A 60,948-nucleotide genomic window follows, 5' to 3' on the forward strand; every position below is an offset into this window, starting at 1 on the left:
CTGTGTGGGCCTCCCTTACAGTAGAGGCCTGTGTAGGGTTGTCCTCCTGAGCCAGGCGTGGGCTGCCCAGCAGATGGCTAAAAGTCAGTGAGCTCACTTTACACTTCAATTCGCTTAAGAGAAAGTGTCAGGTAGATGGGGATGTGACTTGAACACAAACATCTGAAGAGAAGCATGGCTTTTACGTAATAATTATTTGCAATTGATCTCATGTCTCATTTATTCTTTAACTAGTAGAGATTTTTACCTGGATTTGGCTTGAGAAATCAGTGTGAGTGTGAGCGACAGTGGGGATCCGTAAGAGCCACCTCTGTGATCCTCCTCCTTTGTTGGTGTCCTTTCTTTGATCCTGGAAGAACAGGATCTGAGCCCTGCTGCGAGAGGATGTCTCTCTCCCAGACGATTACTCTTTCAGGTCCTGCTCTGGAATCAGTGCTGCTGGCTAAGGACAGGAGCGAGAGGGCTTCCCATCCCCCACAACCCTGCCCCCCACTTAAGGGAGAGACTTCCTGTGGACTAAAAAGATCAGTTTAACCCCAGCCTCAGGGAAAGTACTGTCATTTATACCATTTCTCTGATAGGAGGCATTTGCTTTGTTCCCAGTGTGTGTGGGGGGGAGATGACACAGGCACCATGGTGCACCTCTGCAATCAATGCTGCAATAAACGCCCTTGTACATGGGCCCTTAGGTGATGCTTTCATTTCTCAGGAATGGATTCCCTGGAGCAACATTGCTAGGTCAAAGGGCATATGTATTTTTAATTTTAATGGATTTTTCTAGATTGATTTCGAAAAACACTGTAATAATTTACATCTCCACTAGCAATGATTAAAAGCATGCCTTTCCCCCACATGCAATAGGTATAGACACTCTTCAATTTTGCAAATCTAAAGGGTGCAAACCATTATCTTATTACTAAGATACGATTTAACTGACATTCCCCTGAATTCGAAGGAACTTAAACATCTTTCCACACTGTTGGATAATTTTCTTCTCTGACTTGCCTATTTATACCATTTTATTTATCTCTCCACTAGGATTGTCTTATCAATTGATAACAACTCTTTACATATTATAGCTTTGACTATCAGCTGCATTACAAATCTTTTTATCCACATCTAATGCTTGTTCTTGACATTGTTTGTAGTATCTTTTGTCATAAAAATGCTTTTAAAAATATACATACAATCTAGGTTGGGAAGGCCTTTGTACCCTAGTTTGTATGAGGCCTCCCTTGCCAAACTGTTTATTGAAGGATAACATACGTATGAAATAGTGCACATATTTTTGTGGCTCCATGAACACATTTGTTTCACAAGTGAACACACTCATGCAACCAGGACCCAGCTCAAGCAACAGAGCATTCCCAACACCCTAGAACCTTCTTCACGTCTCCTTCCAGTCACTACCCCCCCCCAAAGATTTATCTCTACCTCTAACATCATAGGCTAGTGTTGAAAGTTTATTTAAATGAATCATCCTCTTTTGTGTCTAGCTTCTTTAACTCAGCACTGTGTTTGCGAGATTCATACACATATTCTCATTGCTGTGCAATATTTCTTTGTATAATATACCACACTTCATTGGTCTGTCTTCCTGTTGATGGGCATTTGTTGCTTCTAGGGCTATCACAAATAGTGCTGCTGTGAACATTCTTGTACATAACTTTGATGAATTATGTTTGCATTTCTGTCGGATATTTACCCAAGAGTGTAATTTGGATCACGGGACATGTATATTCAGTTTTGTTAGTATTACCAGTTTTCCAAAGTGATCGCACCAATCATACTCACCAGTCATTAAGCAATGTCTTAGGTGCTCTACATTTACCCCAAAACTTGGTATCATCTGATCTTCTCATTAAGTGGGTATATCCTAATGTTGCACGGTGGTTTGTCTTGCCAGATCTTTAATATTTTCTTTTTTACATTTTAAGCCCTTAATCCACTTTGAATTTTATTTTTTAATTTTTTAATTGGAGTATAGTTGATTTACAACGTTGTGTTTGTTTCAAGTGTACAGCTCAGTGGTTCAGTTATATACACATACATACATACATATTCCTTTTCAAATTTTTCCTCTTATAGGTTATTACAAAATATTGAATACAGTTCCCTGTCTATATGGTAGGTCCTTGTTGGTCATCTATTTTGTATATATTAGTGTGTATATATTAATCCCAAGCCCCTAATTAATCCCTCCCCCTACCCTTTCCCCTTTGGTATCCATAAGTTTGTTTTGTATGTCTATGGGTCTATTTCTATTGTGTAAATAAGTTCATTTGTATTATTTTTTGGTTCTACATATAAGTGATATTATATGATATTTGTCTTCCTCTGTCTGGCTTACTTCACTTAGTATGATAATCTCTAGGTCCAACCATGTTGCTGCAAATGACATAATTTCATTCTTTTTCATGGCTAGGTAATATTCCATTGTATACTTGTAACACATCTTCTTTATCCATTCATCTGTTGATGCACACTTAGGTTGCTTTCATGTTGTGGCTGTTGTGAATAGTGCTGCTATAAACATGGGGGTGCATTTATCTTTTCCAATTATAGTTTTCTCCAGATAGTTGCCCAGGGATCCCTGAATCATATGGTAACCCTGTTTTTATGAAATTTTATTTTTGTATTTGGTAAGATAGGAGTCTACTCTAACTCTATTCCAGACAGGTAGCCAGATGTGCCAGATTAAATAATATAATTTTTGCCCTGCTATGTCTTGAGGTGTAAGTAGACATTTGCCAGGGGGAGTGAGGTCAGAGAGAGCACGCCAGGCTGGCAGATCTGCATGTGCAAAGGCACAGAGACATGAAGTGGCATAATGCAGAGAAAATTAAGAGGGTGCAGCAGCAAGAGGCACAGGAGGGGAGGCAAAGTCAGATCTTCCCATTCTCACAAGAGTCACAAGCGTCTAGGGGCACAAGGCTACAGGCGAATGGGTGCACCACAGGAGGAAGAACCTTCTCCATTTCTGACATCTGGGGACCTTCTGTGAGATCCTCATTTTGAAAAGTCTGATTATCAAAATGTCGCTTTTAGGGGAATGCCAACTGAGATATTATTAAGATCCACAACATTTATTATTTCATTTTATCTTCACAATGACTTCATGAGGGGGGCACTCTTAACCTCAATTTGCAAATGAGGGCTCGAGGCTCAGAGAAATCACATGACCTGCCCTTGGTCACACAGCTGGTAAGCACTGGGATTGGAGCCTAGGTCTATCTACCTCCTGAGTTCCTGCTCTTTCTTCTAGACACACTGTTGACACAGCCAGTGGAGAGTGAAATGAGATTCCAGCTGCTTTCCGAACAATGTAGCCTATGATGAAGCAGAGATTTACAATCATTCCTTCAGCCCCTGCAAACAGACCCCCTTGGTGGCTGTTTGCTCTTTACCAGTCACACTGAGTGGTTGACTTCTTGGGAAACCAAGTCACTGTTCCAGGCAGCAGTGGCCTCTTCAGCCGAAAGGCATGCAGAGTCAGACAGAGGTGGCTGCTCTGGGCCCCTGAGCAAGTTGATGAGCTTACAGAGAGAAGGGAGCAGCACCCCAGGAGAAGCAGAATGTGGTGAGAGTGACAGAGAGCACGAGGTTGTCTCTGTCCTCCGCCCCTTTCCCATCTGCAGTTCTAGGCCACAGAAGGTCCAGCTACTCTTCTTTTCCCAATTGCAAGAGATCTCTAAGCCCTACAACAAGTGCCCCCCACCCCTGTAACCAGCACTGGCTCTGTTCCCCACTGCCCAGGGAGACATGGACACTCAGTGACAAGAATACACTGGCACTTGGACACACAATCTGGCACTTGGACACACAGTCAGACACATGGACACACAAGCTTATGACACACACGTCCATGCTGACACAGCAGAGCCTAACCCCCAGAGAAACTGCCTCTGATCCCAGAGAATCAATCTAGCTCAAAGGTTTTCAAATGACGCCATGTAAATTATTCTGCAGAAAGAAGTCACACAAGTAACAAAGCAATTTCCCACCAAAGGGAAGATTTTAACTGCTAGAGGTAATTGTGGAAAAGTACACTGAAATTATGAGGTGGCGTTTCCCTCTATCAGATTGGCAAAGATTTAAAAGTTTGATAATATCCAGTGTTGGTGGGGGTGTAAAGATAGGCCATTTGGCAGAAAAAGATAAAGGATTACAACTTCTGGGGTAGGTAACTTGGCAATATAGGTCAAAACATTAAATGCAGCTACTCTTAAACCCAATGATGCCACTTATAAAATTTTTATATACCTATAGATATAGATAAATCACCACATACAAATACTGAAAGAAGTTCATTGCAGTATTTGTTTATGATACCAGAAAATTGGAAATATCTAAAAAAAAAAATCCGTTAATAGAAAACTGGCCAAATAAATTAAGGGTATACATGGACTACTACTTTGTGGTTTAAAATGCTGAGGTGGATCTCTACAGCTCTGATATGAAATAAGTACATGATATATTTTTATTGAAGTATAGTTGTCTTACAGTATTATATAATTTTCAAGTGTACAACATAGAGATTCACAATTTTTAAAGGTTATCCTTCATTTATAGTTATCATAAAATATTGGCTGTATTCCCTGTGCTGTACAATATATCCTGTAGTTTATTTATTTTAATACATAGCAGTTTTTAACCTCTTAATCCTCTGCCCCTCCCTCTTCCTTCTCCCCACTGATAACTACTAGTGTGTTCTCTTTTATCTGTGAGTCTTCTTTTTTGTTATATTCACTAGTTTGTTGTACTTTTTATATTCCACAGTCAAGTGATAACATTCAATATTTGTATTTCTCTGTCTGACTCATTTCACTTAGCACAATACCCTCCAGGTTCATTCACATGTTGCAAATGGCAAATTTTCATTTTTTATGGCTGAGTAGTATTCCACTGTGCATGCAGCACATCTTCTTTACCCATTCATCTATTGATGGACACTTAGCTTGTTTTCATAGCTTGGCAATTGTAAACATTGGAATGCTATAAACATTGGGGTGCACGTATCCTTTCAAATTAGTGTTTTTGTTTTCTTTGGCTATATACCCGGGAGTGGAAATGCTGGATTGTTACAGTTCTATTTTCAGATTTTTGAGCAAGTTCCACACTACTTTCCCACAATATATTTTTATTTGAAGAAAAAGTAAAGTACAGAAGAACACATTCTTTTTATCCCATTTGTCTTTTAAAAACCATATGCATACGCATAGAAGATGTCTATGAGGTATACAAGAAACTGTTATAGGAGATAACTCTGGCTTAAAGGGGAGAGGGAGTGAGTAGAAGAGAAGAGAGACTAATTTTTTACCTAATGACATTCTGTATTATTTAACATTTTTACAATGAACATGTATTAACTATATAAGAAACTATTTTAACTGAGATTTTTTAAAAATATATTCGGGTTTCCTGTAAGACTTCACTTATAAAAAGAGAGCTCCGCCACTAAAAATTTTGAAAAACTGGAGTTCCTGTTGTGGCACAGTAGAAACAAATCTGACGAGTATCCATGAGGTTGTGGGTTTGATCCCCGGCCTCACTTGGTGGGTCTGGGATCTGGTGTTGCTGTGAGCTGGGTGTAGGCCGGCAGCTGTAACTCAGATTTAATCCCTAGCCTGGGAAATTCCATATACCATGGGTTCAGCCCTAAAAAAAGCAAAAAAAAAAAAAAGAAAAGAAAAGAAAGAAAGAAAAAGAAAGACCCTTAACATGACACCAGGTAAAATGGCAAATTTGCAATAAAATATAGCTGTTCAAAAAAAATTTTTTTGAAAACCCTTTATGCAACTCAACTGTAGTGTACAAATTGCCAGGAAAAACTGTGAAAGACTTTTGAAATAGGGAGAAAAAAATACCTTATGGATAGTGGGCTAGTGTAAACTTCCAGGTAATCTGACTCTATCATAGTCTCTACCTGTCATTGTCTTTGAGCCTGTAAGTTGTAGAAAACTGAAAATAAAACAACTGACTCTTGGCCATAGCAGCAAATGAATTTTGTTGAGTGGAGGTACAATTGACTTCCCCCTACTGTGGAAGAAGCCAATTTTGGATCAATTAACAAATTCACTTCATTATTCTTGATTGCCAATATGTGTATCTGGGCTTTGCATTGTCCTTTGAATGAATTTTTAACACATTACTGATCCCCCGATAAAGTCTGACACATGTTCATTTTATATTTTTATGCATTACGATTCATCCATTTAAACAATGATCTGTTAAAGTGGAGACAATGAACGCCAGTTGAGAAAGAGATTTGCCCAAGGTTAGGTTCCTGTGGTTGCAAATATAATACCAAGCCCAGCCCTCAAATTTGTCTGTTTTACCTACATCATCAAGTAACAAGGATTGAAATATTTCCAATTTGACTTGAGTATTTACTCCATATAGACCTATCATTAATTTAGGAGATGCGGTCTCACAAATGTATATCCACACAGTCACACATGCACCAACACCCTGCTGACATGTACAAACTCCCACACAAGTGCGGGACACCCCCCCCAACCCCCAACACACACACACACACACACACACCCGGTACACAGCCTCTCTATTGCAAAGCTGCTTAAGGGGTGGGTGGTGGAGCGTAGTCCCTTCCTCTAGACCATCAGCTGTGCAGCGCAGGGAGAAGCGGTGGCCCCCTTACTTGTAACCCTGGGCCCGAGGCGGAGTGGCTCTCCAGTGCCACGTTAGGGGCTAAAGTTTAGGGAAGCAGGTAAAGCCCCAACCTCAGAGACAACTCAGCGTGGGAAGTGGGCTGCATCCCAGTGGAACCTGGCGCTGCCCGGGGCGCCACGCCCCCGAGTCTCGGAAGAGACCAGTAAGGCTGCCCCGAGGCGGTGGCCCCTGCGCCGAGATTCAGAAACCCTGGAGCCAAAACCTCAAGCCCAGGAGAAGCTGCACAGCGGCCCTGGGACCGAGCAGTGGAGGAAAAAAGCCGAGGCCTTCAAGCGCGGACCAGCTGAGCTTATAGAGCTTTTGTTTCCCGCAAGAAGAAATCCCACCACGAGATGAAGACCCCGCACCAGGCCTGGCCCACCAGCCTGGAGCTGCGCGGCTTGCGATGCCCTCCCCTCTGCCCGCAGGGTCCCAGAGCCTCGCGTCGGCCACTCTTGCCGTGGGCTCTCGGCGCCCCCTGCGGGTTCTGGGCCGCTCTCCCTCCTGGCGCGGGCCAGCCCCGGGAGGCGTCTGCAGGAGCAGGAGGGGCGCCCCCAGGATACCGGCCAGTGTAGCCCTCAGCCCTCTCTGGATGCTGGGGACGCTCCTGCAGGCGGGGCTTGGTTCTCTGCATGCCCAAAGGTGCCGCATCCACACATCTCCATCACCGAGGGATCCTATCCCCGTTCCGTAGATAAGGAAGCAAATGTTCGAAGACCGAGCCTGAGGCATCCACACGCACTAGGGGGCGTCTCCGGAATCCTGAAGCCCAGACTCACCGGTACAGGTCTTTTCCGCCTAGACCCCTTCCTTTTCCCTAGAGAGCCTAGGTGAGGCACACACTCCGTGGTATACGGTGCACTCTCCGTGCCCACTCTCCAGGTTTTCTCAGAACCAGAAAGGTCGCCTTGAGCATCATCCTTCCTGAAATGGGCTGGCAAGGCTGTGTGGACAGGAGTGCGTGTGGAGTAGGGTTACTGTCTACTACAGAAGGGAGGTACATCAACTTTGCTGGAAGCAAATCTGAGAGCATCATCCGGAGTGCCCTTGGACATAGCCATTTCACTTGTGTGACTCTATCCTAAGGAGACCTTTAATAAACTCAGCAGATTTTGCTTGGAGAATGTGCATCCCGCGTTGTTTGTAATAGCCAAAACTTGCCCACAATCTAACTCTCTACCAGTAGGTTAAATAACTACTAATCTATGCAGCCATGAAAAATTATATTGGATTAAAAAATGTTGGTGATATATAAAAATGTTCATTATGTTGTTTTTTAATGATTTTTATTTTTTCCATTATAGTTGGGTTACAGTGTTCTGTCAATTTCTACTGTACAGCAAAGTGACCCAGTCATACATATATAGATATTCTCTTTCTCACCTTATTCTCCATCATGGTCCATCACAAGTGACTATATATAGTTCCCTGAGCTATACAGCAGGATCTCATTGCTTATCTATTTCAAATGCAATCATTTGCATCTATTAACCCCAGACTCCCAGGCCATCCCACTCCCTTTCCCTCCCACTTGGCAACCACAAGTCTGTTCTCCAAGTCCATGAGTTTCTTTTCTGCATAAAGCTTCACTTGTGCCATATATTAGATTCCAGATATAAGTGATATCATATGGTATTTGGCTTTCTCTTTATGACTTACTTCACTTAGTATGAGAGTCTCTAGTTCCATCCATGTTGCTGCAAATGGCATTATTTTTTATGGCTGAGTAGTATTGCATTATGTACATGTACCACATCTTCTTAATCCATTCCTCTGTCAATGGACATTTAGATTGTTTCCATGTCTTGGTTATCATGAATAGTGCTGCAATGAACATACAAGGGCATGTATTTTTTTCAAGTAAAGTTTAATCTAGATATATGCCCAAGAGTATGATTGCTAGGTTATATGGTAGTTCTGTATTTAGTTTTCTGAGGTACCTCCATACTGTTTTCATAGTGGTTGTACCAATTTGCATTCCCACCAACAGTGCAGGAGGTTCCCTTTTCTCCACACCCTCTCCAGCATTTGTTGCTTGTTGACTTCTTAATGATGGCCATTCTGACAGGTGTGAGATGGTACCTCATAGTAGTTTTGATTTACATTTCTCTAATAATTAGTGATGTTGAGCATTTTTTCATGTGCTTTTTGGTCATCTGTATATCTTCTTTGGAGAAATGTCTATTCAGGTCTTTTCCCCTTTTTTCAATTGGGTTGTTGGGGTTTTTCGCTGTCAAGTTTTGTAAGTTGTTTCTATATTTTAGAGATTAATATCTTGTCATTTGCATCATTTGAAACTATTTTCTCCCATTCTGTAGGTTGCCTTTTTGGGATTTTTGTGTGTGTGTATGTGGTTTCCTTTGATGTGCAAAAGCTTGTAAGTTTGATTAGGTCCCATTGGTTTCTTTTTGCTTTTATTTCTGTTGCCTTGGGAGACTGACCTAAGAAAATATTTGAATGGTTGATGTCAGAGAATGTTTTGCCTATGTTCTCTTCTAGGAGTTTGATGGTGTCTTGTCTTATGTTTAAGTCTTTAAGCCATTTTGAGTTTATTTTGGTGCATGGTTTGAGGGTGTCGTTCATTATATTGTTAAGAAAATAATCAAGTTACAACACAACATAAACAATAATAAAATTCCATTTTTGTGAAGATGCATATCTTCATGTACGTGCATTAAATAAAATGTCTGCAAAGATATACACCAAAAAATTCACATTGATCAGTGGGAATAAGGGTGATTTTTAAAGTGCTTATATTTCTCTGTGTTTTCTAAATAATGTGTATTGAATATGTGTTATTTTTATTATTTATTTATTTATTTTATTTATTTATTTATTATTTTTTTTTTTTGGTCTTTATGCTATTTCTTAGGCCGCTCCCACAGCATATGGAGATTCCCAGGCTAGGGGTCAAATCGGAGCCGTAGCCACCGGCCTATGCCAGAGCCACAGCAACATGGGATCCGAGCCGCATCTGCGACCTACACCACAGCTCACGGCAACGCCGGATCGTTAACCCACTGAGCAAGGGCAGGGACCGAACCCGCAACCTCATGGTTCCCAGTCGGATTCGTTAACCACTGCGCCACGACGGGAACTCCTATTATTATTTATTTTTTAAACATAGAAAGCTAAATATTCACTTACCCACCCCAGATAAAGCAGCCTAAAGACCTGGATCAAGGAATAGGAAAGAAGATTATTGGGCATCTTCTTCCCCCACCCTAGGACAGCCACAGGAATCATAGTCACCAAGAACTGCTCCTTTTGAAGAAGATGATAGTGGGATACATTTTCCAAAGTGTTGACTATAACACAGTTTGCAACATGACTCAGCTGGCGGATCATGCATTTGGGCACAGATCTGGAGCTCTGAAAGAAAAACTGCTCTTGGATACCTACTCAAGTTGTAATGGATCAAGTAACTGACCAATATGCCAGATTCCAGAAAGTTGACAAATATGCACTAATGTGGTTCCTTTCTTGTACTAGCTCCAGGCAAATTGACTAGAACACATAGAACAACCTCCGAAATCCCCTGAAGAAATGGGATTTATCTGCACCAACCTGGGCTTGCAGCTCTAGACTTAGTGTGGTGAGCATGTGAAGCCATCGTGTTGATGGATGCAGTTGTGACTGGGAGTGGTGGTGACAAAGCAGGTTGTCGGAAAGAGCAGGTCCTCCAGATTCTCCCAGGCAAGGAAACAACACTGAAAACTATATTAGGCTTTTCCCTTTTGCAACTTAAAACAGAAATTTCTGAAAAGTAAGAGTGTGGTGTTTTTCATTTCTCAAGAAAACCCAGCTAACTTTTATCATGATTATTAAGCTTGTGTCTTTTTTGGAAATTAACTTTTATTTTTATTTTTTCTTTTTAGTGCCACAACCACAGCATATGGAGATTCCCAGGCTAGGGGTCTAATTGAAGCTGTAGCCACCGGCCTATGCCACAGCCACAGCAATGCCAGATCCGAGCCATGTCTGCGACCCACAACGCAGCTCATGGCAACGCCGGATCCTTAACCCACTGAGTGAAGGCCAGGGATCAAACCCGAAACCTCATGGTTCCTAGTTGGATTCCCTTCTGCTGTGCCACCGCAGGAATGCCAAAAATTAACTTTTTAATATAAGTTTAGGAGTTCCCACTGTGGCACAATGGGTTAAGGATCCAGCGTTGGCAGCTCTGGCTCAGATTTGATCCCTGGCCTGAAGACTTCCATATGCTGCGTTGTGGCCAGAAAAAGAAAAAGAATAATTTAAAATAAAAATAAAAACAAAAAATTTAAAACAATATTATGACCTTAATAATATACCTGAAGATATGTAGCATTTTGTGTGCAAAAAATGAAATCTAATTGTTAGATTATTTTCCCAGTGAAGTATACTATCTACTTTTTATTTTTAAAGTTATTCTCTGTTGTTCTAAACAATACCAAATACTAAATAGTGCCAAAAGCTAAGAAAAACATGTATTAAGAGTTTCAACAGGAGTTCCCGTCGTGGCGCAGTGGTTAACGAATCCGACTAGGAACCATGAGGTTGCGGGTTCGGTCCCTGCCCTTGCTCAGTGGGTTAACGATCCGGCGTTGCCGTGAGCTGTGGTGTAGGTTGCAGACGTGGCTCGGATCCCGCGTTGCTGTGGCTCTGGCGTAGGCCGGTGGCTACAGCTCCTATTCGACCCCTAGCCTGGGAACCTCCATATGCCGCGGGAGCGGCCCAAAGAAATAGCAACAACAACAACAACAACAACAAAAGACAAAAAGACAAAAGACAAAAAAAAAAAAAAAGAGTTTCAACAGAATTCTGTTTGCAATAAATTGTAGTGAACTATAAGGATCTTTTAAAGAAAGATTTAGAAATAAATTGCTAGAAGTATGAATTCATTGACAAAAATATAAACATGAATGAGGGTGAGGGGAAGTGAACTGCCTGCTCTCTCTGGGAGCTTGGGAAGTAACACTGACCCTGGACCTGCAGGCCCCTCCACTGCTGCTGAGGCCGGTGGTCCCAAGAACTGACCACTTGGGATCTGCACTGCCTTTGGCCTGGGCACTATGTTCTAAGTCTGTGGTCTAAGGAAGGGCTGCAGCCATAGAAGGAGATAGATGCAAGTGGCTTCATTCTGCCAGGCTTCCTAAGAATTTTTTTTAAAAGAGAGTGGAGTGGGTCATTACAAATCAGAGATTCGAATCTCAGCACCCAATGTCACCACCACCACTACCACAAACCGCGTGGCTTGGGGCAAGTCGCTTAATCTTTCCCAACCCAGTTTCTCATCTGTGTAGTGGAGAGAACAATATTCATATTGTGTAGCTGCTGGAAGATGTATTATTATTCAACCAGTAGTTATTGAATGCCAGGCACTCTTGTAGTCACTGGCAAGGATAGACAAAGTCCCTGTTTTCAGAGAATTCATGTTCTAATTGGATGAGATCACAAATGGGAAAAATCATGTATTAATAAGTTTCAAACAGAAAAGAAAAGAGGGCAAGATGAGAGAGCCCTACAGGCTCGTGCTATTATATTCAGTGGCCAGGGAAGCTCTTCATGAGCAGACTGTATGTGAGCAGAGATATGAAAAGCAGAACTCAATCAGGCATGCAGAGATCCAGGGGAGAAACCAGAGAAAGGGGCCAGAGGACTTCTCTGTACTGTTTTTGCAGCTTCCTGTGAATCTATAACTATTTAAAAATAAAAAGATTTATTGTATATTGATATACATGACAGCCCAGATGAGTCTCAAAATAATTATGCTGAGTGAAAAAAATCCAGATCAAAAAGAGTACATACTGTACAATTTTATTTATATAAAATTCTGGAAAGTGTAAACTGATCCAGAGCAACAGAAAGTATAGCAACAATCACCTGAGTATGGAACAGGAAGCAGGGAGTTTGAGCAGTAAGAGGTGGGAGGGAGGGACAACACAGGGACATGAGGCGTCTCGTAGGGTGATGGATATGCTTACCATCTGGATTGTAGTGATGGTTTCAGGATTATATATATATATAGTAAGCTTATTAAATTGTATACTCTTGTGAAGTTTATTGTAGATTAATTTCATCTCAATAAAAAGGTAATACAAAACATTAAATACATAGAAATAAATCATGCTAGGGAGTTCCCTTGTGGTGCAGCTGGTTAAAGATCTGGCATTGTCACTGCAGCGGCTTGCATTGCTGCCGTGGTTCAGGTTTAATACCTGGCCTGGGAACAGCTGAAAGAAAGAAAGAGAGGAAGAGAGGAAGAAAGAAAGGAAGAAGGGATGGAGGGAGGGAGAAAGAAAAAAGGAAAGGGAGGGAATAAAGAAAGAAAGAAAGGGAGTTCCCGTCGTGGCTCAGTGGTTAACGAATCCGACTAGGAACCATGAGGTTTCGGGTTTGATCCCTGGCCTTCCTCAGTGGGTTGAGGATCTGGCGTTGCCATGAGCTGTGGTGTAGGTTGCAGATGCAGCTCAGATTTCAAGTTGCTGTGGCTGTGGCATAGGCCGATGGCTACAGCTCCGATTTGACCCCTAGCCTGGGAACCTCCACATGCTGTGGGAGCGGCCCTAGAAAAGGCAAAAAGACAAAAAAAAAAAAAAAAAAGAAAGAAAGAAAGAAAGAGTGAGCTTGCTAAAGATATGCAAAGCTTCTACACGTGAAAATCTAATACGTTAATGTAAAGACATTTAGGTGTACCTAAATAAATACATGGACCTCTTGTAGTCTTAGATGGTACAACTCAATATTTAAAAGATGTCAATCCTTCTCAAACTGAAGCTGATCAAAATCCTAACTGTTCTTTTTTTTTTTTTTTTTTTTTTGTCAAGTCAATTTGCAAATATACATGGGAATGATGGAGTTCCCATCGTGGCTCAGCAATTAGCGAACCCCACTAGCATCCATGAGACTGTAGGTTAGATCTCTGGCCTCGCTCAGTGGGTTAAGGATCTGGCATTGCTGTGAACTGTGGTGTACGTCACAGACACAGCTTGGACCAGAGTTACTGTGGCTGTGGCGTAGGGCAGTGACTATAGCTCTGAATTGACCCCCAGCCTGGAAACCTCCACAGGGTTTTAGGGTGTAGCCCTAAAAAGACAGACAGACAGAAGGAAGGAAGGAAGGAAGGAAGGAAGGAAGGAAGGAAGGAAGGAAGGAAGAAGGAAGGAAGGAAAGAAAGAAAGAAAGAAAGAAAGAAAGAAAGAAAGAAAGAAAGAAAGAAAGAAAGAAAGAAGAAAATGTATATGGAAATTTTAAAAGGCCAAGGATAACCAAATGTTCTCGAAAAATAAGGTAAAAGAATTTTCATTATCATATCAAAATAGTAAGGTTCTGGTATGAGGATAAAAAAAATAGACCAATGGGACAGAACAAAGAGCCCAAAAACAGATCCGCATCTATAGACACTTGATATTGGACAGAGGTGGGAATGCAGGATCATTAAGAAGGGACCAATAAAAGGCACTGGGTCAACTGGATACCTATAAAAATTCCTCCCACAATACACAAAAACCAACTCCAAGGTGGATTAAACACATAAACATGAAACATAAAACCGTACAGCTCTGAATGGTGATAGAGGGGAATAGCTTCATGACCTCAAGTAGAGAAATATTTTTTAAAACATCTAACAAAAAGCACCAACAATAAAGAAAACGACAGTAATAAAAAGGAAGACACTATTAACTACATTAAAATTAAGACCTTTATTCACTAAAGATATTATACAGAGAAGACAAGTGATGGAGTGAAGAACAAGATATTCTAAACAAACAGATAAAAACCTGTCAAAACTACAGTGAGACACCAATACACATCCTATACATATTGGCAAAATTTTAAGAATCTGTTGGTGTGTGTGTGAAGCAACAGAAAACCTCATATGCTTCCAGTGGGAGGGGAAACTGATGCACCACTTGGAAAGATGTCTGATATTATCTAGAAACACTGAGGAAGACAAGGAGAATCATTTGATCCGGAAATTTCACTTAGTTGATACCCTGAAAGAACTTCTGTACAAGCACATGGGTAGTATGTGCAGATCAATGTTATACTTATTAACAGTAAAACACTGGGAAAATTCCAAATGTTCTATATACAGTAAGGATAAATAAATTTCAGTGTTTTAATTTGATGGAATATTATATAGATATTGAGCAGCTAAAAATTAGGAAAAGTCACTGCACAGTGACCTACGCAGTCATGCCTGTGCTTCTTAGAGTGAGAGAGTGACAAACCGGGAGGGCTGAGAAGAAAATTAATGAAAGTTCTCAGGAGCCAACCATAGCAGTGGCAGGGAGAGTTTTAGCATGCGTCCGCATGTAACAAACACTGTGCTAGACTCTTTTAAGATAGCTCTGGAGTTCCCTGGCGGCCTAGCAGTTAAGATTCGGCCGTCACTGCTGTGGTGCTGGTTACTGCCATGGCACAGGTTCAATTCCTGGCCCAGGAACTTCTGCATGCCATGGGCACAGCCAGAAAAAAAAAAAAAAAAAAAAAAAAAAAAGAAAGAAATCTCTACCTTCTACCCACAACCATTCAGCAAAGTAGAATTCTCTGTGTGCTCTTAAGGAAACTGGGGAACAGAATAGGTTAAATGACTTGCCTGAGGTCACACAGGTGGCAGAAGTGGAGTTTTAAATCCAAGCATCAAACCCCACATTCTCTCCATTGGAGCAGAAAGTGTCGCTTGCCTGGCAACAAAAATTCACCACCTCTCCTTTCTTTCAGAACCCCGATTTTTGCATGAAGTACCCTCCCCTGCCCTGTCTGTGCCATCCCCCTTGGGATGGTAGCGCAGAAGATAGAAGAAGCCTGAGGCCTGATGACTGGAGAGCAGCGGCGTCTTGCCTTACCAGGTAGATGTTTTTTTGCTCCCTTTCATTAATTTTTTTCTTTAGTTTAGAAAACAGCTCTTAGGCTAAGTGGTTCTAGAACTGTTAAGGTTCTTGAATCAAGAAGGAAATGCAGGAGTTCCCATTGTGCATCAGTAGGTTAAGGACCCCACGTCTCTGTGAGGATGTGGATTCGATCCCTGGCCTCACCCAGTGGGTTGGGGATCCAGCCTTGATGTGAGTTGCAGCATAGGTCGAAGATGCGGCTTGGATCCCGTGTTGCTGTCTCTGATTCAACCCCTAGCCTAGGAATTTCTGTAGGCCACAGGGGTGGCCCTTAAAAATATGCAGTTAGAAGGCACACTTTCCATTTCCTTCCAAGTGTGAAACTGACAGCACTAATGGCCTGATCCTAGCCAGAACACAAACTGAGACTTGAACCCACATGCTGGGACTCGAACCCGGCCTAAACCCAGACTGGGACTTGAGTCCTTGGTTTTAAATTAGAATCACTCACCTTGTGTCTGGACTTAACTGAGGTTCAGGTTCTTTATGCCTCCACGCAGAAGGAATTCAGCGAGAGACAAGGTGATAGGCAAGAAATGGATTTATTAGGATACGACGCTTGTGAGTGATGCAAGTGGGCAGGTAAGGAAGCTCTGCCCCGAGAATCCGGTGGGCTCTGGTTTTATCATCCAAGGGGAGCGGGGGTCGGAAAAGACCGCCTCTTCCTTTCTGGGAATACTGGAAATAGAGGTTCCTCCTAGGTATCCGGTAAGGTGTGTATTCAAAGCAGCAGAAGGGCGGTCCTCAAACTCCTGCCCTCAGTCGGGGTATCTGAATGTGGGCCTCGTCCCATTCCCCATCCAACCAACCTGAGGCAATTCTCACACTTCCACTAGTCAGGCAAGCCTTGTGCTGATGGCTTTCTTGAGCAGTTATTAACTTACAGTGATCTCCCAATGTCCACTAAGTTTCCCTCTTTAACTATGGCCCTTTATCAGGATTTCTATGACTACTGTGCCTACTTCATCCCTATCAAATGTACATTGCAGAGATTACAGAACCCAAATCAGAAGACTACAATGTACGACAGGACTAGTTGACAGAGACTGCAGAGGGATGCCAAGCAGGGCACCCTGGGATTGGACAAGGCTACACAGGCAGTGTGATAAGAGTGGTCCAGGGAGCCTGAGCTGTCCACAAGAGCACCATGGGACCAGCCCCTGCTTCACCCCGCCGCCTGACTCCTTTGCCCTGTAAGGCTCTTAGGTCCCTACTGCATAGAAGCTCAGACAGCTCTGCACCTCCCACTTTCTCCTGCTCAGCAGGGCCTCTGAGTCCAAGGCAGTTGATCCTGAAGTGGAAATCCAGGGCCGCCATGCTGTTACCCGCCTACAAACTAAGAGGGTCTCTGCTCCCAATCTGTGTAGGGAGTCCTGTCACTGTCAAGGAACTATCGTGCCCTCCTCACTGCTTTGCTGCTCCCGGTCTTGTCACCAGGCCCCCATGCCTTCATCACCTGTGGCTTTCCCCATCCAGCAGTCCATCCTCCTACCTCTGCACGTGCCCTACCGATGGCAGGTTAGGGGGAGGCTGTCTCATTGCCTAGATCTGTGGCTGTAGACACAACACCTTCTCTTTTTGGATCGTAGATCTGTGGCTGTAGACACAACACCTTCTCTTTTTGGATCCTGGGATCCTACATTCCTTCTTCTTAGTCTCCTTGGAGTCTTTTATAACCTTGAAAGCTGTACTCTGACTCTGGCCTTTGGGTGTTACCTATGGTGGGCAGTGTTGCTGGCAACAGCAAAGGCCTTGACACAGTGCAGACCTCAGAGAACAACTTGGATAAAACCCCAGAGGCTTGGAACTGTGGGAAAAGTGGGTTAGGCCAGCTTTCACAAGGAGTGTTTGGTCCTACTTTAGTTTCTGTTCCAATGTGAGAACAAACTTGCTCCTTAAAACCCTTCAGATCACATGGGTTGTGTTGATTGGCATTCCTGTCGAAGCTAAAGCCTTAAGCTAATTTGGGAATGGACAGGACTCTGCTAATTCCTTATACAAATATGGGATCTGTTCCTTGCCCTTCCAGGTCAGGGTTTGGGTGGGACACCCAGAGCCTTCGTTTGCCTCTGAATTCTCTGGTGTAGAATTGTTTTTTCTCTCAATTAAGGTCCTAGGAGAGAGAACCAATAACGAAGACCATGTCCAGAGCATGGAGTTGGGGGAGGGGTGTCTTGAGGCCCATCCAGCCCTTTTGTCTTTGTTCAGACTGCACAATGGAACCATAGCTGCCCACTCAAGACTCTTTTGTATAATTGCCCCTAGAAATCTAACTCCTAGCTTTGGGTTTTTGTTGCTGTTGTTTCTTTTTATGGCTGCACCTATGGCATATGGAAGTTCTCGGGCTAGGGGTTGAATCGGAGCTGCTGCTGAGCCCCTTCGTCACAGCCACAGCCACACTGGATCTGAGCCACATCTTCAACCTACACCTCAGCTTGTGGATCCTTAACCCACTGAGCGAGGCCAGGGATCGAACCTGCATCCTCACAGAGAATGCATCAGATTCTTAACCTACTGAGCCACAACAGGAATTCCTAACTTCTAGAAAAACAATTGGTTTGCAAAGCATTTCAGACTCATTAAACAGAAGATCAGAATCTGAAATGACTCTTGTTCACTAAGGAATCTTTCAAGACAGACCGTGGTACCAAGAGAGCTGAAGGCCTGCTCGTGAGCCCTTGGTGAAGAATAGGAGTCCAGGCCCCTGTGATTGTGTGTGTGAAGCCACGTCAGGCTCCACCATGATTGGCAACTGTCACTCACGTTCTTCAATTCCTGCAGCTCCTGCCTCTAATGCTCTGTTAGAGTTGAGGTTGGCCCCAGGCACCACACTGAGAGACCAACAAACAGGAGCCCCCAGAGCATCTCCATAATGACCAGGTGGGGCACACTTGCTGTTGCAGCCCACAGGTCCAGCCCCTTGTTTGGACTTTTACATGAGAAATAAACTTCCATTTCGTTCAAGCTGCTGTTGCTTTATCTCTGTGGGTAAACCCAAAGTTCTAGTATTATAAATTTTCAAGTTGCTGGGAGAATAGATATTAAAAGTACTTATCACAAGAAAAAAAAATTAGTAACCATATAGATGATAGATGTTCACTCTACTTATTGTGGTAACCATCACACAGAATACATATGTATAAAAACATATTGTACACCTTAAACTTACAATATTAAATGTCAATTATAGCTCAGTGAAACTGGAGGAGGGGGAAAGTTCTGGCAAGCCTAGAAAGAGGCTGAAGAACTTGGCGCAAAGTGCTAGCAGTTCAGCAGGTCTCCTAGGAGCCAGAAGGGAAGGCCCCAGGTGGCTTTCTCTTCACATCTCTTTGGGGTTTTTTTGGTTTTTTTGTGGGTTTTTTTGCTATTTATTGGGCCGCTCCCGAGGCATATGGAGGTTCCCAGGCTAGGGGTGGAATCGGAGCTGTAGCCACCGGCCTATGCCAGAGCCACAGCAACTCGGGATCCAAGCCGCGTCTGCAACCTACACCACAGCTCACAGCAACGCCGGATCGTTAACCCACTGAGCAAGGGCAGGGACCGAACCCACAACCTCAAGGTTCCTAGTCGGATTCGTTAACCACCGCTCCACGACGGGAACTCCTCTTCACATCTCTTTGGTGTAGAGCACATCCCTGCTCTGCTAATCCTGTCGACTCCCTGGTCTTCCCACAATACAGCTGTCTCTGCTCCCCTCACAACTTCACCTTGGAAATATATTTAATTGGTGCTATCTGATCATCAACCTTATGTGACTTTGCAGGTCCACAACCAGCACCAACTAGTTACAGGCTCTTTGACTCTTGGGTCGAATTCTCAGAAAAGAGAAATGATCTCTTGCCAGCCAGTGGATTCACTACTTTTAAGTTAAGTGCTGGTTCAGTCAACCCTGGGGTGGTAGGAAAACCTGCCCACCTGGGGTCACCTGGGGGAGGGGTTTTTCTGGTAACTAATTGACTTGTCTCCTTGAAGAGAGAGAAGGGACAGGCAACTCTAGGGAAGACAGCATCACACAGATCTCACAGGCTCCTTGTCTTCTTTCTTTTCTATGGAGCCCAAATCTCATCCTGTGTGAACACCTCCTTTGAAGCAGCTGCTGTGGTCAGGTGAGCTGGGTGGGGTGAGCCAGGGGAGGGGAGATGACCAGGATAGGGAAATGCTGGTGATACCGGGCTGGGGGAAATGAAGCCTAATGCTCAAGATCAAAGTTAGAGAAATAAAGATCCACTGCCAAGTCCAAAGGTTGGGGCAGAGTGGAAAATCGGACACAGAGCCAGGTCAGGATGGTCAGGAGCCAGCAGAACTGGAAAAATGGAAACAGGCCAGGGAACAAGACCAGGCCGGTTGTGATGGCTGCTGAGAACGAGCTGGCAGCAAGCCTAGCTTCACTGGCTCCCAACCTAGGCTCACACATAGAAGAGTCACGATGAAGACAGGGCCTGTTGGGTTTAGGTCATATTAACCCAAAGAAAAGAGGAGATAACCCAGGTCCGAACTCCGCTTATGTGCTACACAAGATTGTGTACATTTGCGCATTTTCTGAAATTGTTAAAGGGAACAGCGCCCCCAAAAGGATTACTTTAAGGTTTGAATCTGATCGTCCAGCGAGGACCGTCACTGCAGGATCTACTCAGACTCTGTACAGATCCGGTACAGAGGGTGGTCGACCACCCTCCAGAGGGACAAAAGATCATTCCCCCCACCCCACGCCATGCGCGCCCCAAGGGCTCGCAGCAGCGCTGCTGCCATCTGATTCCTTCGGAGAGCGCCAAGCGCCCGGCCTGAAAAAGCATGAGTTTTATAAACAATGGATGATAGACAGACCGGCTTAGGAACAGATTAAAACGGAGGGGGAGGGAGGGTGCGAGGAGAGTGTGATTTGTGCACCCTCTGAGGAACTTCAGGCGTAGCTCAACTGGGGATGCAGACTGGCTCAAAGAGTAACATGAGATTTACCCGCGACTTCAAAATCCATCTGTTTCAGATGCGATAAATTCATTTGAGTAATAAAAAAATCCATCTGTTTCATCTTACTGGGAAAACAAACGTATCCTTGTTCCTCTATTTTGGGGGTACTGGAGGAGTTCTGGAAAGGGGTACAGCGCTCAGACCTGTACTGCTGCCTTTGTCCAACCTCCCCCAGAGCCGCCGAACAGCGCCCCCAAGTGCCAGGATTTGGACCGAGAAAGACAGTTTTCCGCTCCTCTGCCACGCCCATCCCCCGCCCTCACCCCGCCCCTCCAAAGGACTTCGGCGCGCCGGCGTGACGTGACGCGCGTGTTGACGTCGGCGCACGCAGAGCCCGGAAGAGGCGCGGGCCGGGAAGGGAGCTGTACATCGCTGCTCCAGCGCCTCCGTTCCCATGGCGCTGTGGCGCGGCTCAGTGTATGCCGGCTTCTTCGCGCTGGCGGTGGGCTGCGTCTTTCTGCTGGAGCCGCAGCTGCCGGGGTCGGCGCTGCGCTCGCTGTGGAACTCGCTGCAGCTGGGGCCTGTACCCTCGCCCCTGGGACCTGGCTCCCCTGAGGGCCGGTTGGCAGCCGCCTGGGACGCGCTCATCGTGCGGCCGGCCCGGAGCTGGCGCCGTGTGGCCGTGGGGTGAGTGCCTGCGAGGTCTGCCTCTGTGGGCCTCTCCAGGAGGCGCGGGCGCTCCTGGCCTCCTTGGCAGACGTCAGGCGGCTTGGGAGCTGGGAAGTAGAGCCGGCGCAGAAACAGGTTCCCAGAGGTCAGCTGGAGGCCCCTCGGCGCTAGTGTCCACGCTGCCTCCTTGGCGAGAAGCGTTGGACTTTTGGGACTAGCCCCATCCGTCACCGCTGCAGGGACTCAACAGACTGCTTTTTCCTCTAGGCTGGCTCTGCGCCCTTCTTGTCTCTGTAGGACCAGCCTAATCGACTCTTGCAAATCCCGCTCAGCCTGACTGCTTAAAGTTCGAGCCTCTTTTATTCCAATACCTGCTCCTCTAGCGACCGCTCTTTTGCAGTCAGAGATGCTTCATTTTACTACTCTGGCAGCGTTCTTCCCCTTGCTGCTGAACTACTTAAAAAGGAGTGGTCGCTGCCGTTAGCTGTCTTGCTTCCCCCTCCGTAATGGCGTAGTCCTTTGATGCCGGAGTCTGGAGAACACTATTCTGCTGAAACTTCTCTCTCAAAGCTTACGGCTGACTTGTTGCTTCTCATATTCAGCTGCCTTTTTTAGTCTTCAGTGTCCACTCTCTGCAGCCTTCCACGCGTTAAGCACGCCCTTCTTGAAACTCTTTTCCCCTGACTTCAGTGACATTGCATATTTAGGGTTCTTCCAAATCACAGTGCCTCCTTTCTTTGTATTCCCCTCCTGCATGTAAGTAATTTTTCCCTTTACACTAATATCTTGTCTCAGTCTGAGTTGACTATCTTGCCATCACCTCAAACGCATCAATCAAAGAGCAAGCCTTCTACCCAGACTCTACTAGTTCCTATGAGTATTGGGGCCAGGAAGGATAGTGCAGGCTATCCTGAAAATTAAATGAAATAATTCATGTTATCTAGTATGTGTCTGCTTTAAAGAGCAGACACCAAATGTTAGCTAGTATTTTTTTTTTATATCAGCACATTTGTTATTTCATCAGATAATATCTTTTACCTCTTTCAAGTTCAGGCTCTTTGATCTACAACCTTATCAGCTTAATTGCTCTTAATTGATCCTTAATTTCCTTAATTGAATGGCTTTGTGCGCATTCCTTCGACAAATAATCGTCAGCTACATGGTGTGTGTCAGGTTTGTGCTAGGTTCTCAGGATACAGGGATGGATGAAGGGAGGTCCCAGCCTCATTTGTTGGAAACAAATATATTCATTCTTAGTCTACTCAGGCTACCACAACAGGACACCCCAGACTGCATGGTTTAAACAACAGGCATTTATTTTCTCACAGTTCTAGAAGCAGGTAGTCAAGAGCAGGTTCTCTCTTCCAGACTTGCAGATGGCTGTCTTCTCACCACGTGCTTGCCTTTCCTCTGTTGGTGAGCACTTCTGATGCCTCTTCCTCTTCTTAAATGGACACTAGTTGTATTGGATAATGGCCTCATTTAACCTTAATTACCTCCATAAATAGTCCCTATCTGCAAATACTGTCGCATTTGTGGGTCGGGCTTCAATGGGGATGGGCAATGCTGTCCATAACAATTACAAAAAGTGCTTTGCTGAACTAGTGGTAGAAGCCAGGTAGCCTGTGTCCCAAAGAAGAATGACTAATTCTTCCCAAGATGAGTTTTCAGGAAAAGCTCCATCTGAGAAGGTGACATTCCATTTGCTATTGCTGTGTCACAAATCGCCCCAAAACCTAGTAACCTAAAACAACAGTCATTTTATTTTCATGATTCGGAGGTTCAGTTGGGCTCAGCTGAGCAGTTCTCACTTGGGGTTTTGTGCATTCTCAAGCAGATGATGGCCGGGACTGGAATCATCTTAAGGGTTGATTGTGGTTGTCAGTTTCAACCTCAGCTGTGGTTTCACCTGAACACCTACACCTGGTTTCTCTATGTGGCTGTTTAGCTTTCCCACAGATCGATGACAGGGTTTGGAAAAAGAATGCCCCCAGGAAGACCAAGCAGAAACATTAATACCTTTTATGAACTAAACTTAAACACACATGGTGTCTCTTCTACCACAATCTCAGGTACAAATGATTTTAAGGGGAAGGGATGTAGAACCTGATTGGGAGGAATGGCAGCATCACATTATACAAAGAACATGTGGGATGGGACATCTTGTGGCCATCTTGGAAAGTACATTCTGCCACAGTGACTTGCGTGGGACAGGCCCTGGAGTAGAAATAGAATTTCCCCACAAAACTGTGGGGAAATAAGCCCACCTGGGTGGAGAGAACCAGATGTGAAAAAGTATATGGCTTGTTTGGGAATAGCAGGTTGGCCACATGACAGATGGAAAGAACTGGTGCTGAAAGGAGCCTTTTGTATCAGAGTAGGTGATGGGAAAGCCGTAAAGGTTTATAAGCAGGTAGATAATGTTAAGTTCTTCACGGAGAGTAACTGGCGGAATGTGAAATTTGAGCACTGGTTTTAACCTGTTTGACTGCTTCCCATTATTTTTGTGGGTAACAGACATGTGTTGTTACCAACATCTCATTACCCAAAAGGAAATGTGCAAGGAATAGGTGGGTGCAGTACTTCTACCAGAATATCATTTGGGGGTGGGGGGTAGGGTGGAGACCGGCGTGGTATAGTTTGACCTTTCGGGGAAAATGCGTATAGTCACCCTGTCTTTCACACACTCCCTCAAAACACATAATTGAATGTGATTCACAAAGAGGAAAGTCTTGACTACTTAAGAGGCCATAGAGGATATATGTATAACTGCTTTGCTTTGCTGTAAACCTGAAACTAATGCAGTGTTGTAATCAACTATGCGCCAATGCATTTTTTTTTTTTAAGAGGCTGTAGATATTTTTCTTTTTTGGCAATGGTGCTAAACAGGTGGGATTTGATAACAGGTTGGATGTGGTAAATAGAGGCATTAAAAAATGACAGGTTGGAGTTCCTTTTGTGGCACAGCAGGTTAAGGACCCAGTGTTGTCTCTCTGAGGATGCCGGTTTGATCTCTAGTCTCTCTCAGTGGGTTAAAGATCCAACACTGCCACAAGCTGCAGCTTGGTCACAGATGTGGCTCAGATCCAGTGTGGCTGTAGCATAGGCCAGTGGCTACAGCTCCAATTCAGCCCCTAGCCTGAGAACTTCCATATGCTGCAGGTGCAGCCATTAAAACAAATAATAAAGTGGTTCGTAACAACCTTATGTAGGCAGGTACAGATATTGTCATCCAGTTTTCACAGACAGTAAACTGGAGCTTCAAAATATTGATTTACCCAAGATAACATAGCTGTCAAGTGTCAGAGGTGCAGCTTGAACCCATTGTTGGCTCCATGTTCCTGTCACGCTGTTGCCATGAAGAAAGATTAAGAAAAAGGAACACATTTGTGGTGGAAGGTAATCAGTTTGGTTTCAGAGGAGGGGAAATGTCCATTCCTGTGGAATTTTAGTGGAAGCTCAGCCATCAGCTGCTGATACCAAGAGGCTGGTGTTAAGAAGCACATTGAGCAGGGTTGGCAGCCCTTGGATTGAAGCCAGAGACTGGACAGCATCCCTTAGGAGGAGAACAATAAGGAAAGGTAAATGGCAAAGGTGGAATTTGGGAGGTAAGGGGCTGGTGGGAAAGGACCAGAGAAATAAAGGGTAGGAGAGGTTTCAGGAGGATGGTCAGTGGCCAGCCCACTGCCACATCTTTCTAAAACGTGTACTGCCTCCCCTGCCTCAGAATCAGACTCTGGTCCTAAGGCTTACTGGGTGAATGATGAACCCCTCATCCTAGTGTTCGTTCCCCCATACCTGGCTTCACTCTGATCTTTGATACCTGCCTGCTCTTCTCCCCTGTTCAGAGTCTCTTCTAACTGGATCAGCATTCCTGTTGGGTCCAGACACAATGTTAATCCCTTCATCCACATCTTTGCTTGTGTGCACTCCCTGTGTGGCTTTCAGTATCAGATAAATCTGATATTTTTGAAATTAGGCTCCTCCAGTCATGACCTTTGGAATGTTAGTTAACCCCTCGCCTCACTTTTCTCAGCAGAAAGCGGTGATGACTGCTTCCCTACCTTAAACGTTTTGCAGAGTGCTGTGGTCTCTCTGAAAATGCCTGCCTTCTTTCTCTGTTCAGAGCACTGTCCAGGGTACCACCTAAGATTGCTGCTCCAGCCCTCTTGGGTTTTTCTCTATGGTTCTGTATCTTAGAGTGATTATGATTAGCTCTCACCATGCCTCAGGTACAGTATGAAACCTAGAAAGAACTTTAGGAAATGTTTTACAGATGATGAAACAGAAGAGAGGTGATAACAACCACCATCCTTGCCTTTGTGGAATTTATGATCTAGAAGGGGAGACTGTCCCCTGTCCCCAACCCACCTCTGACAAGTCTTCAATAATCTGCCTTGTAGCCCTAGCTCCCAGAGCCCTCTCTGCTAGCATAGCCACTTGTTTGGGCATTCAGCATTTGTTGCCTTGCTTTATTTTCCAGTTGTTTCATCTGTGTCTGTGTTTTCTCAAAACTCACATTGTAATGTTGTATCCACTTCTTACTGAACTGCGAAAATTCTGCCTAAGTGTCAAATGAGCATAATTTTGTCTTCTGGTTCATTTATGTCCTCCTTCCCTTTATTTTCCCTGATAATAAAACACCTTAGGTAGTGTGTTTGTTTACATTTAAATATGCTGTTGAATTGAGGTAAGTGCAGAGAAAGATTCTTGTTCTGGTTGAAATATTATAAAATATAACCAAAAAGCACACGTAAAAGAACTTTGGTATCTGGCACATGGTAGATGTTCAGTGATCTTTTTTATTATAAAACGCTATCAAATAAAATTTTTTTCCTTTAATATTCATGACATGATTAGGTTAGGGATGCAAAATGTTCCTGTGGGTAGTTACATTGTTTTAACTCAAAATTAGTTCTGTTGGGATTTGTGGTGTGTTGCAAAATATGCTGCAAAATATTGTTCCTTTCAGCAATGTCTTGTAAGTTTTGCAAGTTCAACTTCCTCCAGTCTCATCTTTAAAGAACCAGACTCTTTTTAAGATCTCAGCACAACTAGATACAGAGGTGATGTGTTTATTGAAGTCATTTTTGAAGCCATTATTTCCAAATGTAGGTATATCCCTCAGTATCTAAGTATCTGTTGTCCACACTCAGGACCCAAATCCGTTTGGATACATTTTCTAGTTAGCGCTGCTTGGTGGGAATAGTGTCCCTCAATATTGAGAGTCCAAACTCTCGCTGTATGAACCTCAGGAGCCTGCTAGAGTCTGAGAGCCAGAAATCCCCAGATTCCTGTTAGGATTCTACCCTTCAGACATCCAGTGTTGCATCCAGAAGAAAAAAGGGCAGTCTGCGCGAGGTTGAATTGAGACCTGTTTACAAGATAGGTTTGCTTCCTTATCATGTAAGACTGTGAAAGGAATGTGTTTGAAACATTGTTGAGCACCCGCTACCTGCGCATCCATGGGTTTTGTATGCTGAAATTCATACTCGCTCTTAGATTATGCTTTTCCAATTGACTAGAGTAATTATACATGGGTTTTTTTTTTTTTTTTTTTGGTTTGTTTTATAGAGCTGCACCTGCAGCATATGGAAGTTCCCAGGCCAGAAACAATCGGGAGCCACAGCTGCCAGCCTACACCACAGCCACAGCAATGTGGGACCTGTAACCCACTGAGTGAGGCCAGAGATCAAACCTGCACCCTCAGAGAGAAAACATCAGGTCCTTAACCTGCTGAGCCACAGTGGAAACTCCTGTGTGTTCGATTTTTAAAAGAATACAGAGTTCCCGTCGTGGCTCAGCAGAAATAAATTCGACTAGGAACCATGAGGTTGCAGGTTCGATCCCTGGCCTCACTCAGTGGGTTAAAGAATCCGGCGTTGCTGTGAATTGTGGTGTAGGTTGCAGACGAGGCTCAGATCCTTGATTGCTGTGGCTGTGGTGTAGGCCAGCAGCTGAGGCTCTGATTTGACCCCTAGCCTGGGAACCTCCACAGGTGCAGCCCTAAAAAGAAAAAAAAAAAAAAAAGAATAAGGACATTGCAGTATTTAAATGTTGCGTGGTAGGCAAAAACCTATTCAAAACCTTGGGAATTAATAAAAGAATCCTTATGGTGAGGATGCAGTCAGTTTGGGTTACAAGGAGGAATGTCTCTTCCTTACCCTTGTATACCTTCCTTGAATGATGTACATAACATCTAGCCCACATGAGAACCTTCTAAACACTGTTATTTGTTAAGCTAAAAGTAATGCATACTTGTGAAGGTTAGAAATACATCTAATGAAAATAAAATTCCTCTCCCTTACCCTAGTCTCAGTCCTTATTTTGGAGTTCACCACCATTAATGATTTGGTGATCAAGAGATTTTTTTAAGGAGTTCTCTTGTGGCGCAGCAGAAACAAATCCGACTAGGAACGATGAGGTTCTGGGTTCGATCCCTGGTCTTGCTCAGTGAGTTAAGGATCCAGCATTGCCGTGAGCTGTGGTGTAGGTTGCCAATGGGTCTTAGATCTGGTGTTGCTGTGGTGTAGGCCGGCAGCTCCAGCTCCAGTTAGACCCCTAGCCTGGGAACCTCCATATGCCGTGAGTGCAGCCCTAAAAAAGGACAAAAGACAAAAAAAAAAAAAAAAAAAAAAAGGTTTTTTTTTTTTAAGGAGACTAGAAGGGAAGCATCATAGCTATAATATTATATTCTTAAATCCAATCCATTGTGCCGTCTCTATTGATGAATCTACGTTCTGGTTTCACAGCTGCTCGGAATTAACTTGGAAGCCCAGCCACCCTGTCACCAGAAGCTGTTTCAGTTGGTCATCCAGCCCCACTGGCAAGGATGACATCCCCAATAGGCAGAGGCAGGAATAAAGGTGCCCATGGGGAGGCAGGAAGACCTCATCTAGCTACCCAAAGTATTCAGAACTTCTCCCCTAAGGGATGGCTTTTAGCAAAGAAACACTGAAAATGTAAGCCAGAACTTGTCCATGTGCATGTAGGAAAGGCCATGTCAGACAGCCTTAGTGTGTAGCACCCACCAGCCTCTTACCAGCCTTTGCAGTTCATGGATCCATCCAGTGAATACCTGCCAAGTGATGAGTTGTTACAAGGCTGCAGGTGCATCCAAGTCTTTAAGGGCCTACTCAGCTCTAAGAGTTTCAGCTTGGAGTTTTTAGACATTTAAGGGTTAGTGTAATTTACCACTATTGTTATGTGTCTTTGGAGGGAAGATGGCCCTTGGCCAAAATTTTATTTTGCTATCTCTAGAGCAAGCAGTGTTCCTAATAAGCACGTGTTAACTTGTTTTGTTTTCACAGCAGCTCTATGAGTTAAATACTCCTGTTAATACCATTTTATAGATGAGGAAACTGAGACAAAGAGAAAGAAAAGTGACTTGCCCAAGAAACACAGCCAGAATAAATCCTGACAGTTTGGCACTGCCAGTGTTTTCTCAGAAGTGCTATGTTTGTGTTACCAGGATGGCTTCATTCTGAAATGCTAATAAGCACCTCTCTTCTTTCTTTGTCACTAGCATAAAAATTTGCCAAACTGTTGCACCGTCTTGTATTCTGATCCTTAGACATACACCCAGATAAAGTAATCCTCCTGCCATATGCTATTTACTTTCCAGTTCAGGTTTCAGATCCATTTCATCTGTTTTTCTCTTTGAACACAGGAGGCCTCTGAAACCTTTCCCTGTTGTTGTTAAATGCCAAGTAGCTGCCCCAGTGCTCCTGTTTCTTTCACACTGTCTCTTCCTTCCTTCCAGAGTCAATGCGTGTGTGGATGTAGTGCTGTCAGGAGTGAAGCTCTTGCAGGCACTTGGCTTGAATCCGGGGACTGGGAAAGATCACACCGAGCTGCATTCAAGGAATGATCTGGAGGAAGCCTTCATTCACTTCATGGGGAAGGGAGCAGCTGCTGAACGCTTCTTCAGTGATAAGGAGAGTTTCCATGACATCGCCCAGATTGCATCCGAGTTCCCGGGAGCCCAGGTCTGTTCACTAGTGGTAAATTAAGATAGGGTGGGGAAAGACACCTTGTTTGTATGGTGTCAACATAAAAAACATGCACAACCTAAAAGATGAGATAACCTAAAAGTTGAGAGATCGGTTTTATTTGGGGCAAAATGAGAACTACAGCCCAGGAGGCAGCATTTTAGATAGCTCTGAAATACCACTCCAGAGCGGTAGGAGGGAAATGTCAGTATATGTGGGATAAAGGTGAAAGGGGAGACACATGCAACCAAGCACACATTTTTACAGAAGTTTGCTAGTCTCAAGAAGGTTACTACTAGTCACAATGAGTATTTTAGTGCATGAAAGAGTTTAGTGCTTTTCTAGATATGAGGAGATGCAAGAATTGGGCTCATCAAGTCTTCTGAAAATATCTATCTGAAGACCTGTTTTGCCAGTTTTCCCAGAGCACAGAGTGCCTGCCTCCTGATCTCCACCCTGAGCTCCTTGAAGGGGCTGTTGAGGGTCAGCAGCTGCAGTGGCTCATCATTCAATCCATGTAGAGGCAGATGACAAGTTCCGATCTCCAGTTCACAGGGCTCCCCCATGGCCATAAATTCGACCATAGTTTTGGGAAGCATTTTAAAACCATTTCATCCCACAGTGTTAGGAATGCTCATTCCCACGTCTGGCAAAGATTTCATTGATAGGCCTCTCAATGTGCTACTACTGGACTGGCCGTATTAACTGGACCACTTGTTTTTATTAGTCTGTTACGGTCCAGGAAAATACTCCCTCTTGTTGCATCTTCCCATATCTAAAGTTACGCTGTTGCAATCATTGATCTGGTAAAGAACTATATATTGATGAACTGCTTCAAATCGCCTAGTCATCATTATTTTTGTTGTAGGCTCAGTCACAGATTTGATAGTATACGAAACAATAATATCCTAAAACAGGCAAAATACAAACAATATAGCTAATACCATTAATAGAGTTATAAGTAAATATTTAAGCCAAGAGCGTCCTATGCCAAACCAGTTTTTAAAGATGTTGTCAAGACTAGGGAGTGGGTCACTTAAAGCAGCCTAGAGACCTCAGAGTTCACTTGGCTAATAACCTGGATACTGTCATTTAAAATCTGTTGAGTGAATTTTGTTAAGGCTTTGCTATGGCTGATTACACTCTCCAAGCCTCCTGAAGGCAGAAAAATAGCTGCTAAATGGTCACACCAGTGGAATACAAATCTCTTGACCTACCAGGCTCATACCAATGGTAGATTGGCTGGGGTCATCTTTAAGTTGTTAACATATATGGCCTTGAGTCCAAGGGAAGCCAAAGCCATAAATTAGTACCACAAATCCTCTGAGTTCCATTACGGTGTGACCCAGTGAATCTCTGGTTATCTGACCCAGTCTGTTCCATACCAGCCACTGTCTCTAAGGGTAGTAATATGTAGGCATTGATCATAAGGCACCCGGTCTGATTTCCTGATGTTACTAGACTGATCATCCCTCGTATGATTTAATTGTTCCCAATGCAGGGGAGCCTTTATAAACTTAAATGACCATAGCCTGATATTAACCACATAAATCCATCCCACATTTTCGTGGGGGGTTCCTTTTCTAATAAACAGGAGGTTACAGTTTCGACTGAGACTTAACTCATTGTTCAGACTGAGTTGGAATGACCCCAAAAGAAAATTCTTATTTATGCTCAGGGTCAGAGCAGGTATTATTAATTGGTCAAGTCGGAAAAATCCCACCTAGTAATAAAATAATTTCCTGAGTCCTATCCAGTCAGACCCTTGAAAGGGAGAAATCTACCACGGTATTTCTACTAAACACAGGTAGTTGACCACAAACCCAACAGTTGGATTAGTTTTTTAAATTAGCATAGGATCATGCCTCTGATTCAAAAAAACATTTGATTTGTATGCAAAAGTCGCAGAAGTGGGAGTTCCCGTCGTGGCGCAGTGGTTAACGAATCCGACTAGGAACCATGAGGTTGCGGGTTCGGTCCCTGCCCTTGCTCAGTGGGTTAAGGATCTGGCGTTGCCTTGAGCTGTAGTGTAGGTTGCAGACGCGGCTCGGATCCCACGTTGCTGTGGCTCTGGCGTAGGCCAGTGGCTACAGCTCCTATTCGACCCCTAGCCTGGGAACCTCCATATGCCGCGGGAGCGGCCCAAAGAAATAGCAAAAAGACAAAAAAAAAAAAAAAAAAAAAAAAAAAAAAAAAGTCGCAGAAGTCATGAAAGCACTATAAGTCATCATAGAGTCAGGTCCTGCATCTTGAGCCAGCTGTCTGCTGATGTCATCATCTTCTCCATGTGAGCATTGTTGTAAGACGATTTTGTAGTCCTCCCTATAGACCCCCACCCCCGGGGGGGGGGGACCTTTTCTGTGAATCCAGGAGTCGATTCCCTTTAATTTTGCTGCTCATGAACTAGCTAATTGTACTGAGCAAGGGCCTATCCATCCAGCTTGGCAGTAGTCCTTTAAATGCTGTCTTTTCCAGTATGCATAGTCGCCTGGTTGCAGGTCCTGGTGCATCTGATCTTCATCCAAAAATAGATGACTGTGATAAGCTTTAGAAATAAGCTTAGAATGTCCTTTTAAAAGCTCAGTTAAACTTTGCAGCAGTATAACATAATAGCTGAGAACTATCTGGGAAGTGAATCTTAGTGAATACAGACCTCAGTTAACAGAATGAGATTAACAGATGTCCATTGAAACATCTCTTTCTCTCTATAATTACTCTCATTTTTATTGAATATAGCCAAACTAAGACTAATTTGTTTGCAAACAAAGTCTCATCTCAACAAACTTGACCTGATGATTTATATAAACACAATTGATCATATAGGCTTTCTTTAAAAAAAGGGGGGGGATGCTTTGTTAGAACTTTTATAAGGAATCTCAGACTGAGTTTTAAAGGCCTCTCAGGGCTAGGAAAGTCATTCCAAGGGCTTGGCAGAGATTTCGCTTTACAGATTAAGGTGAATTCCTCCCTTTTCAAAATCTCCAAAATACCTTGAGATTCCGGTAATCCACATGCGAAGTGGCCTTCCTAATTTATCTACTGCTGGGAACCTGAGTTTCCAGTCTCTGGAAGGACCAGGTAGAAAGAAAAGAGAAATGTTTCCGTTCTGTTTACAAAAGTATAATTTACCAAATTGCTATGAGTCATAATTAGCTCTAAACCTGGAAAACACAGATTAAAAACCAATACTAGTTATGATAGAAACCAAAAAAATTATAATCATACTCATCCGTTCTCTCAGTCCAGTGTAACTAATCCATTTTGTTAACAGTTTATGAAGCTATCCGATTTCCTATTAGAATTAATTTCTTACCCAGCTGGTCTGAAAGTCAGAAACTTGTATTTTTCAAAAAGTCCTTTTTAGGAGTTCCCATTGTGGCTCAGCAGGTTAAGAACTCAATATGGTGTCTCTGAGGATGGGGGTTCGATCCCTGGCCTCACTCAGTGGGTTAAGGATCTGGCGTTGCTGTGAGGTGTGATGATAAGTTGAAAATGCAGCTTGGATCTTGCATTGCTGTGGCTGTTTGTGGCATAGGCCAGCAGCTGCAGCTCTGATTCGACCCCTAGCGTAGGAACTTCCATATGTCACAGGTGCCACCTTAAAAATAAAGAGAAAAAGAATAAAAGGAAAAAAAATCCTTTCTATAGCTCTTGATGAAGAAACAGTTTTTGCAAAGGCATCAGAGTAAAACCATTAACTGTCTGTAACGACAAAAGACTTAAGAAGGCATGTTTAAAATCAGATTACGGAGTTCCCATCGTGGTGCAGCAGAAACGAATCCGACTAGGAACCATGAGGTTGGTTGCAGGTTCCATCCCTGGCCTTGCTCAGTGGGTTAAGGACCCAGCGTTGCCGTGAGCTGTGGTGTAGGTTGCAGACGTGGCTCGGATCTGGTGTGGCTGTGGTGTAGGCTGGCAGCTACAGCTCAGATTAGACCCCTAGCCTGGGAACCTACGTGTGCTACAGGGGCGGCCCTAAAAAGATGAAAGACAAAAAAATAAATAAATAAATAAAATCAGATTACAATGCAGTTGACAAAGAAACCTTGTTACTGCTGTGACATACAGCATTTTAAGATAATAACTACAATTATAATACCAGGACATATCCACATTTCAGAAACTATATAATCCCTAGAATGTCTATATTAATATCATTTATTCATCTGTATAATCTGAGGAGGCTTATCACTCATTTTGATAATGTTCTCCATGTATTTTAACATACCAAATAATCCTAGTTAATTTAACATTGCTTTTTTCCTCTGAGATGCCTCAGGGGCATCCAGAGTTATCAAGTCAAAGAACTTTAATTAGAATTTGATAGAAAGTCCATCAAAAATATCAGAGTTTAAAAAATACTTGGTTATGTAGAATCATAGATCACTGTGGGTGATACTTTTCCCTTAATCAAAGTTACCAAAGAGATCTCAAAAGCAAATACAGATCACTTAAAGGCAAAGGACTTCACATAATCTGTTATCGGAAATAGCGTTTCGAGAAAACCTTGTTTTCTTCTAAGAGAGAAAAGCCAAATTCAAGTTTTGCACCAGCTTACTTTTAAAATTAACTTAATTAAATTTATTCTAAACTTAGGTCAGTCCTGACCATGCACAAAACTCTTTTCTCAGTGTTCACTTCCCACAAACCTTCCATCACTTTCTGTCCCTATTTTTCCATCCAAAACAATAAGCTATAAGAGAGACATACTTTCTTTTCCCTTAATAAAATGCAATTCCATTCCTTATACCTTCTTTACTGAAAACACAAATCCAACTTTCCTTAAGTAACTATGGACAGTCTTCTAATATAAGCAGTCTGTAGATTGGTAAACATAAGTACCAGTAATTTCTAAAAATATGTGTTTTCTTACAGAGAGCATCTCAGGGTAGCACCAAACATACCTAAATACCTTTGGTTTCTCTCTTTAGTAATTGATGTCTCAGTATCTTATTTTATTTGGGAATAAACTTCCATCATGTAACTTAATTTAAATTTAGCACAACTCTAAATTTTCATGTTACCAATATCTGGAGAGCTCGTTATTAAGTAGATATTCCTAAAACAATTATTCCTAAAGAGTTCATCCAAAAGCTCCTATCTTGGGAGTTCTAGTTGTGGCTCAGCAGGTTAAGAACCCGACTAGTATCCGGGAGTCTGCGGGTCTGATCCCTGGCCTCACTAAGGATCTGGCTTTGCTATGTAGCTGGGCCATGAGACGTGGTTTGGATGCTATGCTATCTTGCTGTGGCTGTGGTGTAGGCCGGCAGCTGTAGCTCCCATTCAATCCCTAGCCTAGGAACTTCCATATGCCTCAGGTGCAGCCCTAAAAAGAAAGGGAAAAAAAAAGCTCTTATCTCACTTGCATTTAATTTACTTATAAAAATTTCATCATACCAAGTTATCTTTCTTGCTGGCAATTTTGCAATAGTGATAAGATCGTATTTAATTCCTATTAAACCTAGGTTCAATAAAGATATTGTGCTTAATGTTGACGACTCTAAAGATCTGTCTATATTAATTGTATCAACAAACTTTAATACTGACATTAGTTTGATGCTAGATATTTCCTAGTTCACATAAACCTAAAATTAATTCTGGCTAATTAACTTCTGTATTTTTGAGAATTTATTTAGGCACTTATTTCCTTTAATTAAGGAAGAGCTTATTTAAGTAGAGCTTATTTAAGTAGAGCTTATTTACAAATTAATTGTGATAATACCATCCAAAGATTAAGACATATATAATGCACACACATAGGCAGACACAACCAGAGATCTCATAGATTCATTTTCTAAGCTTAGTCATGAGTCAGATATCACAATGTAAAACTCACTAGTGTATAAATTACAGTTGAATAAGTTTTAAAGAGACTTCTTCCCCCATCCCCCTTTTTTTTTCAGTCTGAGGAATTAGAGATGGTCTAGATAAGATAAGTGTTCCTGAGAGCTCTGGCCTCAAGGCACAGGGAGAGGAAGCAAGTTGTCCCATAGGACTTGTTCCCTCAGAGACAGAATTCTGGAAAGATTTTTTTTTTTTTCCTAAGCAGTCTTTTTCTAACAACTGCACATGCAATAAAAGAGCCCATTTTGGCTATTTTTAGGGCAGAACATTTCCTTTAATACCCAATTTAGTAGATACTTGCAAGTTAAAGTTTTGTTCATACATAAACCTGGCTGAGGTATTAGTTGGAAGCTGGCTTCCTGACACCCCTCATTTCTCTATTTGAGAGACTCTGTTTCCCATTTTAAAGTTGAATTTGTCAGGGATAAAGTTTGCTGATGACATTGTGTGGTGGGCCAGTGTGCTGCCTGAGACCTTAACTTCTCTAGGTTTTTACCCAGAGTTGCTTCAGCCCCCTCTTAGGTGTCTCAGGTTCTCCCAGTGGCCTCTAGGACACAGGTGCTCAGATCGCCAAATGGCCAGTTCTCATTCAAGTCCCCGGTTGAGCTGGCTTTCAGTTAATGAGTGGGTTTCCCTATGGGCCCACTAGACGGTGGGAGGACTTGGCTTCCACCACTCCCATAAATTTCTCAGTCACCTGAGAAAGCTGTAGCCACCTGGGAGGAGTCTTTGTGCCTTTTCTTCAAAGCAAACACTCTGATGTAATTCTTTCACTCTATCCTGACAAACTCTCTTAAGGCAACTGCCTTGAGGAAAAGTGTCATATAAGCCTCTTACCTAACTCAACCCAGACCATTCAATCTCTTTCAACTGAGCAAACCCCCAGCATCTTTCAATTGAGTCCTCCCTACCCCCAGCATCTCCACTGAGAGGTTATTCCCAGGTATCTTTCAACCAGCACCCCAATCCCCACCCAGTATCTTCCGCCTGTTACACATCCACCAAATAAAACTCAGTGTCATTGATCAATACTGGAGATCTGAGAAATGGAAGGGGCTCAGCCAAATTCGTCTGGACTCCCTGAAGAGGCGGATGGGCACAAAGGGCCTCTGCTGGTACCAAGGCTCTGGTTCCAGTCACCCCAGTTTAGGTTTGCTTCTCTGTGAGTAAGCTCAAGGTACCTTCAACAGACCATTCTTTGTGACCGTTTATTGTTGTAACTATTAAGATTTAAAATTTTTTCTTTTTCCCTTTGAAGTTGCCCGTTTGAACATTAAAAATGGGCACAGGCATTACCCAGCTGAGTTTCTAGAGGAGACAGCAGGCTGTTAAAATTTCACTTGCAGGAGTTCCCGTCATGGCACAGTGGTTAACAAATCCGACTAGGAACCATGAGGTTGCAGGTTCGATCCCTGGCCTTGCTCAGTGGGTTAAGGACCCAGCGTTGCCGTGAGCTGTGGTGTAGGTTGCAGACGCGGCTCAGATCCTGTGTTGCTGTGGCTCTGGCGTAGGTCGGCGGCTATAGCTCCAATTAGACCCCTAGCCTGGGAACCTCCATATGTCGCAGGAAGCGGCCCTAGAAAAGGCAAAAAGACAAAAAAAAAAAAAATTTCACTTACAATCACTTTGACAGCTGAGCTCAGCAGTGAGATTCTGATCTTTTATAAAAGAATATTGGTAGTTCTAACATGATGACAAGTCTGCTGCTTAAAAGTCTTTATGATTGTGGTATTTAAACCATCAGTTTGCTTTCTCTTCTCTTCTGCCTTGATCCTGCCTTTTGTTCCATAATGTAAACAGTTTTTTTCCTGCAAAAATTTAACATAACTTTTACATCACCCACATTATTTCTTAATATTGTAAAACTTAAAATGTGGTATTTATCTTCCACTAGTGTGACACTTCATTTGGTGCCTTGTCAAACTGCCTTAAATTATAAGACAGATTGACTGATACACAGCAGTTAATAATAACTGTTATATGAAAACTCTATAATCCATTTCATAGAATCTTAATGTTTCCCCCAAAATTTTTAGTAAATTTTTCTAGCCGTCAAAGTTAAATAAAAAATTAAGGTTGACATATTAGAAGGCCAAATTTCAGCCTGTATATCACAGAAAGTTTTAAATTTATCTATAGAAAGTCATTACTGTCCCACCTGAATCCAGCAGTTGGTCAGCACAAACCCTTGTTGGGCTGAAAGTGATGTCTAGCATCTGAGATTGAATTATTTAGTCTGCGTGTCTGTCTGGGGCTGAGGACGAGGGAGGTAAGATGGTTGTGTTCCGTCCAGGCAAGCCTGCTGCTGCTGCTGACGTTTCTCACCTGTCATCATAGAGCATTAGCCTTATTTGTCACTTTTCAAGTTTCCAAAGCACGTGAATCCATCCTTAGCAACAAGGAATACTAGCCTTGAATTGTCTGTTCTCCTGCTCTAGGTCCTCACTTGAGGGATGAGATGTTTAGAAGAAAACCTTGTTCTCTATTACAGCCCAGTGCTTTTAGAACTTACTCCCAGGAAAGCTTTTATATTTCCTGATGCATCGGTGTGTTTCTTCCTTGCTCAAAATTTAGCAACAAACATTTACCGAGCACTTGTAAGAAGATAGTTCCTGCCCTGAAGGTGCTAGACATCATCCCCCCAGATGACACTAGCTCAGGCAGACCAGGCTGTTGTGGGTTCTGAGTATAGGGGTGATGAGTAGCAAAGGATCTGTAATCCTCTCTGCGAGGCGGGTTGAGGTGGGAAGGTGGCCCTAGGAAAAGGGAGACAGGGTGTGTTGCAGGAGAGGTGACACAGCTGCTGATGTGTGAGAAGTGAGCAGGGACTTACCAATGAGTGAGAAAGAGGAGACATCCTAGTCAAAAGAAGCAGCAGTGCCAAAGGCATGGAGCCAGAGGATGGCAGAGTTGGAGCGCTGTAGGCCTGGTGGGGAAGGGAGGGCCAGAGTTGGAGGTAGAAAGGAAAGCAAGGGACAGATAAGAAAGGCCTGTGTGCCTCAGTTAAGAGTTGGATTTTAAAACTAATTCAAAAGGGTACATGCACCCCAATGTTCCTAGCAACACTGTTTACAGTGCCAAGATATGAAAGCAATCTTATCCATAGCTGAATAGGTAAAGAAAGTGTGTGTGTGTATACACACAATGGAATTTTACTCAGCCATTTAAAAAAATTGAAAATTTAATAAATAAGTTTTTAAACAATGAAAAAAAATTGAAAATTTGCCATTTGCAGCAACATGGATGGACTAGGAGGGCATTATGCTAGGTGAAATAAGTCAGAGAAAAATACTGGATGATATCACTTACATGTGGAATCTTAAAAAAAAATACAACAAACTACTGAATATAACAAAAAAGAAGCAGACTCACAGTTACAGAGAACCGAATAGTGGTTACCAGTGGAGTGAGGGAAGGGGGGAGGAGCAATATAGGGGTAGGGGATTAGGAGGTACAAACTGTTAGGTATAAAGCAAGCTACAGGGATATTTCGTATAACGTGGGAATTATACAAAATATTCTAACTATAAATGGGCTATAACCTCTAAAAATTGTGAATCACTATATTGTACACCTGTAATTTATATAATGTTATTTACCAACTACGATTAAAAATTTTTTTTTTTTTTTTTTTTTGCTTTTTGGGGCCCCACTTGCAGCATATGGAAGTTGACAGGGTAGGGGTTGAATCAAAACTGTAGCTGCCGTCCTACACCACAGCCACAGCAACATGGGATCTGAGCCACGTCTGTGACCTACACCACAGCTCATGGATCATTAACCCACTGAGTGAGGCCAGGGAGCGAAGGGATACTAGTCGGGTTTGTTACCACTGAGCCACAACAGAAACTCCTTCTATTTAAAAATTAAAAGAAGAGTTGGATTTTAGTTCATTATAGTATCTATTGAATGATTTTCAGGAGAAAAGTGATATAGTCATATACGCATTTTAGAAAGATTATCTTGTCTTGCAGAAGATAAGGTCTGTCCATACTTGTCATTTCCTTTTGTTTCCTTTATCTGTTCTGGCTGCCTGAGAGCTCAAGGCCAGATTTGATCTACAGTTAAGGCAATTTTACTTATTTTCAAGGGTAGCAACTTGGTTTTTTTCATCTTTCCCTATAACTCATTGTCTACTGACCTGTTGGGGGTAATGTATTTATCAGCCTCATCTGTGTGTCCTTGTCGTAAAGTCACCTCGAATTATTTTTGGAAAAAAGAAAATTGTAAATTAATTCAATAAGCTAAAACATTATTAAGCTTTGGTAACATAGTTACTAAAATACTAACTAATAACCTTGAATTGTCTTGCAGCACTATGTAGGAGGAAATGCAGCTTTAATTGGACAGAAATTTGCAGCCAACTCAGATTTAAAGGTAGGTCAAATTCCCAGATTAAAACCTGCGCCCTTGACTAGTGTTTCAGTAATTTTAGGAGCAAGAATGAGTATCTGTTCCTTGATTCTACTTACTACCTACTATGTGCCAGCCCCTTGGGCTCTTGTTAGGAATACAACCTACTATGTGCCAGCCCTTGGGCTCTTGTTAGGAATATTGTAATGGTGGGAGAGAGGAGTAGCTGATGCTTTCTGAGGGCTTACTCTATGCCTGATGTCGCTAGTGCTTTGCGAAGATTACCTCATTTAATCCCTGCAGCAGCACAGAAGGCCACGTGGTAGTTGGTCCTGTTTTACTTTCCCCATGAAGTTTGAGGCATGGAGAGGGTCACGCTAATAAGAAATAGAACAATTTTTTTTTTTTTTTTTTTTTTTTTTGGTCTTTTTAGGGCCATATCCACAGCATATGGAAGTTTCCGGGCTAGGGGTTGAATCAGAACTGCAGCCACAGCCACAGCAACATGGAGTCCGAGCTGCATCTGTGACCTACACCACAGCTCACGTCAATGCTGGATCCTTAACTCACTGAGCAAGGCCAGGGATCAGACCTATATCCTCATGGACACTAGTCAGGTTTGTTACCACTGAGCCATGACAGGAACTCTGAACAGTTCTAACCTAGGACCCCAGTGTCCACGTGCTTGAGTATCTTATCATGTAATGGTTAAGAACCTGTGGGCTAAGGAGTCATTGCCTGCGGCTGGGGATTATATAGTGATAAGAGAAAACTTAGTCGACTGTTCTGTGAACCTGGATCCAGAGCATTAAAATACAAAGGTATCTCGATGAGGGTCAGTAGAGACGTGTCTTCAAGTCTTAAATCACTGTTTAAGACAATGGTTCTTAATCACATCTGAGTTCAAAATAATACCTGTTATTTTGTTATGTTCAAAATAACATCTAAGAAGTTCTTTTGCTCCCAGTGGGATATGTATGAGGGGAAAATCCAGCAAGGAGGTTATTGCTGTTGTCCTGCTGTAAAATGATTTCGGTTTGGATCAGAGCCGCTGGAAGAAGAGAAACATCTATCTAAAGCCTACTAAAGTGGAATCACTTGGTGCTAGACCATAAATAAGGACAAAAATGATAGGTTTAACAAAGTTGATTCCAGAATAAATGAATGTGGGAAGTGCAGAGTAGATGTGGCTACTAACCATAGAGAAAGGGAACCACAGATAGGCCTCTAGTTTGGGGCAACCAGACTGAAACTAGAAATAGGGGCAGGGCACAGAACCGAAAGCCCCAGAGATGGGTCCAGAAGTACAGCTAAATGATCAACAGTTCAAGAGGGGAAAATTCATATGGGGCCACACTGTACACCAAGGGAGAGATGTGCTTAGATGTGGAGAGCATATTAAAGTGTGACCATTCACATATTAATAAGAATTAAAGTTTTCAGAGAGTTCCTGTTGTGGCTCAGTAGTTAATGAATCTGACTAGGAACCATGAGGTTGCGGGTTCAATCCCTGGCATCTCTCAGTGGGTTAAGGATCTGGCGTTGCCATGAGCTGTGGTGTAGGTTGCAGATGCACCTCAGATCTGGCATTGCTGTGGCTGTGGCGAAGGCCGGCAGCTACAGCTCCAATTTGACCCCTAGCCTGGGAACCTCCGTGTGCTAAGGGAGTGGCCCAAGAAATGGCACAAAGACAAAAAAAAAAAAAAAAAAAAAAAAAGCAGTGCCTTTATGAAATATATTTTGCAGTTTAGCAAGAATTAGGAGTAGATGATGTTGGATCTTGTCAAAATGCTGTTTATGTGTCTATTGAGATGATTGTTTGGTTTTTGTTTTTTAGTTTGGTATATGGTAACTCCATTGATTCTCAAATGTTAAACCAACTTTGTACCCTTGGGATAAACCTCGCTTGCTTCTGATATATTACCTGTTTTATATATCGTTGGATTAAATTAACTGAAATTTTGCTTAAAATTTTTTACATCAATTTGTCTGAGAGATATTGGTCTGTATTTGTCATTTCTTGTAAGTCTGTCTGGTTTTAGTATCAGGGTAATACTGACCTTATTGAAGGAGTATTTCAGTTTAAAAAAAAAAGTTTGTGTAGAATTGGTATCACACCTTCCTACATGTTTATAGAGTTCACCAGTGAAGCCCTCTAGGCCTGAAGGCTAGATGTGTGAATGTTTTTAACAACTTTGATTTAATAGTTGAGCAATTCAGATGTTCTATTTCTTGAGTGAGCTTTGTTGGTTTTATCTTCAAAGAATTTGTCCATTTCACCTAAGTTGTTGAATTTATTGGCATAAAGTTAGTCATAATGTTTGTTCCCTTATACCTAAGGTCTATAGAATCTGTAGTGATGTCCACTCTGTCTTTGCTGATACTGGCAATTTATGTTTTTTTTCTTTTCCTTTATCAGTTTGGCTATAGGTTTATCAGTTTTACTGATTTTTTCAAAAAATAATGAGCTTTCAATTGCAGTGTTTTTTTTTTTCTATATTTTTCTCTCTTTTTTTTTTTTTCTTTTTTTTTTTTTTGCTTTTTAGGGCCTCACCCATGGCATATGAAAGTTCACAGGGTCAGGGTTGAATTAGACCTACAGCTGCCAGCCTATACCACAACCATAGCAGTGGGGGAATCGCATCCGAGTCTGCAGCCTACACCACAACTCACGGCAATGCCAGATCCTTTAAACCACTGAGCGAGGCCAGGAATCGAGCCCGAGTCCTCATGGATGCTAAGTCAGATTAGTTTCCACTGAGCCATGACGGGAACTGCTATGTTTTTCTCTTCTCTATTTCTTTGATTTCTGTTTGCTTTGAATTTAACTTTCTCTTCTTTTTCTAGCTTCTTAAGGAGGTAGCTCCAGACTTTTCTTTGTTTTCTGGTAAATAGTATTTAGTGCTATAAATTTCCCTTTCAGTACTTCTAGGTGTATCCCACAGATTTTGAGACTTTGTATTCTTATTTTCATTCAGTTCAAATTCTTTCTGTTTTTCCTTTGATTTCTTTATTTTTTCTTTCTTCTTTTTTTTTTTTTCTTTTGGTAATAGTTGATTTCTGTCAATTTCTGCTGTACAACAAAGTGACCCATTTATAGTTGTGAATAGTGCTGCAGTGAACATAGGGGTGCATATAACTTTTCAAATGAAAGTTTTGTCTGTATGCATGCCTAGGAGTGGGATTGCTGGATCATATGGTGGTTCTATATTTAGTTTTCTGAGGTACCTCCATACTGTTTTCCATAGTGGTTGTACCAATTTACATTCCCACGAACAGTGAAGGAGGGTAAGCTTTTCTCCACACCTCCTCCAGCATTTGTTATTTGTTGACTTGTTAATGATGGCCATTCTGACCGGTGTGAGGTGGTACCTTGTAGTTTTGATTTGCATTTCTCTTAAGAATTGGTGATGTTGAGCCTTTGTTTCATGTGCCTGTTGGCCGTCTGTAATAGCTTCTTTGGAGAAGTGTCTATTCAGGTCTTCTACCCATTTTTCATATTTTTGTTTGTTTGTTTGTTTTGGGGGGGTGATATTGAGTTGTATGTGTTGTTTGTATGTTTTGAAGATTACGCCCTCTCCGTTGCATTGTTTTAAACTATTTTCTCCCATGCCGTAGTTTGTCTTTTTGGTTTCTTTATTGTTTCCTTTGCTGTGCAAAAGCTTATCCATTTGATTAGGTCCCATTGGTTTATTTTTGTTTTTATTTCTATTGCCTTGGGAAACTGATCCAAGAAAACATTTGTGCGGTTGATGTCAGAGAATCTTTTGCCTGTTCTCTTCTAGGAGTTTTATGGTATCTTGTCTAATGTTTAAGTCATTAATCCATTTTGAGTTTATTTTGGTGCAGGGTATGAGGGTATGTTCTAGTTTCATTGATTTACATGTAGCTGTCCATTTTTCCCAGCACCTCTTGCTGAAGAGACTATCTTTTCCCCATTTTGTATTCTTGCCTCCTTTGTTGAAGATTGATTGACCATAGGTGTCTGGGTTTATTTATGGGTTCTCTACTCTGTTCCACTGGTCTGTATGTCTGTTTTGATACCAGTACCACAGTGTCTTGATGACTGTAGCATTGTAATACTGTCTGAAGTCTGGGAGAGTTCTGCCTCTTGCTTGGTTTTTGTTCCTCAGGTTTGCTTTGGTATTCTGAATTTTTTATGGTTCCATATAAATTTTTGGATTGTTTTTTCTAGTTCTGGGGAAAATGTAATGGATAATTGGATAGGAGTAACATTAACTCTGTAGATTCCTCTGGGTAGTATGGCCATTTTAACCATACTAATTCTTCTTCTAATCCAGGAACATGGAATATCTTTCCATTTCTTTGAATCTTCTTAAATGTCCTTGATTAGTGTTTTGTAGTTCTCAGCGTATAAGTACTTCACCTCCTTGGTTAGGTTTATTCCTAGGTATTTAATTTTGGGGGGTGGGATTTTAAAAGATATTGTATTTTTATATTCCTTTTCTGATATTTTGTTTTTAGTATACAGAAATGCAGCTGATTTCTGAATATTAATCTTATATCCTGCTACTTTGCTGAATTTATTGATAAGTTTGGAGTAGTTTTTGTGTGGAGTCCTTAGGGTTTTCTATATATAGCATCATGTCATTTGCATAGAGTGACAGTTTTACCTCTTCTCTTCCAATTTGGATGCCTTCCATTTCTTTTGTTTGTCTGATTGCTGTGGCTAGGACTTCCAGTACTATGTTGAATAAAAGTGGTGAGAATGGGCGTCCTTGCCTTGTTCCAGATTTTAGCCTAAAGGCTTTCAGCTTTTCTCCATTGAGTATTATATTTGCTGTGGGTTTTTCATAAATGGCTTTTATTATGTTAAGATATGTTCCCTCTATACACACTTTGATAAGAGTTTTTATCATGAATGGATGTTGGATTTTGTCAAGTATTTTTTCTGCATCTATTGAGATGAGGTTTTTGACTTTGCTTTTGTTAATGTGGTATATGATGTTGATTGATTTGCATGTGTTGAACTATTCTTGTGAATTCAGGATGAATCCCACTTGGTTGTAGTGTATGATCTTTTTTATATGTTGTTGGATTTGGTGGCTAAACTTTTGTTGAGAATTTTTGTGTCTATATTCATCAAAGATATTGGCCTACATTTTTTTTTTTTTTTTTTTTTTTTTTTTGCCTTCTTAGGGCTGAACCCACAACTATGGAGGTTCCCAGGCTAGGGGTCAAATCAGAGCTGTAGCTGCCAGCCTACACCAGAGCCATAGCAACACGGGATCCAAGCCATGTGTGCGACCTACACCACAGCTCATGGCAACACCGGATCCTTAATCCACTGAGCAAGGCCAGAGATTGAACCCGCAACCTCATGGTTCCTAGTCAGATTCATTTCTACTGCACCATGACGGGAACTCCTAATTGCCCTTTTGAGTTCCTCATTGACCCATTGGCTTTTGAGTAGCATATTGTTTAGTCTCCATGTGGTCAGGTTTTCTCATTTTTTTTTTTCCTGTGGTTGATTCTTGATTTCATGCATTGTGGTCAGAGAAGATACTTGAAATATCATTTCTATACTCTTAAAGTTGTTGAGGTTAGTTTTGTGCCCCAGTATGTGGTCAGTTCTTGAGAATGTTCCATGTGCACTTGAAAAGAATGTATATTCTGATTTTTTTGGATGTAATATCCTGAAATTGTCAATTAAGTCTTACTTTTCTATTGTGTCATTTAGAATCTCTGTTACCTTGTTGATTTTCTGTCTAAAGGATCTGTCCATTTATGTGAGTGGGGTGTTAAAGTCCTCTATTATGATTGTATTCCCATCAGTTTCTCCTTTTATGTCTGTTAGTATTCGTTGTATGTATCTGGATGCTCCTGTATTGGGGCATATATATTGTCAATTGTAATATCCTCTTCTTGAATGGATCCTTTTATCATTAAATAGTGTCCTTCTTTGTCTTTCTTTATAGCCTTTGTTTTAAGAGTTTATTTTGTCTGATATGAGTATTGCAGCTCCTACTTTCCTGTCTTTTCCATCGGCATGAAATATCTTTTTCCATCCCCTCACTTTCAATTTTTAAGGTGGTTCTCTTGTAGGCAACATATTGTATGGCTCTTGTTTTTTTATCCAGTCTACCACTCTGTTTCTTTTGATTGGAGCATTCAGTCCATTGACTCTTAAGGTAATTATTGATAAATATGTATTTATTGCCATTTTAAACCTTGTTTTCCAGTTGATTCTATGTCTCTTCTTTGTTCCTTTCTTTTTCTGGTTGGATGATTTCCTTTTATTTTATGCTTGTGTCCTCTTCTTTTAGTGTTTATGAAAGTAATGTTTGGCTTTGATTTGTGGTTGCCCTGTTTTTCAAGTATGTTAACCACTTCCTGTTTGCTTTAGCCTGATAGTCATATAGGCTCAAACACATTCTACCAAAAAAAAAAAAATGATGGAGTTCCCATCGTGGCACAGTGGTTAGCAAATCTGACTAGGCAAAAAGACAAAAAAAAAAAAAAAAAAGACTAGATTTTCTTACTTTCCTTCCCAACATTCTATGATTTTGTCATTTTTTAACCTTCTTCATGTTTGTCTTTGCTTTTCCTTGTGTTTATTTCTGCTTTTACAATATGTTTCTTTTTTCTCTTTTAGATCTGTATACTGGCTTATTCAAGTGATTGCTTTGAATTGTGATTTCTTCCATCCTATTTCATTCCTCTGTGTTTCTTTTAGAATTGGTTTAGTATTGCTGTACTCTTTTGGTTTTTGTTCATTGGAGAAATTCTTTTATTTCTCCTATTTTAAATGATATCCTTGCTGGGTAGAGTATTCTAGACTCCCAGTTTTTCCCTTTTGGCACTTTGATTATATCTTGCCACTCTCTTCTGGCCTGTAGTGTTTCTGTAGAGAAATCAGCTGATAGCCTTTTGGGGGTTGCCCCTTTTTTTAACACTTAGTTTTTCTCTTGCTGCCTTTAGAATCCTCTCTTTAACTTTTACCTTTTTTTTTTTTTTTTTTTTTTTTTTTAATAATACTTCTTGGTGTGGGTCTGTTTGGGTTCAACTCGTTTGGGGCCCTCTGTGCTTCCTGTATCTTGATATCAGTTTCCTTTTGATTAGGAAAGTTTTCAGATGTAATTACTACAAGTATATTTTCAATCCCCCCCCTTTTTTCTTCTTCTTCTTCTTCTTCTGGAATCCCTATTGTGTGTATATTGGCCCACATTGTATAATCCCATAGATCTTATACTGCTTTCCTGTTTTTTCATTTGGTTTTCTGTCTGCTGTCCCGATTGGGTGATTTCCATTATTCTGTCTTCCAAGTCCCTAATCGTTCCTAATGAATTGTTATTCATTCTGCTCTGCAGTGCCTTTAACTCAGCTTGTGTCTCTGCAAATGAATTTATTTAATTTTTCTTGGCTCCTCCTTATATTTTCTAGCTCCTTTCTAAAGTAATCTGTATTACTGTTCATATCCACTCTTAATTCCTTCATATTTGCTCTTCATTTCTTCAGTATTTTCGCTGTCTCCCCTTTGAACTTGGTGTCTGCTGGACTGCAGAGGTCTGTCTCTTTGTTGCTCCTTCAGGTGAATTCTCCTGTTCTTTTAACTGGGGATGGTTCCTGAGCTTTGTCATTTTGCTTATATTTTTCTTATTCTGTGAATTTAGGGAAAACAACTACTGTTGTTGTGGAGAGTTGTTTATATGCAAGAGCACCCCTGGGTATTTTGTGAGGGCTTACTATTTATTTTTGGTATGAGGGCTGCTTTGGTTTGGTTTGAATGCTTGCTCTCTCTGCAATGTGTGCAGGCTTTATCCCCTTGATAGGGAGATGGAGGCAATGGGCAGGGCTATTTGCCAGTGCCTGGTTGCTGGGCCCCTGACAGTGGCAAGGACCCATGGGTACGTGGTGCAGGCCACCCCTAGTTGCAGGGCCCTGGGAAGTGGCAGTGAACCTCAGGCAGGTGTAAGTGGCACCAAGGGCACTTGGTAATGGCAGCAGCAAGGCATGTGCATTCCCAGGGGAGTGGGAGCAACAACAGGTGGTGCTCAGTTACAGTGCCCTCCTCTTTGCTGATCTCCGAGGTGACTGGGGCCACAGGTGATGCCTATTCATGAATCCCTCCTAGTGGTGGGCCACACCCACCTCGAGTCTGAGATGACTGTGTTTTGCCCTTGCCACCTGTAAATTATGCAAGAGGCACTGCATCATGCTTAACCTGCACAGAAAGTACCTCACTGCCCTTACTCTTCACAAGAAGTGCCTATTCACCTATAGCCCATGGAAAAGTCGCACCATTGCCCATAGCCTCCCCCAGAAACCCCCACTTTCTGTGACTCTGCGGGTGTGCAGAGAAAGATATTCCCTATGGCAGTCCGGCCCTCCTCCTCTTGCTTCCCCAGCAATGGCGCCTTGCTCTTCTGTAGGCCCAGACTTCTTCCCAGGTTCCCTTGGCTGTGGTGTTCCATTCCCCAGCCTGTAGCACAGAGCTCCCTAACCCCTCAGGCTGTGTCCACACAGCCAACCCTAGTCCTCTCCCAAGAAGTGACCCTCAGAACCTGAGTCTTAGCATCCAGCCCCCTTCTGAGTGTCTCAGTCCATGATGTCCCAGGAAGTGGTACTGATGGTTTGTGTGGTGCTCCCTCAGCTTTGCCCTCCTCAGTCCAGCTGCTGTGCTTTTCTCCAAGGCTTTGAGGTTCCTCCATCTTGGCTGATCTCCCCATCAGTTAGGTGGCTTCCCACGATGTGGGTTCCTTTCCTTTTTCACAGCTCCCTCTCAGGAGTGCTAGTTCTGTCCTGATTCCTTTTCTCCCTCTCTCTCTCTCTCTCTCTCTCATTCTTCCTTTTGTTCTACCTAGTTGTGTGGAGAGTTAACATGCCCTTTTCGAAGGTTTAAGGTCTTTTGCCAGCATTCAGTAGATGTTCTGTGTGAATCGTTCTGCATGGAAATTTTTTTTATGTGTTTGTGGGAAAATGTGAGCACCATGTCTTACTCCTTCACCATGTTGATCCTGCCTCCCCCTTTGATTCCTTAAGATGAGCTATTTAATAGCCCATCTTTGGATTACTTAAAAGTAGCTTCGTTTCTGAAAATTCAGAGGGTTTCCAGATATCTTTCTGTTATTGATGTCTACAGTAATTCCATTGTGGTCAGCGAATATGCTTCTCAGATTCCTGTTGTATTAAGACTTTTTTATTGTCTAGAATATGGTCCATTTTGGTGAAGTTCAGTATATACTTGAAAAGTATGTATGATTTTGTTGTTTAGGGTAGACTTTTATAAATGTCAAGCCAATTTGGTCAATGTTGTTCAAATCTTCTGTATTCTTACTCATTTTCAGTCTACTTGATTTATCAACTATCGAGAGTAATATTGACACCTTCAACTGTAATTATGGACTTGTCTGTTTCCCTTGCAGTTCTGTAACTTTTTGTTTCATGTATTTTTAAGCTCTGTTATTAGATGCATATCTGTATAGGTAGGATTGTTACATACCACTGGTGACTCAATCCTTTTATCATACCAGGGATAAAGAAAATAATTTCGTAATATTATTTGCTGTGTTATCCGTTTTGATTAAAATGGCCATTTCATCTCTCTCTCTCTCTTTTTTTTAATCTTTTTAGGGCCACACCTGTGGCATAGGAGGTTCCCAGGCTAGGGGTCAAATCAGAGCTGTAGCTGCTGGCCTACACCATAGCCCATGGCAACGCCAGATGCTTAACCCACTGAGTGAGGCCAGGGACCGAACCTGCCTCCTCATGGATACTAGTCAGGTTCGTTAACCCCTGAACCATGACAGGAACTCCTCAACTTTCTTTTAATTAGTGTTATTTTGATATATATTTTTTTCCATCCTTCTGCTTTTAACCCATGTGTGTCTTTATATTTAAAATTGTTGGCATTCCCTCTGTGGCTTAGTGGTTAATGAACCCAACTAGAAACAATGAGGATTCGGGTTTGACTCCTGGCCTCACTCAGTGGGTTAAGGATCTGGCGTTGCCATGAGCTGTGGTGTAGGTTGCAGATGCATCTCAGATCCCACGTTACTGTGGCTGTGGCGTAGGCCAGCAGCTGTATCTCCAGTTCGACCCTGAGCCTGGAAACTTCCACATGCGATAGGCAAGGCCCTAAAAAGCAAAAATAAAATAAAATTGTTTGTGGGCAACATAGAGTTGGGGCTTGCTTTTTAATACAATTCGACGTTCTTGGTCTTTTAATTGGGGACATTTAGACCCTTTACATTTAATGTGATTGTTGCTATGTCAGGTTTAAGTCTGACACCTTGCTACTTGTTTTCTTTAGTGGTTGCTCTAGGGTTTCTAATACATGTTTTTAGCTTATCACAGTCTGCTTTCAAGTGATACTGTTAAACTTCTAGATAGAATGTAAGAACTTTACAGTAGTGTTCTTCCATTTCTCCCCTTTAGTCTTTATACTATTGCCATAAACTTACTTCTATATGGGTTATAAATCTCACACTGTGCTGTCAATATTTTTCTTCAAATAGTTAGTAGTCTTTTAAAGACATTGGAAAAAGTACTTATGCAGAGTCACCATTGTTGGCATTCTTCATTCCTTTGTTTAGATCAATATTTCCATCTGCCTAAAAGATCCTTTAATATTTCTCATAAATCTGCTGATGATTAATTTTTGCAGATTTTGTATACCTGGAAACTGTTTTAGGCTAATTTGTGGAGGGATTTGCAGGGCTTACTCAGTTTTTTTGTGTTTGTTAAGGATCACTGTCCTTTGTTGCCCAGTATCCAAATGTTTTGAAAACCATTGTTTCATATATATCTGTATGTTTTTTGTTATTATTGTCAGGCAGGAGAGTAAGTCTGGTCTTAGTTATCTCTTCTTGGAAGCTGAAGTTCTCACCGAGAATTAGAGAAAAGAAAAAAAAAATTGAGAGTTCCCATCATGGTGTAGCAGAAACAACCCAACTAGGAACCATGAAGTTTTGGGTTTGATCCCTGGCTTCACTTAGTGGGTTAAAGATCTGGAGTTGCCGTAAACTATGGTGTAGGTCCCAGACTTTCTGAATCGAGGTGCTCTCTGCTTCTCATATTTGGAAGGCTGCCCTGTCCACATAGCAGCTAAGGAGAGCAGGGAGTCTGATCCCACAGATCAGGTCACCAGGTTGATTAGAGTACTGTGATTCTGAGGCTCTTTTCAATACTGTGTAAAATTCAAACAATTGTTTTCATCTGGCAACTCTGAACAGACAGGATCCCCTATCTGTTTGCCTACATGGGAAGTGAGTCGGTAAAGAAAAGAAAGTAAGGTACAGTGTGTCTTAGTTGGCTCAGACTGCCCTGATAACCAGATGCCTTAGACTAGCTTATTAAACAACAGAAATGTATTTTCTCATAGTTCTAGAGTCTGGGAAGCCAAGCTTACAGGTCCAGCAGGGTTTGATTTATGATGAAGCTCTCTTCCTGGCTTGCAGACAGCCGCCTACTTGTGTGTCTTCACGTGGCCTTTCTTTAATGGATGGAGTGGAGAAAGAGAGCTCGTGCTCATGCTGTCTCTCTCCCCCGCCCTCCCTCTCTCTCTCCCCCTTTTCTAATAAGGCCACCAATCCTATTAGATCAGGAAACCACTCATATGCCCTCACTTGCTTCTGGAAAGCCCTGACATCACATTGGCAATAAGGCTTCAACGTAGGAACATGCTGGGCACAAACATTCAGTCCCTAATGGTGTGTGGCATTCAGCAGCAGCCTAGGTGCCTGTGTACCATGTGTGCTAGGGGCCTTTTGTCAGCCTCTCTCTCATTTCTGGGTACGTCATATCCATACTTTTATTCATTGGTTGAAATGAATAAAAGTGCCTGGGTGTACCTTGCTGCACAGATTCCGTGGGAAGAGGAACGACAGACCTCCTGATGGACTTCGTCTTGCTTGTCTCCAGGTTCTTCTTTGTGGCCCAGTTGGTCCAAAGCTGCATGAACTTCTTGATGACAATGTATTTGTTCCACCAGAGTCATTGCAGGAAATGGATGAGTTCCACCTCATTTTAGAGTATCAAGCAGGTAAGAAGCAAATGAGTAAGTAATGGCGGAAGACTGGTCAAGGTGTTGTCAGATGGGGATGTGATGGTGCTAGAAATTCGTCTTTGTAACGTGTCAGGATCCTGCTCTTGCCTTCCCAAAGGTGTCCTGGCCTCTGGTTCTACTGAGCTGATACTGGCCATTGTCTCAAGGGAGAGTGATATACAATGTTATGACATTGAAGAAGATGCCCAGGGCTGTAAACGTAATTGATCTGAACCCAAGAGAAACCAGGCTAGAGGAAAGCAGGCATCTTGAATAAAAGTGAGAATGTGTTAAAACACACATATCAGGTTTGTCTTTACTGCTAAGAGAAGAGAAAGGCAGGTAACATCTGTTGAGCTCTGTGCTGGCTTCTGCCCTGGGCTTTTCTGGCCAACTGTTCCAAGCTGCTTGGGACTGATTCCAGGCCTCTGGCAGACTTCCTTTGAAGCATTGCATTTTCCCTGGGGTGTGGAAGTGGAAGTGTTTTATATTTAACAATGCTTATATTTTTTCCCAAATAAATCCACCCCATTTATTTATTATGCTGACTACAGATTGGATTTCCGAGAGAATCCTAAATACCTGAACGTATTTCAGTTCTGTTTATTTGATTCTGTGTATTTGCTGTTGTATCTTTCCCCTGCTCAGCACTCAAACTCCTGAATTTCTCATTCAACACATTAGTTTTTGTTTTTGTTTTTTTGTCTTTTAGGACTGCTCCTGTGGCATATGGAGGTTCCCAGGCTAGGGGTCCAATCAGAGCTACAGCTGCTGGCCTACACCACAACCACAGCAACATGGGATCTGAGCCGCGTCTTCGACCTACACCACAGCTCACGGCAACGCCGGATCGTTAACCCACTGAGTGAGGCCAGGGATCGAACCCTCGTCCTCATGGATGCTAGTCGGGTTTGTTAACCGCTGAGCCATGACGGGAACTCCTAAGTCAACACATTATTAATTCAAGTTAAAAGACTCAAGCATCTAAACAGACTAATTGGTACCTTAACACAGGACTTACTTAATACATAATACATGTCAGTGAACTGCTTCCAAGTCAGAAGATGAGGAGAACCTCACCTACTAGAGTAATTGACTTGAGTGTAACGTGATGCAGCATAGTGCATCTGAAAAATTATGCCTTCTTCCATGTGCAAAAAAGGAATTGTTTCGTTCATGGTCCTCTTTGGGGTGCTTACTAGAATGAGGAAGTTAGGAAGGGCAGGGTCTGAAAATTAGAGACAAAAGGTTAGAGTTTGTCTAATCCTCAAGAGTTTAAGGATGCGTAATTTTTGAGTTTCTCTCAGTTTCCGTGGGAAATCAGAGTGATAATTCTTACTGCCCAAAGATGGTGGTAAAGATTAAGGGGTCAGTGTGTATAAACACAGTGAACTGCTTAAATGAGAGGCCTGAGCAAGTCTGTGGATTGGAAGGGTCTAGAATAGTGGAAGGTGTGCCGTTGAGGTTCTCCCGCTGCTGCTGCCAGCTCCAGATTCATCTCACGGCCACGATGATGGTGCTGACTGCGTCAACTTGGGGCCTTCCTGGTGACTACAGAGTGAAGACACTAGGTTCTTCACCAAGACTTTGCTGTTGTATTTGACGGCTGTGCCATCCATGTGGCTAAGAAGACAACTCAGCTTATCTTGAAAGACTATCTCCATCCTTGGGGTTACAAGCTTCCCACTTCAGTTGCTTTTTTCTGCGCCTTATTTTCTTAGTACAAAGCAGTGGCCTTCGACTCAACTTCATGTGAAATTACATTTTCATTGGCCCCTGGAGGAAACCTAGCCAGGTGGCAGCAGCTTAGGCCAGCTCTCTTAAGTTAAATCCATCCCCAGCTTCTCTCTAACCTAGATGAATAAATTCCCAGAGGGATTTGTCAACTTTTTTTCTCTTCTCCTACCAGACTTCCCCGGAGAAGCGTATTTTCAGGCTTTGGGCTGGAGATCCAGTGAGTCACTGCATAGGTTTTGCTGACTTACTGGCTGAAGGGCAAGATCGTAAACTGAGAAAAGGAATCACTTAAATAAACCCAGAGCTTTGTGAGAAAAGAAGGATGTTGACTGTTATTATGGGCTCACCCTGTCCGTGTTGCAGTCATGCCGTTTCTCTGGCCACTCCATCAGTCCCTCGTCCTGTGGAAACTGTGGAAATGCTCCATCCGTCTCCATGTCCCTCCTTGTCTTTGCCTCTCTCGCTTTTTCTTCTGAGGAAGCTAATTTGTTTTGAATGCCCTGTGGCTCTTCTCTCCTCGGTTAAGTGAGGCAGTGCTTCTTAGCAGCTTCCCTCTGAGTGTCAGTTCCAGGTCTTGTCCTGTGGCGAATATCCATGTCGTGTTTTTCCCATTGTGCAGAGTCTTGTCAGTTGGGGAAGTGTTGCTTTAGAATCCATACCCACATTTCCTGCATCATGGGCATTTGAATCATCAGTCATTTCTGTTCTCTTCCTCCCTTATTCTTCCGCTGATTTGATCACGTGGCTCTATGCCAGGCACAGTGTGAGGCAGTAGAAAGATGATAGAAGAAGACACGGGCCCTGCCCTCAGCCCACAGTTCACTGCAGGAGATGGACTCTTGAACAAATGATTGTAAGATGATGTGCCAAGCCCTGTCATAGGGCCCAGCAGCGGCCCAGGGAAGGAGGCCCTGTAATTGAGCCTGCTTGGGGGCGGCAGAGCTGGGAAAGCCTTCCCGGGGAGCCCGTGCCTGCGTTCAGAGATGAAGCAGAGTTGGAATGCTGCAGGCAGCCCTGCGGATGCCATTGGGTACTTTCTTTGGACAAATAATAACACATGGGCCAGGAGCTAAGAAAGGACTGTGGTGTTTAACAAATAATATCCATTGCATCAGGTTTTAGTAAATAGGTGATGATGTCTTCTTTCCTGCTTTGATAGATTTGTATACAAATGAGCCACTTATAGTGTTTTTTCAGAGGAATAGATTCAGTGAAGCTGAACTCAAAGGAGGGATGGGTTTTCCCGGCCTTGACACCCGCTCTAGAGTAAGCCCCCCTCCCTCACACATGAGCACATGCTCCCCATAGAGGCGGGTTTCTATTCACAGAGGCCCAGGAGGAAGCCAGAAGCAGGGCACTGACCACAGTGGGCAGGTCAGCCTGCAGCCTGAGGAAACCCTCTGCTGGGGTTTGTCTGCCTTGGAGGAAAACTTCTAAAGAATAGCCAGTGAGAAGTTCTCATTGTGGCTCAGTGGAAACGAACCCAACTAGTATCCTTGAGGACCTGGGTTCAATCCCTGGCCCCGATCATTGGGTTAAGGATCTGGCATTGCTGTGGCTGTGGTGTAGGCCGGCAGCTGCAGCTCCAATTTGACCCCCAGCCTGGCAATTTCCATGTGCCGCAGATGTAAAAAAAAAAAAGCCAAAAAAAAAAACCGAAAAAACAGTGAATATGATAGAAACTGATGAAAAACTAGGTTTCAGCATCATACAGACTTTAATTTTATAAATGGGACAGATCCTTTCCGTGGAGGGAAAGCTGTGTAAACCTAGATGATAAATCCTGCCCCCCAGTCTCTGGCAGCACCCCAGCCATGCTGGGGTGCCTACTCCTCCCAGGGCTCAGGGGACATGGCCCTCTAGGGACTTGCCCTCAGCAGCAGCATAGCCTAGGCAGCCCTTAGGCTGACTGAGTTTCAGGATTTTCAAGTCTTTAAGGAGAAGAATGTGAGATCCACAGAGTGAGCTGGGAGGGGCCTGTCCACCCCCAGTGCCTCCCCCGCCCCCCGCCCACCCTTAGCAGCATCGAGCTCCTCTCAAGGCTTGGCGGCTCCCCACCTGGCTGCACCACAGAAACTAGGATCCCTCTCCCAACCCCCAGATTCTGAGAGCTGAGAGGTGCCCAACCCCCACCCAAGACCCAGGGCCCCGCCCAAGGCCTCCCTCTGCTTGGACCAGATTAGCTGAGTGGGCACCCCATGCAGGGGACTGCGACAGGGCTAGGGGAGTCACAGACATACCGTGTACCCTTTGAAGAGCAGTGATTTGAAAGTCAAGTAATAGTATAGCTTTGAATACTGGCTCCAAATAGAAGAGAGAAGGAAAAGCAAAATGATGAATCAGCAAAGCATGTAAAGCAAAGTCTGTGGCTCCTCAGAGTGGTGCGAGCACACCCCAGGCTGAGCGTTTGGCGCCGTTCAGGGAAGGCGAACGCTTGGACTGGTCTTAGTCTTTGCTCCAGAGCAGCTTGCACAGAGGAGGCTAGAGCAGCCACATACTCTTAGCTTCTGGAACAAGTGCCCAGAAACCACTGGTGTGGTCAGCCTGACTCTTGGAATTCCAGCCTCTGTGGGTGCAAACTAAATGACAGGTGCTCAGGGCACTACTGCAAGGGGGCACATCCTTTGGGGCAGGCCGCATGTTGCTGCGTTCAGGGACCTGCGTGGCACATGCCAAGCACTGCTACTTGGAAATGACGCTCTGTGACCGGCAGGGATGCAGGCGTCCTGTGTTTGAGAGCTCAGGGAATAGGAGAGCTTTCCCAGAGCTCAGGGAGAGCCACTTTCCAGCCCCTGACAAAGGCGTATAGCACCCCTACCCCATGTTTCTGTGTTTGGGGTCGTGGTTTGGGGAGGGATTGGTGTCCTTCTGACCACCGTTCTGGCCGCAGCGCCACACCTCCCTCAGGCCCAGGCAGCCGGGCCCACTCAGCCAGAAGCCAGCCTGCCAGGCCCCGCCAACCCCCACACAGTAGGAGACTTAAAGCCTCTTCCTTTTCTTCCCATTGTGTTGACTGGGCTTTTCTAGGGGAGGAGTGGGGCCAGTTAAAAGCTCCCCACGCCAACCGATTCATCTTCTCCCACGACCTCTCCAACGGGGCCATGAATATGCTGGAGGTGTTTGTGTCTAGCCTGGAGGAGTTTCAGCCAGACCTGGTGGTCCTCTCGGGATTGCACATGATGGAGGGACAAAGCAAGGAGTTCCAGAGGAAGAGACTCTTGGAGGTAATAGCACCGTTACGGCATTTCACGGACTGCAGCTAGTGTCCTCCTGCAGACTCCCGCCTCTCAGCCCCTGCAGCTTGCGCTGCCTTGCCCTCAGCCCAGCCTCTGGGGACGCGTCGCAGCAGCGGGCTGCGAAGCCTGCCTTCCACTCCAGCGAGGCACCTCGTGGTGCTCTTTGAGGCACAGGCAGCAGCTTGAGTCAGACAGGTCAGAACCTCTTCTTGCCTGAGCCTCTGCTTCCTGTGCTAAACTGAACGTGGCTGCGAGCTGCAGTGTTTATAGTTTGTGTCCTTTTGTGTTTTCCGTATCATCTCATTCACATCGGACCGTGCTGCAGAGTCACGTGGCCATTGGAGCCAGCTGTCTGGTTCAGGTCCCCAGGAAGGGGTGTGACTGTGGAGGAGCGGCTCCTCGTGCTGAGTCCTTAACCACAGGCCCTCTGCAGAGCCTAGAATTCCCTGCTGGCAAAAGCCTCCCTCCTCTGCAGAGGCCGGGACCACCCACGTGGCAGGGAGCTTGCACGAGGAGGACGAGGAGGATGCAGTGCCTCTTCGGACCTGCCCCTTACCCCTTGGCTGCCTGCCTTGTGGTTCTGACGGCAGTGGCGCTCTCCTCTTGTCTCTGCAGGTCGTGGCCTCCATTTCCGACATCCCCACCGGCATCCCAGTGCACCTGGAGCTGGCCAGCATGACCAACAGAGAGCTCATGGGCAGCATCGTGCATCAGGTAACCTCACTGCAGCGTGGGTGTCGAGTCACTCACACCTGGGTCCTGAGATCCAAGCCAGGAGCCAGAACTGTTCTGGAAGAGCAGAGCCCAGAAGCAAAGCCCAGTCGCTCATGGGTGTGTGGGGCCCGTTTCTCCTGCAATGGGGAAGCTGGAAGTGAATGCCTTCTGTGGTAGATTTCAAGAAGAAAATTGAAAGCCCAGCTTGGATGTTCTCGACTAAACTTCAGGAAGCTCAGAGAAAGGAAATTTGGGGGAAGCTCCCTTCCCCACCGTCAGGCCTGAGGTGTTGAGCCTGCGGCAGCAGCGATAATCAGATAAACCCTGGAGTATGATGCTTAAGAGCACAGACTTCAGCAACCAGGGTTGGAATACCAGCTTTGCCACCCTAGGCAGGATTACTTAACCTTCCATTTTATTGTTACTTTACCTCTTTCGTAGGTAATATGTTCATATTGTTCAGAACCCAAAAAGTATTAAAAAGTGAAGTCTCCCTCCTGCCATTGTTACTAGTTAGTTTCATCTGATTCCTCCAGGTTTATTGTACACATATAAGCAAATATGAGAAGATAGCCTTATTTTTTCATCCCTTTTTACCCAAAAAGATAGCATAGCATACTGAATACACTGTTGTACACTTTGCTTTTTCCCACTGGATGCATCTTGGAGGGCTCTTCTCTGTCATCACATGGAGCACGTCCTCAGTCTTCGCTGCCACGAGGTTAGAAGAAGCATATGGTGCCTCCAGTTTCTTTAAGCAGAGCCTTCTTGCTGGCGATCGGCACACTGCCCTTCGTCGTCCCCTACGGCACTGCAGCAAGTAACTTTGTACATGAGTTTATCTGGCCCCGGAGCAGGTCTACGTGTATGATAAATTCTCGGAAGCAGAGTTGCTAGACTGCGGCAGAAAAAGCCCTTCTAAGTTTGCAAACTTACCATCCATGATAACTTGACCCATTTACTTCCGCTAGAATTCTTTACAAGTTCTTGTTTCTTCATGTCCTTGCCTCTGGAATGTGATTTAAAACATGCTTTCTTACCGACCTGACAGGTAAAAAGTGATATTTCAGAATTTTTTTTTAACAGCCTTTTTAGGGCAGTTTTAGGCTCACAGCAAAAGTGAGCAGAATGTGAGCTGCCATGTAGCCCACATTTCTCCACACCCACAGCCTTCCTGCCAACATCCCCTGTCCCAGAATGGGACGTGTGTCAGTCACTGAAGCTGCGCTGACATGTCACCATCATGCAAAGTCCAGAGTTTACACTGGGCTTCACTCCTGGTGTTCTTCAGTATAATTCTTATTTGCACAGTTTTTCTGAGGTCTTCTTTTTTTTTCCCACTTTCTTAAAAAGCCATTTTTCTTTCATTTTCTGTATAACTGTTGGGATCCAACCTTTCCAGGCCTCGGTCCCTTTGTCTGTAAGATGGAGACAGCCCTTAGCTGCGGAGCATCTACAGTAAGCAGTGAATGAACCAGAGCCCTTAGCTCAGAGCCCGGTAAAGAACGTGCAGTGAACAGAGTGCTGTTACTTCAGCAAAGGGGCAGGCCCTTGACTGAGGCCTCACCCGTGGCCTGCAGAAGTTCCTGGGCCAGGGATCAAACCTGCCCCACAAAAGCGACCCAAGCCATTGCAGTGACAACACCAGATCCTAACCCACGGCACCACAGGGGTGCAGGTCCTTTGCATGTCCCCAGGTCTAAGGAAGGACATGCTGAGTAAGAGAGTGCAGTGGACCTGGTGGTTCCCCTCAAGTTAGAAAACCACAGCTCCTGTTCGGTGCCCTTTTCCATACAGTGTTACTGTGGAATACAGTCTTCCCAACCCTTTCCTTTTCCTTTGTGTCTGCACAAAACCCTTGCAGCCTTGGCCGTGGGCTTCTCTACTGTGCTGGTGTAACACCCGCTGACACTCAGGAACTGAGAATCAGGGCCCATCAGTGGTGGGAGGCTCTGCTGTGTGTGTGGAGGCAAAAGCCGGGCACCCTGGAAAGAAATACACAGTGTGTCCCCCACCCCCGATTCCAGGGGCAGGGAGTCTTAAGGAAGAAATACGCCACCCTGCCTTCCTTCCCTGCCTTTAGCCATTGGCTGTGTCCTAGGACAGCCTAGGAGCTGGATGTCCATCACAAAGAGACCCCCATTCTGGTTTTGTTAGCAGGTCTTTCCCGCCGTGACTTCTCTTGGGCTGAATGAACAGGAGCTGTTATTTCTCAGCCAGTCGGCTTCTGGACCACACTCTTCCCTCTCTGCCTGGACCGGTGTGCCTGACGTGGGCATGGTCAGCGACATCCTCTTTTGGATCTTGAAGGAACATGGGAGGAGCGAGAGCAGAGCCTCAGACCTCACCAGGATCCATTTCCACACACTGGCCTACCACATCCTGGCCACCGTGGACGGACACTGGGCCAACCAGCTGGCGGCCGTGGCTGCAGGAGCCCGCGTGGCGGGGACACAGGCCTGCGCGACAGCAACCATAGACACCCATCGAGTGTCTCTGAGGGCGCCCCTCGAGTTCGTGACCTCCCGTTCGGAGGCTGGCTCCAGGATCGTGTTAAACCCGAACGAGCCCGTGGTCGAGTGGCACAGGGAGGGGGTGTCCTTCCACTTCTCGCCAGTGCTGGTGTGTAAAGACCCCGTGCGAACCGTGGGCCTCGGGGACGCCATTTCAGCCGAAGGCCTCTTCTACTCAGAAGTGCACCCTCACCACTAGGAAGGTCGTCATGGGTCCTTTTTCTGCAGGAGAACTAGCCACCCAAGAACGACAGGAGTGAAGTGGTTTAGAAAATCAGAGGGGGTGTCAAAATGGTTTCTGGATCCACCTGAAAGACAGCCAAAGAAACAACAGCAGATTCAACTGTGCCAGATACATTCCAGCCTGCTGACGATTACACAAAAACGTTTCAGGTTTTTAATCAAAATTTATCTACTAACAAGACTGGATTTTTGTTTTTGTTTTGTATGTTGTGCATACAGGGCTAAAAACTTGATTCCCAGATCCCCTCTTCAGGTATTTTCGGGCCTCCGTCTTTGTGCTCGCGAGCATGTCTGCTGGAGAAAGCTTTTCCCTTCCTCCCAACCCACCTGAGAGGCGCTCGCTCACACACCGCTCCCCTGGAGGGGCTGGTAGAGCCCGGCGTGGGTTCTCTGTTCTCAGCTCCGCGCCCACGGCAGGATCACAATTCCCATTCAGTGTTATAATGGAAATATTTAACGAGCACACCTTCTCAGTCTTCTGCTGTCAAACGTAGGACAGGACCTCAAGTGAGAACAAAACAGGTCTTCCTGTGCTTCAGCAATACGGCAGAGGCTGGAGCCAGTCACTGCAGTTTAGAGGCCTGGCGGCCTGCACCTTCCTGCCCTGGCTCCATAACTGTAGGCCGGCTGGTCAGAGCCACTGGCCCAACCTTGCTGCCCAGCTCTGGACATGCTCTCTGAAGTAGAAGACTGATCTGTGCTCATTCTGACCCTTGAAGGAATTTACTTTTACAACTGGAATATGTCTCTGTGTGTGTAACAGATCATGTATGTTTTAATTAACACATCGCATCCATTAAAGAGTTTGAGCTCATAAGAGCCCCAGGATCATGAATAAATGTGTCATGTTACGTATTTATTTTTTTTATAAATCAAGGAGACTTCAAGTGTGCTTTTAAATATATTAAAAATTTACATTTCAGGAGGCCAAAGTTTGTTTGTGATTTATTTCTACCATGACTCTGGATAAAATATAAACCTCCCCCTCCCACCCCCAGCTGCACCTGCAGTGTATGGAAGCCCTCCAGGCCTGGAGTCAAATCTGAGCTGCAGCAAAGCCAGATCCTTAACCCACTGGACCAGGCCAGGAATCAAACTTGTGCTACCACAGAGACAACGCTGGATCCTTAACCTGCTGTGCCACAGCAGGAACTCCAAAATGTAAATCATTTTGATCTTGAC

The 60,948-nt window shown here is 43.6% G+C and overlaps 1 protein-coding gene across 2 annotated transcripts; it reads left to right on the forward strand.

Annotated features, from left to right (window-relative positions):
• Positions 20,832-60,692, forward strand: ADPGK (ADP dependent glucokinase). Of its 2 annotated transcripts, none has more exons than XM_021099100.1 (7): positions 20,832-21,146; positions 28,891-29,116; positions 39,278-39,340; positions 51,200-51,320; positions 56,088-56,284; positions 56,912-57,010; positions 59,171-60,692. In XM_021099100.1, exons 1-7 carry the CDS (start codon positions 20,914-20,916, stop codon positions 59,720-59,722), a joined length of 1,491 nt encoding a protein of 496 aa, XP_020954759.1. In that variant the 5' UTR covers positions 20,832-20,913; the 3' UTR covers positions 59,723-60,692. The 2 variants fall into 2 exon arrangements, with proteins under 2 accessions (XP_020954759.1, XP_020954758.1); XM_021099099.1 differs by having other exon boundaries at positions 20,834-21,146; positions 59,168-60,692.

The sequence above is a fragment of the Sus scrofa genome, chromosome 7 (assembly GCF_000003025.6).
Source record: "Sus scrofa isolate TJ Tabasco breed Duroc chromosome 7, Sscrofa11.1, whole genome shotgun sequence".
Lineage (NCBI taxonomy): Eukaryota > Metazoa > Chordata > Mammalia > Artiodactyla > Suidae > Sus > Sus scrofa.

Coding starts and splice junctions, on each gene's coding strand:
- ADPGK (XM_021099099.1), top strand. CDS start 20,914: ATGGCGCTGTGGCGCGGCTCAGTGTATGCCGGCTTCTTCGCGCTGGCG. Junction 39,341..51,199: donor CAGCCAACTCAGATTTAAAG/GTAGGTCAAATT, acceptor GCTTGTCTCCAG/GTTCTTCTTTGTGGCCCAGT. Junction 56,285..56,911: donor AGAGGAAGAGACTCTTGGAG/GTAATAGCACCG, acceptor TTGTCTCTGCAG/GTCGTGGCCTCCATTTCCGA.